This window comes from Phalangium opilio, unplaced genomic scaffold (assembly GCF_054372755.1).
Source record: "Phalangium opilio isolate 3A_F unplaced genomic scaffold, DU_Popi_V2 ptg000077l_1, whole genome shotgun sequence".
NCBI lineage: Eukaryota > Metazoa > Arthropoda > Arachnida > Opiliones > Phalangiidae > Phalangium > Phalangium opilio.
In genome coordinates this window covers 9,228,634-9,300,722 of record NW_028324185.1, presented here as the reverse complement: position 1 = coordinate 9,300,722, position 72,089 = coordinate 9,228,634, and the positions used below count along the sequence as shown (strand labels likewise).

The 72,089-nt window shown below is 37.5% G+C and overlaps 4 protein-coding genes across 4 annotated transcripts; 3 read left to right on the top strand and 1 right to left on the bottom strand.

Annotated features, from left to right (window-relative positions):
* Nucleotides 1–36,243: 36,243 nt before the first annotated feature.
* LOC149657620 (uncharacterized) lies at nt 36,244–37,446 on the top strand. Its single transcript, XM_089844812.1, has 2 exons — nt 36,244–36,972; nt 37,052–37,446. The coding sequence occupies exons 1-2, from the start codon at nt 36,536–36,538 to the stop codon at nt 37,236–37,238; spliced, it is 624 nt and encodes a 207-aa protein (XP_089700938.1). The 5' UTR covers nt 36,244–36,535; the 3' UTR covers nt 37,239–37,446.
* A 368-nt stretch (nt 37,447–37,814) lies between these two features.
* Nucleotides 37,815–40,597, bottom strand: LOC149657619 (uncharacterized). Its single transcript, XM_089844590.1, has 2 exons — nt 39,943–40,597; nt 37,815–39,856 (listed from the first exon to the last, which is right to left on the bottom strand). The coding sequence occupies exons 1-2, from the start codon at nt 40,345–40,347 to the stop codon at nt 37,871–37,873; spliced, it is 2,391 nt and encodes a 796-aa protein (XP_089700716.1). The 5' UTR covers nt 40,348–40,597; the 3' UTR covers nt 37,815–37,870.
* Nucleotides 40,598–53,465: 12,868 nt separating this feature from the next.
* LOC149657618 (uncharacterized) lies at nt 53,466–54,287 on the top strand. Its single transcript, XM_089844723.1, has one exon. It carries the CDS (start codon nt 53,466–53,468, stop codon nt 54,285–54,287), a length of 822 nt encoding a protein of 273 aa, XP_089700849.1.
* A 9,622-nt stretch (nt 54,288–63,909) lies between these two features.
* On the top strand, nt 63,910–65,046 carry LOC149657617 (uncharacterized). The gene has a single exon (XM_089844722.1). It carries the CDS (start codon nt 63,910–63,912, stop codon nt 65,044–65,046), a length of 1,137 nt encoding a protein of 378 aa, XP_089700848.1.
* Nucleotides 65,047–72,089: the final 7,043 nt, after the last annotated feature.

The window sequence follows — 72,089 nt, the reverse complement described above, 5'->3', positions numbered from 1 at the left end:
TGGGTGCGTGTAGGTACTTGTAGGTACTTGTGGGTGCGTGTGGGTACTTATAGGTACTTGTGGGTACTTGTAGGTACTTGTGGGTACTTGTAGGTACTTGTGGGTGCGTGTAGGTACTTGTAGGTACTTGTGGGTACTTGTAGGTACTTGTGGGTACTTGTAGGTACTTGTGGGTGCGTGTAGGTACTTATGGGTACTTGTGGGTACTTGTAGGTACTTGTGGGTGCGTGTAGGTACTTATGGGTACTTGTGGGTACTTGTAGGTACTTGTGGGTACTTGTAGGTACTTGTGGGTACTTGTGAGTGCTTGTGGGTACTTTTAGGTACTTGTGGGTACTTGTAGGTACTTGTGGGTACTTGCAGGTACTTGTGGGTGCGTGTAGGTGCTTATGGGTACTTGTGGGTACTTGTAGGTGCGTGTAGGTACTTGTGGGTGCGTGTAGGTACTTATGGGTGCTTGTAGGTACTTGTGGGTACTTGTAGGTACTTGTGGGTACTTGTGGGTACTTGTGGGTACTTGTAGGTACTTGTGGGTACTTGTAGGTACTTGTGGGTTCTTGTGGTTACTTGTGGGTTCTTGTGGGTACTTGTGGGTTCTTGTGGGTACTTGTGGGTGCTTGTAGGTACTTGTGGGTGCTTGTAGGTACTTGTGGGTGCTTGTAGGTACTTGTGATTGCTTGTAGGTACTTGTGATTGCTTGTAGGTACTTGTGATTGCTTGTAGGTACTTGTGATTGCTTGTAGGTACTTGTGATTGCTTGTAGGTACTTGTGATTGCTTGTAGGTACTTGTGATTGCTTGTAGGTACTTGTGGGTGCTTGTGGGTGCTTGTAGGTGCTTGTGGGTGCTTGTAGGTACTTGTAGGTACTTGTGGGTGCTTGTGGGTACTTGTGGGTACTTGTTGGTGCTTGTAGGTTTTTTGTGGGTACTTGTGGGTGATTTTAGGTACTTGTGATTGCTTGTACGTACTTGTGATTGCTTGTACGTACTTGTGATTGCTTGTAGGTACTTGTGGGTGCTTGTAGGTACTTGTGATTGCTTGTTGGTACTTGTGATTGCTTGTAGGTACTTGTGATTGCTTGTTGGTACTTGTGATTGCTTGTAGGTACTTGTGGGTGCTTGTAGGTACTTGTGGGTACTTGCCACGGGTGCCTCTGGGTGCTTGCCCCGGGTGCTTGTAGGTGATTGCTCCGGGTGCTTGTAGGTACTTGCCCCGTGTGCTTGTAGGTACTTGCTCCGGGTGATTGTAGCTACTTGCTCCGGGTGATTGTAGCTACTTGCTCCGGGTGCTTGTAGGTACTTGCCCCGGTTACTTGTAGGTGCTTGTGAGTGCTTGTAGGTGCTTGTGAGTGCTTGTAGGTACTTGCCCCGGTTACTTGTAGGTGCTTGTGAGTGCTTGTAGGTGCTTGTGAGTGCTTGTAGGTACTTGCCCCGGTTACTTGTAGGTGCTTGTGAGTGCTTGTAGGTGCTTGTGAGTGCTTGTAGGTACTTGCCCCGGGTGCTTGTAGGTAGTTTGCCTCCTCCATAGGATTAACATTACACTAAATTTTGGAAGCTCGTAATATTTGAGATACGGGGATATCCTTTGATTATGTAATAGTCCTATTTGCCCCTTCCCTCCTTCGTTAACATTTGCTCCATAGGATAATCCCCAAAAGTATATGGGGAAAAGCCTGGAAATCTCAGGGAAATTTGTTTTCCAAAAGTTGTATGAAGCTTGTTATGGAACATGTTATAAACTCATGGTTTTAGTTATATAAAGTTTTACAAAGAAGCGATATCTAGTTTACTAGGGAGAAGGTATAAGATGCCTAAGTATTCGCGCACCATAGTCCCAGTCCCACTTTCAAAATACAAAGGGGGACGTAAAAGGAGGCCGGGCTATTTCGCCTCTCCTCAGTCGGAAAATACGTAGTTTTCGTCATTCGAGTCGCGTTTTCGTGAGTTTTCTGGTCCGTGACCAATTAAGCATTTTTTAAACTGGACATTAGGCCAGCGACTTTCCTGACTTGGAATAAATAAACTGGTCCGTGACCATTGACCAGAGCACGTCGTCTGCTAAACTAAAGAAGTGGATAATTAAAATATTAGAATTTTAATGTGTGGAGTCTGATTACCCTTGAACTTTCTTAGTATTCTCGTGGACCACTGACCCCCCTCCGATTTAATTTTTGAACTGGACCAGGCAATTTTTAAACTGGTCATTGCCCTGTGTCACCGCCTTATTTCCCACGCTGGCGCGAGTTGCTTTGCGTTGTCGAGTGCGTGATGGAGTTGGCTATGCCTGGAGTCCCAACCTTGAAGGAGAGAGAAATGGAGTGGAAACCCCCATACCCATAGCGTTGCCTGTGTACCCCCACCTACGGCAACATAGTCCTCTCAGCATCCTCGGCGGTTAGGTAGGGTCGTACTGGACGAAATTGTAAAGGGCGCTCCCTCTATCTTCAAAATAGAAGCTAGTTCTCGTACAAATAAAATGGCGCTCCGCGGCAGCACTTAGCAATCGCCTACCGAAGGGTAGGGGCGTGCGCGAGGTACATAGGGAGAGATACGGTGCCGCAGGTCGCCCATCATCATTTCCAATCCATCTCAACTCCCTAATCCCTGTCCCAACCCCCGCGACTTCCAACCACTAGCATAGCCCACTCGATCACGCTCTCTTACATATTTTGAAGATGGCACTTTTTAGGCGTATTAGCAATCTTGGATCATCTTTGTGAATTTTAGGGTAGCACTGACTATATATTGTTTAAGGTTTTAAGCTTAATATCAAACAGACGTTAGTTTATGCTACAAAAAAGTTTGAAATTGACAATCTCGGATCGTCTTTATGAAGTTTTAAGGATATCCGAATTTCATATTGGGCTTATGACAATTTTGAGCTAAATGTTAAACGGACATAAATCAGCATTTTTAAAAATTTTGTAAAATTGTCAATTTGGTCCTATTTCTGGAATTTTTAGGGTGGCGACTCGCGTTTCAATAAATGATTGTAAAAAATTGTATTATGTTAATTACAATAAGAATACAAACTTTTATTGATTTACGTTTTTTTTTTGAAGTATCATTATAAATAAATGTCTGATTGAGCTAAAATTATGGTCCCCTTTATATGTTTCTGCTTAGTGCAGATTTTGAAAATGTAAAACAGTTTCTTAACATTCTTAATTAAAATGAAGACTGAAGGAACAGATATTAATCAAAAATGTCTTGATTAGAATCAAGACCTAAAAAGTATCGATAAGACTGAGGGTATCACTTGTCTGAAGGATCAGATATTAATTTTTTTTAATTGAAACTTAAATGCATGCTTAAGAAAAAACAACGTTCCATTACCGTTTTCCGTTGAAATAAATTATTTTACTGGTAATCAATTTCAAAAATTTACTTATCTCGGCTTTTCGACCACAATTCCATTCCCCGAAAACATTTTATCATTACATTAATTACTTTTGGGAGATAACGTGTAAAAATATCCTATAAAACAATAAAAAAAACTGTAATAGCGGTCTGTTTAGCCACGACATTACACTTTTAAAAGTTACAAGGACTATATAACCCTTTCGAGACTAACAGGACCTGAGCAAACTATACCTTAACCTGCTACTAATACGACTAGGAAGAATTGATGTAAACTGGAGTTGAAATTTCATCATGTGCGACCTGCGGCCCAGAAACTCTCCCATAGACCCAGTGTGTGTAGAACATAATTTCTTCGCTGTTATCTGCCAAAATCAATCTTTCTAGGTAGTGCCGCCTCTTCACAAGAATTTTTTATGATATATTAAGGTTTGAACGAACAAAATTCTAGATTACTACTTTCACTACCATGTCCCTCTGCTACCTTGAAGCAAACTTTCCTCTCTTTTTGCTGCTCATTACCGGTGCCATTCCGTTGACTTTCTGTTCGTTATAACTACTATCATGAGTTTATTTATTTCAAACCAAAATATAAAATAATGGATTCTTTTTCCTTTTGTGCTACTTAGAATTTACAAATTTATATAACGTTGTGCCGTACCATATCAAATAGTCTCAAACCATTGTTAGAAACTAGAGAGAGAAATTGGGCAGTAACACTGATCATGCCCTGAACCATGAGAAAGAACAATACGACGGTTCACTAAAGTACACTTGATATTACATGATTTTGAAAAACCGCGAGTAAAAATGTTACTGTCCCTATTGAATTTGGCGCCATTGGTTTTAGAATAATTAAAATGTTCCACTGCGAAGCGTGCCGGTCACGAATGGGGATGTAACGTCTTTAGGAACCTTTTAAAACGCAAAACCATACACGTACTCTCCCAAAAGTAATTAATGTAATCATAAAATGTTTTCGGGGAATGGAACTGTGGTCGAAAAGCCGAGATAAGTAAATTTTTGAAATTGATTACCAGTAAAATAATTTATTTCAACGGAAAACGGTAATGGAACGTTGTTTTTTCTTAAGCATGCATTTAAGTTTCAATTAAAAAAAATTAATATCTGATCCTTCAGACAAGTGATACCCTCAGTCTTATCGATACTTTTTAGGTCTTGATTCTAATCAAGACATTTTTGATTAATAAAACAAGGGCGTCTAGCGGCTCTAGCCCATAGCTAAGCCACATCGCTAGCCATCTCTCGCTATCCCTAATTCAGTAAATTTTCTTCTTCTGAAATATCACCTAGCATACCAGTCAAGTGGGGGAGCAACAGAAAATTTTGAAGCACAGTCTTGAGATTAGTCTTGGAATTTGGGCCTCAAATTACAACCTCTAATCTGTTTGGTACACATCAACGTCAACGTAAATGTTCAATGTGATTACCATTGTGCTGCAGGCACTCTTCATCTGCCCATGTCTTGCAATAACTTTTCAAGCAACGAACTCATGACGTAGGAAGTCCAATTAAATGCCTTCAGAGATTTTCTTATCAAGAAAAAGGGTCCGATAATTTGGTTTCCAAGAATGCCCTCCCAAAAATGCACGTTATGAAGGTTTAAGGTACCATCCCTAAATAGCCTCGTTAGAGAACAGTACCTTTCTAAAAAATAATGAATCGGCTTCAATTAGTTCATGCAAAGGTTTTGCCGTCTTAGGTAATCCTCGTAAACATCACGCTCAATTTGCTATGGTTTGAAAACACTGGCATTTTGCTAAGAGACGAGACTAATTAAATTCGATTCTAACTGCTACGTAACGACGATTACTTTTCACTACGGCCTTTTTTCTCGGTTCCACAGTCAACTCGGACCTTCTTCAAAGTTATACCCAAAGAAACCTTTATGTTTTCCTTATTTTGTCCAAAGTTTAAGGTTGGGGGTGTTTAAAAATTGGCCAACCATTATTACAATGGTTTTTTTTACAGTATTTGTGCCTTTTTAACAGACTTATTTTTACAATTGTAACACTACAGACCTTGTATTTCTAAGGGACCAGCAATACCGCAACACTGATCCGAAAAACCAAGATGGTAATTGTTCGGACCTATCGGGTCAGGACATTGGAGGACCAAACATACCGTGGTGTCACGTATCGAACGTTAAAGCGACCTACACCACTATACACACCATGACCTGCTCAAGCTGGCAATCTTTGAAAACTCAACTTTGAGGAACTTCCGGTCTCTTTAGATATACAGGGTCTTTCAGTGTCGCAGCTAAGTAGTAGAATTACAGTAGTAAGTCTCGTTTCCTAGCAAAATGCCAACCTATTCTAACCAGGACAAATTGGACAGCACGTTTATTATGGGTGAAGGTCGCGGTAAAGTTCAACTAAAGGCAGTGCTTTATGCCGAACGGTCTCCACACCGACAACATTCGGGTGCGAGCACCTTCGTGATTTTGGTAGTGCAAAAGACTGTATAATCTGTAATAAGGATAGAGACTTTGACATCGTAGATAGTTATGAAGCCAATCTCATGCTAGTAGTAGAACGGTGGAAAATGAAGTTGCACTAAGCCATTCTACTGTTTGTGCCAGTTTACAAGGGCATTACTACCGGCATAATCATATCCTCCTACATCAAGCCTTAACGGCAATACCATTAGTCTTACCATGCGTCATGAGTTTAGTGGTTGCAAATGTAATGTAAGACACGGACAATCCGCTGGAAGAGTGTCTTTACCACAATGGTAGACACTTTGAATATTTACGTTGAGTTGTTTACCAAACAGTTTAGAGGTTGCAATTTGAGACCCAGGTTCTAAGAGACTAAGACTAATCGTATGACTGCGCTTTATTATATTTTGTTGCATTCAGGCATACAATAAAACACGAATTCTAAACATTTATTTACACCCTGTATAATTTAGTATGACATCTCCCGTTGGCAGTATTGGGGGTTTTACATAAAGGAAGCTGTTGGTCTGATCTCGACAACACTGTATATGTATACAGTGTCTTTAAGAAATTAGAAATAGATCAACCCCACATGTATCACGGTAAAGCAAAAATAAAATTATTCAAATTTTAATTACAATGAGACTGAAGTGACAGATATTATAAAAAAACGTCTTGGTTTGGACCAAGGCCGGATAAACAAACGATATGTGTGAGGTTTATCATTTGACTGAAGTTCAGATATTGCAATTGTTTTAGTTATTTTTATCCATTTAATCCTTAATCAATATTAAATTCAATCAGATGATTTTACTGTTAATCGATCCATTCCCTCTAAATTAATTGAAAAAATTACATATCTACGCTTTTTCAAGAACAATTACATTTTTCGAAAACATTTTATCATGAAATTAATTATTTTGAAGGGAGTACGTGTTGTTGCTCACTAACTTGTAAGCACCTTGACGGACATAGTTTTAATTGTTGCTGGCTTAACAAATTTTCAAGTTTGCACCAAAAAAGTTTAAATCTGTAGTAAGTTTCTGAGAAGACTGATGTTAGAGAAAATATGACAAAGAACTTTTTCTCAAACTGATTTATAAACTAATGTCGTCTTCTTGAGACAAAGCAACAATGTTTATCCTGTGTGGTTTCTTTCAGTAGGTGGCTCTCTGTAGCACAGGAAAAATATGATATCGGTATAAATATAACCAGAAGTAAGACAAGGGACTAGAATTAAAGTGCCCTAGCATTGGTTATAGATCCTAGCACTAGTGAACAAATTTGGCGATCTTACGCCGCTTTCATCGCCAAGTGAAGAGTTTGGTTACCTCGTCATTTCTAGTTCAAGAAATACTTCTCAGTACCAATGACTTGTTATATTCATTTCAAGCGGAAATAATATGGGTATACACATTATTCATTACCAGTTATGCGAAGGTCACACTTTACTCCGACCCCCCTTCCTCTATTTACCCAATATAAAAAATTTTAAGAGCCCCAGTGGTTCAAGTAAATGGGTCATCTGAGCCGTCGCAACACACTCAGCCAATAATACCATATAGTTCGAAACCTTTTCACATTAGTGACTCTCCGGACTTTCCCGCCAACCTTAATAAATTAAAACTACAAAACATTCGTGTACATGAATGATTATGGTTGTGGCTTGTCACTCGCTAGCGCCTGAAGGACCGATCACTCAGTGTAATTTATGTATATTTGTAAGTGAGTAGACAGAAATTACATACAGAGAAACTAAAACACAAGGGTGATGCCGCCATGGGGGTCTTCTCTCTCTCTCGCCTTGAAGCACCGCTATAGGCCGAGCGAGTTGACTAGCCTCCTGCCTCTTTGAACTTTGGCACCGTCTGGCGGTGACCCTTGGTGCGAGGGATAATCCCCAATGGTGGCCTCGCCCCTGTGTGTTTTCCGAAATGGTCTTTAAGCGTGCTAAAATGATTACGCGTAATACGTAACCGGTGTACAAGTAGCGCCAACAATGTAGAAAGGGGTGGTGACGTCTCAAATGAAGACTGAGTTATGACCAAGAAATTCTAAAGCACGGAGAGGGAAATTGCAGTGCAATCTTTTCTTCATAGAGGCGACAATAGAAATGTAGCATTTCGATCAAATATTTACATTTTCCTTTCGAATTATGTCAAAGTTCGCTTGCTCTTTTTAGAAAGTCAATAGAATATTTCAAGTATTCTATGTTGATACCTCAACACGCACTCGCTTCAAAATAATTAATTTCATGATAAAATGTTTTCGGAAAATGTAATTGTTCTTCAAAAAGCGTAGATATGTAATTTTTTCAATTAATTTAGAGGGAATGGATCGATTAACAGTAAAATCATCTGATTGAATTTAATATTGATTAAGGATTAAATGGATAAAAATAACTAAAACAATTGCAATATCTGAACTTCAGTCAAATGATAAACCTCACACATATCGTTTGTTTTTCCGGCCTTGGTCCAAACCAAGACGTTTTTTTATAATTTGAATCTGGCATTGCTCGAAAATAGCGTCAAAAACTACACTTTGTAAGGTTTTTTATTATACTGTGCTTGAAAACCTAGAGTACATTGAAAACTTTAATGTGAAACTGAATTTGCAAACGAAATATATTCAAACCCTTTGGAGCTTTCCTCCAAAATGGCAGAAAATTGTGACATCATTACTATGGTTTTGTTCTATTTTGGACACCCAAGAAAAGTCAATAATTGGTAATACCCACTGAAATCATATCGAAAATCTACGGAATTTGAAAATATGTGTTAAAACACCAGGAAAATTATAATTATTATTATTATTTTGGAATTATCCAAAACATCAGAAGTTTTTTGTTCGAAAAGGTCAGGGAAAGCAATTTATTTCCGGATTGTATCCGAGAAATTGAAAGAAATATGAGGAAATTTGAAGAATCAGCCAAAGTATGCCCGAAATAGTTGGGAAGTCAAGAATTTTGCCTCTAAAAGGTCAGGAACAGTATTGATTTTTATGGAACGTTTTGAAAGGTAATTTTCATTGCTGTTAAGCTCCTATCTAGGTTTTTCAATGTGACTTATTTTTTTTTTTTTTTGGAAACCAAAGAGCTCAATTCTTATTGAAAAGTTCCAATTATACAGCGAAGAAACCGCCCGTTAGAAATAGCAAGTGTCCGATTCTTTATCTCTCGTTTTCTCTCTTGAAGGCGTGTTCCGGGGGAAGATTGCTTGGCTGTAATCTTTCTGCTCGTTACGTAAAGGGAATTCACGCTAGACTCCGACCATTCGACTGTCCTTCGACCACTAACTCATTTATTAAATTGAAAAGTTTTAAATAATCCGCCAATACGGTTAAACTCTAGTAATAGGTTTCTTTCTGGTCTCCCGTTTCGGCCCGACTTTGTGTTGCCGAGTACTTTGGGGAAAAGTCACGTTTCCTAAACCGTCAAAGGAAGCACTGGTCCCTTGAAACAGTAAGCAGGTATAAGGTGAATGGAAGAGGGAAGGTAACTATAAAGGCACAGATAGATATCTCTCTCACGCGCACCTACCTCGGCGCATAGCCGAGAAGCCAGACGTCACGTGATCCGATAAGAACACTGGCTGTAAACAAACTTCTCTGATAATTTTTCCTCTCTGTTGCTCCGATTGCCCATGTGCGGAACTCTGATACCACAGTTCGGTACCGCTTTTGAAAGTGGGGCAATTTTGTTTAACCGAAACTCCTTCTCATACTTGCTCGCTGCTTTAAAACTGACTTTTCTTCTCAAGACTTATTAGGAAATTTTCATTTGATCTAGAATTATTGGGAAAGATTCGTATTTTAATAACCACCCGCTAAACTAACATTTTATATTATAAATTTTAAGAATGGAAATATTATGTACTGGGATAATTTTTAAAATACATGGTTAATTAGTTTTCCCCTTGATTGTGTTTACGCCAGTTACTTTTTGGTTGTTCTAAATTGAGAACGTGATGAGTCCTTTGAAATATATCTGGCCCTATATGCCACAGAGCACATAATTTTGAAAGATTCTTCAGTTGCTCTAGGGGTCTGATTATTTCATCCTGCCATCCATTGGTCTCTTGATGATTGAAAAATGAAGTAGTAGTCTATTTGGTCTGTAGAACCTTAGGCAACTAATTTAATATTTAGTAAGTAAGTTTGCTTTGCCTTCCATTGGTATCTTGGTGCTCGATAAGACTATGTAGAAGGCTTAAGTGCATGCACTGTTCTAAGATTTTGTTTTGCCATCGAAGGTTGTTAAGGAAAGGCCAAAATAAGCAGATCACGGTCCACAACAATTAAGCCCCTAGCGTAATTGAATCCCGTGGAATTACATAAGCAGCAAACTAATTATAAGGATTTATTTTGTTTCAACCGACTTGAGCGAGGGTATTTTATAAAGTTATCCATTTGCTGATCTGAGTAGTGCGAACTTGAGTTTAGTGTTTTCCATTTGCTAATCTAGATCAGTTTTATTCCTTGAAATGTCTGTGCAAATTTAGTTAGTGATCTGCCTTGATCTGTCTCATTTTAAAGATCTGTTGTCGTGAGCCCATCTCGGGTCGATCCAGAGCAGTAGATGAAATACGGCATAAAACATTTATTTGGAACTCCGTTCAAAAATATGCTAAGAAAAATCACTTTTTCTTTTCATTTTTTGCATTCAATTTAGGGTTAACACGTACAAGTATTTTAGGAAATAATTAACTGCATGGGAAACATAGGATGAGGTGAACCTTTTTATATAATTTTAAAAATTGAGCAAGTTATTAGGGTCAATCTTTCGAAAAGCTGGCAGTTTATTAGGCGGTGCTTTGCCGTCTTATCCCCCGGGCACGTTTTCGGTCCATTTCTTAAACTCTCTAATAAATGTCAAGTTAATTTCACCATCGTTGAAGACCAAAGTGCCTGCCAGGTAAATTTTAAAAGTCTGGGATAATTTCCATAAAATCTAAAGGCATCTATTAGTTTTAATTTAGAGTGAACAAGTTGAAGTTGACTTAATAAGGTCACCAGAAAAGGCCGCTAGCTACACAGAATGTTACAGAAAGGTAAAGTTCAAATTCAGTGTTATTTTAGGGATACGAATAGGTATTACGAAATAATACTCGGTAAATTATTTTATAACCTTAGGGAGTACAATTTTACTGTACTTATTGTGCTTGTATACAGGGTGTTTCCGATAAGTCTGCCATAAAGGGCATGTTCTTTAGATGAAATTGGGAGGAGTGTCCTTTCAAGTAAATTTTTATGTGAGGAATTGTTCCTAGAATCGACAGTTTCAAAAGTAATTCAACTATATGGGGAGTTGTATCGCATTGTCCGCTTTGATTTCCTACCTATGTTATCATTTTAGAATCAATTATTTTAACCAAGGATGATCGGGGAGGATGTGTAATCTGAGGGAAATCGGCACGCTAACTGTGGAACTACTTAGATCCGGTGGGACGCTAGAAATGGGGGAGGAATGCTCGGAAAGATGGCGGGCGGTGTACGTCAGTCAAATCAGGAAGACCGTCCGTCATTGTTCCGTGTATTCCTCCCTATTTTCTAGCGTCCCACCGGACCTAAGCCGTTCCACAGTTAGTGGGTCGATTTCTCTCAGATTACGTATTCTCTCCCAATCATCCTTGTTTTAACCAGGAAAATAGAGGTACGAAGTCAATTTTTTACCACGAGAAGTCGCGTTATGCAAAGTTTGTGGGAGGAGCTAAAATATAAACATACGATGTTTTTCAGCAAAGTGCGCGAGGATAGTAAGCCTAGGGCTAAAGTTATGCTCCGACGTTCTGATATAACATTTATTAGTTTTTAAAATAATATCAGGGATAGATTTCATTTTAAAAGTAGAAATGGAGAACAGAGTAATCTGGGCGCGCGTCAAAGTCCCGGACCCCCTTCCCCGGGACGAAGGGGTATGAAAGAAGAGGCGGGTCATAGCGACAGAGGTAAAAAAGGAAATACGAATTTTTCGCCGTTCCCGTCAGCAACATCATCAAAACGTAGTTTAAGTGAGCCAATATGATAATTTAAACTTTTCGTTACGTGTTGGAGGGAGGGGCTCTATACTGGGCTACGAGTCGGACTGAAGTAAATACTAACCGTTCTCCATTCCTACTGCTAAAACTAAACCTATCCCCGAGAATACACACTGTACGGTAACAGTGAGAGCAGCAATGTCAACATTTATAAGGATTGGCCATCTCCATGCTTTAACCTTCAACTTGAAAGGGATGAGACGGAGCCCGCAATAGTTGCTGGCATTTCAAACTAGAGCTAAATTGACTAAAGTGGGTCTTGTTTCCATAAATCTTCAAAAATTGTTGGGCGTTGATATTATAATTTTGAGACACGTTTGATTGATTATAAACTAGTTTAATAACATTACGCCATCGGACATAGATGCTGATAACCAGAAAATTAGCGACCACGAAACGTGTCAATCAAGTAGTCAAGTACTTGGTGGTAGTTGCGCGCCGTAGTTTGGCATATAGACTGCGAACGATTAATTGTAAAACGAACGGTAAAGGGGAACTTTCAATTATTCCCGCTGATTTATATCGGCCAGAAATTGGACAGCCATAAAATTAAACCTTTAATCAATCTACCTACTCGGCGTCCTCGTCCTCGTCTTCTCTTATATCTGGAGAATACGAGCTTATATTAGTTGTACCATAAGGTCCACATGTAGGTGGACGCGGTAATAAAGCCCCGATATAGTAGCCCCCTTCAGTTTCCCCTGCTTGTCTTTATATAGAAGCAAGAGGGCAATAGACCCACCTCCTAGACTCAACCCTCGTCCGTCTGAACATAAAAGTTCGTAACTTGAAATAAAATATTTAAATTTATACCATATTTCGGAAGATATGGGTGGTCGCAAACCTTAAACTGAAGAGTAGCTCAAAATCTAAGGGAGACATATTCCGAAATCAATCGACCTTTTCGACGAAAAAAGACGATAGGCAAGCCTCAGTATCGGGACATATAAGGGGGGTTGATACATTGCCATCCGTCTCTGCATGAGCACTCTCATTATACAAAAAGACTACAGCGCAGGCGCCAGAAACCGAGATGGAAGGCCCAGTTTTACCCCCGTGTCTTTTACGTGTAGATTTATCGAAATGGTCTATTGCATTTGTTGTTAATCGTTTTGAAAATAGGTTCCAATCAATATTATGACTTTATTACCAACGAAATTTTTTGTTTGAAACAATACTTGTAAAGAAACCAACACACAGGGGTGAAGGCGGGGCTACTATCCAAGGTTATGACGACTCGCATGCCTCTAGTGGTGCTTCTTGGTTCGAGGGAAATAACCCAAGATGGAGTTTGCTACTCTTCTGGAATTAATGTAATGATCTACTCTGTTTTGCTCTTAGCGAAAAATGTGTTAAATGATATCAAACACAGACATGGTAATCTTTGACTTGAAATATCTCATTCGTGAAATGTAGTTTTTGAAGTCGAGCCTTTTCGCAACACAGACCTTTAAAGGTAATTTATTAAAAAAAGGGAATGATTGAAATAGGTACTATCATCGCCATGGATGGTTTCCGACTTCGTAAATCTCCAATTCGACTTAAAACTAGTCAGCGAAAGTTGAGAATTCTTAACTTAAAGTTATAACCTTTTGACACCGCCTAACTTGGACCCTTTTATATTATATATACGTGAGGAGGTTGCTCTCTATTCTTCTTTTCCATCGTCATTAATCACGCAGCAGGATGATGGCGTTATTCGTTAGGACTAAAACTAAACCCCGACGACCTCCCCGAGAGAGGAATCTCCGTTACCTTAATACACGCTAGTTGGTATATACCATACTGTAAGCCTAATTAGGCTTAACTAGGCTCTATACGACTATCTACCGACCATTTTTTAAAATTCATCAAGGCGCCAACTTCCCGCTGGGTGCCCAAGGTGCCAAGTGAAATCCACTTTAGTTAACACGCGCGTTCTTATATCCTTAAGTGCCTCCTGTATCCCTTGGGAATGATGTTTCTTGATTAAAGAGTATAGGCGGCAAACATTTAAGACTCGTTTTTTAAACAAAAAATTGCTTAAATCCAGTGTTACGTGCGATAAAAAGTTTGAGAAATAATTAGCGTTGCTACACAGCGGCTTTATAGACTGGGGCGTAGCTGAAGTCCACCCTCATATTTACCGTAATAGTTACGCTATTGTTATGCTCTACATTCCTGGGTTTATGTGAGTAAATTCATGATTGAACGTGAAGGCTCGTTTACATGTGCGCGAGAATTAAGCTTAAAGCGGAGAGTAGAAGTAGAAAGTCGAATCTTTTTCTCGCGCCTAAAAAAATCGCGTCTGCCAAAAGCGTTTGTTCCCGCTGCTCCACACGCTCCTTCGTTTACATACGAGCTGGGCGGTAGCATGAGCCTAGTTCTCGCTTGTTTGTAAACGGTACGCCTAGGGAAAGCAAACCCCAATACGCCTCATCTCTCAGCTTTATGCTTCGACTTTTTCCATTTCTCGCGCACATGTAAACGAGCCTTAAGAGTTAGTACCAGAAATTGAACATCGCTCATCTTATATATCAGTGGTTTGTTTGTTATTTATACCAAGGAGCCAGGAGGAAGTAGAGAAAGGGAAGGTAACTTGAACGTCACAGTCGTTTGTGTATCTCACGCGCACCTACCTAGGCGCAAAGCGGAGAGCCAGACATCACGTAATCCATTTAAAAGGAAAATCATAAGGGTAAATAAGAAAGGACGTTTAGAGCAGTGAGCACTTCCTCCGTGGTTGTAAACAAATTTATCTTTGATTTTGATTTTTTCTCTGCTGATGGCGCATGCGCAGAACTGTTGAACTGACCCAAAGAATATTTAGTGTTTAGTATCCACTTACTCAGGTAACACCGGATAGCTTAAGTAGTAATTAATAAATAAATAAAAAATAAATTTACAAATAACTTGGTCAATACCATTTTCCTAAATGAAATGGGAACAATGAGTTAGAATTGCATTTATTATTTTTATATTAAATTAAGTCTATTATATCTTAATTAAAATAAACGTTTGTTCATGGCAACCGTGGTTTCTAACTTTCAAGTAAGATTTATTAGCATTTAGGCTCGCGCTGTACAGTACCATATGGGAGGTACAGTCTTAAAATTTTATTTATGGCGTTTTATATATTTACCTTAAAATTGCTTCTAACAAAATAGAGACACAGGTATATACAGTCTTACCAAGAAGCGATATCTAGTTTACTAGGGAGAAGGTAAAAATTCGCCACATTTCTAGCTTTATCTCCAGTCCAAACGTAGGTCCGGAGTTAACCCCCGATTCTAATTTACAACCAGCATCTCATTGGTTTTTGAAAACTCACGTCAGCGCGACGCGAATGACGAAAATTACGTATTTTCTGACTGAGGAGAGGCGAAATAGCCCGGCCTCCTTCTACGTACCCCCCATGTATTTTGAAAGGGGGGACTGGTACTATGGCGCGCGAATACTTAGTCATCTTATAAATTCTCCCTAGTAAACTAGATATCGCTTCTTGGTCTTACTATAATTTTTCTTAGAGTAGTGAGGCTAAGATAAAGTTTCACATCTGTTTTAGGTAGTGTAACAGTATAACAGAAATTAATTCTGTTAAAGCGGAAAGTACCGCCCTAACTCTAAATTACGAATTATTCAAATTTGAGTATTTCCTAGAAAGGAAAACCATGTTCTAACGAAGAAATAAGTAATTCTTCCGAGAAGGAGACAGAAAGATGAGAAAGAAACCTATCCAACGCGGCGGGGAGTTTGAGATCTTCTCAGCATTAAAACGCGCCCTGTGTTTCTATAGCATTGTCAGAAAATTGAATCCATTCCCATTCCTCATCCGAGATAGCCTTCTCTTTCCCACACTCTTCCTCCAAACAGTCCCCGAGTTTAAAGTGATACTAAACTGACCGCATCTAAAAACAGTCAAGTTTATTTTTTTAGTTTTTTATTCGAGCAATAATCTTTGCCAACATCTTTGTGACGTCGATAAGGTCGTTTCTGCGGAATAAACGACAGGTGCGAGCTGCAGATATTTTGTGATAGAAGGTGGACACCGTTATGATACCATCACCCAGGCTGCGTGCCTATTTAATTTTCCGTTTTCGAATTATTTCGATTTTCATATAAAAAAATCCAACTTATTACGTTCACTTTATCTCAGTCTTGTTAATTTTCCTCATCGCCATGATCATGAATAACTATGTTTAACATGACCCTGTAGTCCATGGTTAAAAAGCTATAGTAGGCCCCATATTTTCGAGCCACTCGTGTGACGTAAATTTAATAACCAGTAAGAAACACACCTTGGTATTGGGGCGTGGCTTTCGGTTTCTCACAGCAGACGACATAGCCCACTCGAATATTGCGCTCACGTACGCGAATTGCTCGTGGTATATGTTGACCGAGCACCTTGCGTTCGAGAGCGAAGTGTTCGTGTTACCTAAATAGGCTCCTCCTATCACCGAGTAAGAGGCGACTTTGGTTAGTTATTCATGTTATGATTAAAAAACTCAAACCTCGTCGGTCCATTTAAGTCAAGTATAACTTTTGCAGCTTTATTTCCAGCTCATACCAAAAAATCTCGTTTTTAGTAGTAATAACGCGTGAACTATTAATACGATTATTCTTTAAGGGGGAATCTGGAAATGAAATATAACTGGGCATAAAAGGGAACGATGAGACTCGCTGCTTTCCATTGGGATGAAGATGGAACTCGCTGTAGACGGTAGAGGGACTGGCAGTCTATGTACCCGAGACGTTTGAGAAGGGGCTCGTAAAGATTGGCGTAATTGGTCTTAAAGCAATCTCGGGAGAAGGGAACACCCGGGAGGGTGAGAGAAAAAGAGAATTACACTGGAGAGGGAGTGAGAGAGTTGGGAGAAACCGGGTACTAAGATGGGGACGAAGAAAAGTGTTTTCTTTTGTCATAGAGAACGATTTCCGATATTTGGGGATCTTCAACCAGTCTCGGGACCACCACTCCACCCCCTCTTTATTTCTCGCTCGGATCAGAGACAAACAAACTAAGCAGGACAATACCTGACTCTCGTCTCCTCAACGTAATTCATTGTTATCGGGCTAAGAGGGTTCGTAACATTTACACAAAGAGGCCAGGCTACAGGTGTTACACAAGGTTAGAATCCTTTTTGTGTAAATGGTATTAATCCCCCTAGTCTTAAAACTAAGAATAGCTAACCACGTCAAAATCAAAAACTAAAGCGAATAAACTTCAAAAGTGTAAGCTGCTAAAACTAATTTCATAAATACTTTTACCTATCGGCTCTTTCCCGTATAAATGTGGGGTGCCGTTGAGTATGAAATTTCACGGTCAACATGTTAATTTAGTTGAGGTTGATTGTGTCTGGTTTTATAAGCCGACTTAGGGTAAAACTATCGTGACAGTATGGGGTTGCGTCTCGCCGGAAACGACCACTCTTTAAACTATATGACAACGCACCTAATAATATCCTTCAAAAGGTACTTAGATTCACCGATCATGTAGTTTTTCTTATGAAAATAGTTTTTTACTCTATAGCACCAACTTATATGGACGTAAAATTTACCCATAGTACCCTAGTGTTTGGTTGGGCCTAATGTTTAGGTGCCATCAGGTTATACCAACAAGAAATTCTATTTCCATGTGGCATTGGGTTTCGAAACGTACAATATAAAATATTTCCTCCGAGACCACTGAGAGGTGGGTGCACTCATGAGGCCCAACCACTAAAAGCTTTCTGGGATCAAGCTGGGATTTTTAAACGGCTATTGATACAGATGACCACAGAATACGCTGCTCCAGAAACCAACTTTCCTCCTTCAAGGTTACGAAACAACGGTTTATTTTTGGTACTTGTACCTTAAAGGAGAGAGAGATGCGAGTAGCAATCCCCATACTTTTAACGTTGTCTCTGTACCCCCACGTACGGCACCGAAGTCCTCCCAGCATCCTCAGCGTTTAGGTAGGGTCGTACAGTACGGAATTGTTAAGGGTGCCCTCTCTCTCTTTAAAATAGAAGCTAGTTCTCATACGAATATAATGGCACTAGACGGCAGCACTTAACAATCGCCTACCGAAGGGCAGGGGCGTGCACGAGGTACACTGGGATAGTTTCAGTGCCGCAAGTCGTCCATCATTATCCTTACCCCATTTCTCCCTCATTGTACATAAAGGTTAACAGAGGAACAAAGTCGCTAGACGCGTTTGTATTGTCCTAACATTTTGTCTGTCTTAGAACTGCCTCTGGGATAAGAAATCCCCCCTTTTTCTTTTCCATCTTCTTTGATGCGGAAGCCAATCACTTTCTCTGTACGTTAGCTCTGGCTGCTTCGCTCTCTCCTCGCTAAGTAAACCAATCGTTTTAACCTTCCTCGGGGTGGGGGAGAAGCTAAAGGTTTACCTCTGGATTTTGGCGGCGCCTTTCTATTAGGTATCACACTTCCTCTTATTTTTCTCTAACCCTTTGGATCCATACTGATATTTTTAGTTTGATACTAATCTATGTGTGATTGGGTTATGTGTTTAAGCAACGTGTGCTGATGTATATTTAATATAATTAGATTATGATATCAATCTTTCAAAAGAAGATTGACGCTAATATCGAATGATATGGAATAATTTTTGTATGTGCTTGACTTCAATTCCGAATCGGAAAACCAGTCAAAAGACTTATTTTAAAGGCCGACTTCCATCGAAAAGAGTTCTAGCGAGCTGAAACCCCGCTGGGGTAAAAGATGGAAGGGTTCTAGCTAACTGAAAGCCGTGCAATGTGGTTCAAGCGAACTGAAGATACACAATAGAGAATTTCCTTAAGGGAAAGCAAAAATTCGAGAGGAAATAAATTTAAAAGGATTTCCATTGTTCATCTTCAGTTCGCTAGAATCACATTGCACGGCTTTCTGTTAGCGAGAACCCTTCCAACTTCTGACCCAGCAGGGCTTCGAAAATCGGCACGGTCGCTTCATTGTTAGTCTTGATGCTCGGTTTTCAGTTCGCTAGAACCCTTTTATCTGGAAGTCGGCCTTTAACAAATTAACATTGAAAATTTTATTTTTCAATGGATATATAGGTCAATTTTAAGCCCATTAGTGGCTGTTACGAAAGCTACTGCATTTTTATGTTAGAATCAGTTGGAATTGAAATGGTTGTCATTACATGAGCTATTTTAAAGGTAACATAACATTATACCTTAAAAGAAGTTGTAAGGTCTGCGTAGTGACAAGTCGCATTTCAATGGATATAACTTGTTTTTTCATCATATAAAAGTTATCTTGTGTAATGAATAGCAATTTTACCAAAGGTTTAAGTGTAGCAAGCTTTATAAAAAAAGTCTGAGACATCATGAAATTTACAATTTCATTAAGTAGACCAAACTTATGCAAATTAGACTACGGTATAAAATTTTTTAAATATTCATGATTTTATAAACACTTTCGAAAAAAGAAGATAAACATTTTTCTTTTCAATTCCAAGTCCAAGTACACCGTTCAAAAACTAATATTTTTCAATATTTTAAAACGCAAAGTCTGATATTATGGTCTTCAGTCGATCTTGTTCAGTTTTTGTAAGAAGTTGAAGCCATATCATTCTTGTTTGCTTAAGACGAACACCGAAAACACTGCCTTTCTTCCTCCTACCACCCTTTCTTCGATATAGACTTTTTCGTTCTCTTTCCCGAGCTATCTCTTTCTCCGCATCTCTCTTTCATCTTCGGATTCCTTTTGCCGTTTTCTTCGTGTTTCTTTACTTCCTCTTGGACTCGTTTATTTGACCATTAATCTGCTTGCGAGCCTTTTCCCACCCACATAGTTCGCTTCACCTCCGAGTTTCCGCCTCTTTGGCTAATATAATGTCGAGATTAAACGCTTTTCAGGAAAATATATTCCAAGCTCTCTTTTCTACCAGGCGCAAACTTCAAATATTAATGTTTGATCTAGAAGAACATCTAAGGAGTACACTATCTTGCTTTTAGCGCTTTATTACTCTTTAATACCCTGTTTTTTTACTGTTATCTTTGATTAATGTATGGCGCTGCGCGTAAAGGGGATACAGTCCTAGTGTTACTTATAATCGAGGTTATGAGTATTTAGATATTTTTCATTAACAACATATTATTAAATTAATATTTTTGGACATTCTTTTATTAAATATTTTCTCTTGAAACTGGAATTTACGTATTTTAAAAATAAAGTATTGAATCAATAAGCTCATCATTTCTTCAATCTGAAGAGTTCCACGCGTAATGAACATTTTATAGGAATCTTATTGGCTCTCTTAAATATACGTTTTGATGACGTTGCTGACTGGAACGGTCGTTGATGAAGACTGTTATTCATTCTTGCATTTTTAAAAGAAATAAATTTTTCTTTTGCAATAGAGTAAGATTTCGCTTGACTGAACAACCGAATAGGTAGCTGAAAACTAGGTTTTAAACTCTAGGGCCAGCTCTTTGGCCGCTATAGTGAAATAATGGAACTACTAATGTTAGCAGAAGGGGATAATAAAGGAAGGGTGACACTAGTATCCTCTTAATACTTAAGTTACGTAACATGATTCTTCCAAGGGTCACCCTTTTTGTTTGCTTTCTGCTTATCAAACGTCAGATGGGCATCGCACCGAGTTAGGGTGAATTCTATAACTGTTTGGTACTAAATCCTCAGCAATCAACCCCAAAACCTTGATTGTCTTGACGTGGGACAAATATTCACAAGCGCGTCTTGCCAAAGAGTTAAGCGCTAATAGAGTAATGAAGAGGGAACTATTTATCGCGTATGTGATTCGGTTAAGTAACCTTGCTCCAAATGCTCCGATGTTGGCAAGAATGACGTTACACTTACCCCTCTTTGTGGTACACTTCTCTCGAAGTATTATTTACTTCTGGTAGTATTAGAGTTCAATATTCCTATAGTTAATTTGCTCTTGGTGTTAGTAGTTATTGCTTGATAAAATAATAGATATTTTACGACGGTCCGCTTGAGAAATTCGTAACTAGTAACTCCTTATTTTTCCCATACTCTATACCGAAATTGCACCGTGGCTAACGTAAACCCAAGTTATAAAGAGTTAATTTAGATGTCTTTTTCAAGACTTCAAGTCGAGCGTAAATACGAAAGAAGGGGTGGGATAAATTGTTGAAAGTAACCCGATTCTTTTGTGTCAAGCGAAACCTTCAAACAAAGGTGACAAGCCGTGTCCAACTACTTCATCTCGTGAAAAAATAACAAACAAATAAGTAACAAAAACTCTATATATACACCCAAGTATTAAAGAAAGAGAAGGGATAACGTCTCAATTAGGGGAACGAAGCGAGCTAAAGATGAGAGAGAGTGGGGAGGACAGAGCTGCTACTTATTTTGTCCTTTTTTTCTCCTCGGTCATCGGTAGAGGGATTGCACTGCTAAAAGGGATAGTAGCATGAATCTATATAACTATGAATATCCAGCTCTATCATATGCCCCTTCTATCATGTTGATTTGGTTTGGGTGTTGCCCTCCTAGATTTGACGCGTTTTGCGTGGCTCTAGTAGCCAATCACAAGACAAGAGGAAGTGACGTTTCAAATTTACACACCCCCGGACTCCCTTCCCTTCCTTCTCCCGCTCCTAACACTAGCAGACACGTGACTGATGTCTCCTTTCGCTAAGCCCCGCCCAAACCTTATCGAGAGGTTAGACAGCGTAACGCAGCTGTATATTCATAGTTATATAGATTCATGATAGTAGTAAACAATTCTATGGTATGCGGGTTTTTACTTTGGCGCCACCTATTGCGTTACGTATGAAACTGTAGATCTCCTACCCTCCATTCACCTCTATCAGAGATAGATTAAATTTTAGAAGTAGGAATGGAGAACAGAGTAGTCTGGGCGCGCGTCAAAGTCCCGGAGCCCCTTCCACGTGACGGAGGGGTATGAATGAAAGAAGAGGCGGGTCATAGCGACAGAGGTAAAAAGGAATTACGTATTTTTCGCCGTCTCCGTCAGCAACATCATCAAAACGTAGATTAAGTGAGCCAATGAGATAATTTTAACTTTCCGTTACGTGTTGAATTAAGGGAGAGGCTCTTTACTGGGCTATGAATCGAACTGAAGTAAATACTAACCGTTCTCCATTCCTACTTCAAAAAGGAAATCTATCCCTGCCAATATTATTGTATTTGAGACGTTTTGACTATCATGGAAATGTTTTGTCTCGCAGAACTCCCTGTAGTTTCAACAAAAATACATTTGTTTTTATTTGTAGATAAGAAAATATTTTGAAAAGATCGGTTTCAAAACATTTTAGTTATCAGCACATCCTTAATTAAAGGGATATACGGGATAGGATTTTTTTTCTTTTTCAATTTAAAGAGTATACAAAAAAAATTAATGTGTCAATTGGAACCATGTTTCTGTCTACAATATTAAAGAAGATACGGGCAATTATGTTTCCGTAATGGACACTACGCTATAGGCTTTCCCTTCCGCGAAGCACTGAGAAACACCCTTATTGGACGTCTAGTACCACCTGACGGACGGGAGAACCTAACTAGTAGTGTCCATTACGGAAACTAAATAGCTCGAATCTTCTTTAATATTGTAGTTAGAAACATTGTTGCAATTGCTTTATTCATTATTTTACATCATGTTTCGATTAAAAAAAGAAAAAAGTCTAGCCTGAAGTATCCCTTTAACGAAGTGTTAGTCTTCAATTTATTAGATAGTTAAAGTTTTATGACGTCACAAACTGCAAAGTATTTCGGGTTGATTTCTATTAGAAAATGTACGGTTTATTTTGATTCATTCATCTCACGCTCTTATTAGAAACGATCATAATAAAAACTTCGTAAATTTAGGCGACTACCACTTCAGAGAAGGGAAGAGGTCTGTCCGGAGTTAGATTGGTCAGTGTCGCGGGAAATGAAAGGAAGACCAAGAAGAGATCCAAAAGAGCTAAGGCGGGTCAACTTCCTTATCCTATACCCCCTCTCACCCCTTCCTCCCTCTTTCTATTCTCGTTCGGCTTTTGTGCCTTCCCTGGTTAATTGGAGGGGCCGAACTTATAGAGTTCTTTCGCTGCTGAATCTTCTTCTTATTTCTCATCTTCTTCTAAAGGATGTGACGCACTTTTTAAAGTGGTAGTCGATAATATTGTTGATTGTTTGAATGTGTATGGTAAAACGCATTTATCTCGTTGGGGAAACTAGCGGTTTCCAAGGACAGATTTGCATACATTAAACTTTTCACTCTTAAGAAGTAAGATAGATCATGATGTCCTTAAAATTGTCTAATATTTTTACACTTTAATATAAGAACACGTGGTTTTGTTGGAATGCATTTCTTATCAGAAAGAAAACCGAACAAAATATTTTTGTCTCACTTAGATATCTTAAGAAAGGTAAATATTAGATGGCTTCGACAAAAGCATTGAAATCTTTAAACATAAATGTTGTCGTAAGTTCATAAGATATGTTCCGTAAGTTTGTCACTGGTTATTGAGAGCTTGTCATGAAGTGACGTAGGTGAAAGTCATAGATTCTCATAAAGCGACTATTCTATGAGAGCGGCAGCTCTCTTAGATAAGACTTCATACTGCTCTTAATGTATAAGGAGGGTTTTTTGTTTGGATGTAGTTTTTTTTGTATTGTACTAATTGGTTCAAAAAAAATCCACTGAACTACAATTCGGACCCTTAATATGTGGTTAAAATTTCAAAGAGATCCATTAATTAGTTTATTTTATAAAAAATAAAGTTGCTAAGGGTGGTTTTCATTTCCATAAAATTAATCACAGATTTTGACGAAAAACTGGAAATTTCCCATAGAAATAACATGGGAAATTTTCCAAAGTTACAAATTTTGTCCATACCCTTACAAAAATAACTATACGTCAGATAGATTTGAAAACGGTCTTAAATGAAAGCCCCATATCCATAGTTGGCGCCTGTTTTTTTTCATCAAGAAAAATTAAGTTTAAGTACTGTTTTTCACAGTTTTAATTACATGCTCCGACTTACGTGGTTTACCCTGAAACTATGGAACCTGCGACATTTTAGCATGAGTTATGTAGTGCATGAAGCGAGTTTGGTCGTTTTACCGCGGTTATAGTCAAATTCTTAGAACAAATAGCTAGCTTAATGGACATTTTATCTTTTCTCTGTTTAGGTTAAAGCTATTTAAACTTGATTACCTTGTGGGTACTTGTGGGTGCATGTAGGTACTTGTGGGTACTTGTGGGTGCTTGTGGGTGCTTGTCGGTACTTGTTGGTGCTTATGGGTACTTGTGGGTACTTGTAGGTACTTGTGGGTACTTGTGGGTACTTGTGGGTGTTTGAAGGTACTTGTGGGTGCTTGTGGGTGTTTGCAGGTACTTGTGGGTGCATTTAGGTACTTGTGGGTGCATTTAGGTACTTGTGGGTGCTTGTAGGTACTTGTGGGTGCTTGTATGTACTTGTGGGCGCTTATAGGTACTTATGGGTGCTTGTAGGTACTTGTGGGTGCATGTAGGTACTTGTGGGTGCATGTAGGTACATGTGGGTGCATGTAGGTACATGTGGGTGCATGTAGGTACATGTGGGTGCATGTAGGTACTTTTGGGTACTTTTAGGTACTTTTGGGTACTTGTGAGTGCTTGTGGGTACTTGTGAGTGCTTGTGGGTACTTGTGAGTGCTTGTGGGTACTTGTGGGTGCTTTTAGGTACTTGTGGGTGCTTGTTAGTACTTGTGGGTGCTTGTTAGTACTTGTGGGTACTCGTGAGTGCTTGTGGGTACTCGTGGGTGCTAGTAGGTACTTGTGGGTACTCGTGAGTGCTTGTGGGTACTCGTGAGTGCTTGTGGGTACTCGTGAGTGCTTGTAGGTACTTGTGGGTGCTTGTAGGTACTTGTGGGTGCTTGTAGGTACTTGTGGGTGCTTGTAGGTACTTGTGGGTGCATGTAGGTACTTGTGGGTGCATGTAGGTACTTGTGGGTTCATGTAGGTACTTGTGAGTGCTTGTAGGTACTTGTAGGTACTTGTGGGTACTTGTAGGTACTTGTGGGTACTTGTAGGTACTTGTGGGTACTTGTAGGTACTTGTGGGTACTTGTAGGTACTTGTGGGCACTTGTGGGTGCTTGTAGGTACTTGTGGGTGCTTGTAGGCACTTGTGGGTGCTTGTAGGTGCTTGTGGGTGTTTGTAGGTGCTTGTGGGTGCTTGTAGGTACTTGTGGGTACTAGTAGGTACTTGTGGGTGCTTGTAGGTACTTGTGGGTGCTTGTAGGTTTTTGTGGGTGCTTGTAGGTACTTGTGGGTGCTTGTAGGTACTTGTGGGTGCTTGTAGGTACTTGTGGGTACTAGTAGGTACTTGCGGGTACTTGTGGGTGCTTGTAGGTACTTGTGGGTACTTGTGGGTGCTTGTGGGTACTTTTGGGTAGATGCTTTGCCCGGGTGCTTGTAGGTGCTTGTGGGTAGGTGGAATTTTTAGGGGGCGCCTCGCGTTTCAATAAATGATTGTAAAAAATGTATTATTCTAATTACAATAAGAATACAAACTTTTAATGATTTACGTTTTATTTTTGAAGTATCATTATAAATAAATGCCTGATTGAGCTGCAGAAAGAGAGGAAAGTTTGCTTCAAGTTAGCAGAGGGACATAGTAGTGAAAATAGTAATCTAGAATTTTGTTCATTCAAACCTAATTATATCATGAAAAATTCAAGTGAGCAGGCGGCACTATCTAGAAAGATTGATTTTGGCAGATAACAGCGAAAAAATTATGTTCTACACACATTGGGACTATGGGAGAGTTTCAGGGCCGCAAGTCGCACATGATGAAATTTCAACTCCAGATTACATCAATTCTCTCTGGTCGTACTAGTAGCAGGTTAAGCTATAGTTTGCTCAGGTCCAGTTAGTCTCGAAAAGGTTATATAGTGCTTGCAACTTTTAAAAGGTTGTTATCATGGCTAAACAGACCGCTATTACAGTTTTTTCTTCTTTTATAGGCTATTTTGACACGTTATCTCCCAAAAGTAATTAATGTAATGATAAAATGTTTTCGGGGAATGGAATTGTGGTCGAAAAGCCGAGATAAGTAAATTTTTGAAATTGATTACCAGTAAAATAATTTATTTCAACGGAAAACGGTAATGGAACGTTGTTTTTTCTTAAGCATGCATTTAAGTTTCAATTAAAAAGAAAAATTAATATCTGATCATTCAGACAAGTGATAACCTCAGTCTTATCGATACTTTTTAGGTCTTGATTCTAATCAAGACATTTTTGATTAATATATATTGTTTTTGTTTACTTCGATGTTTCTTATTGCAAACTAAGGAGTTTTATTTTTTTAAATATTTCGATCATAATTTATTTTGAAATTAGAATTTTGTTAATAAAAAGGTAGGGCGTTACGCGATTGGTCGTAGGTCCTTATTAAAAATTATCCTTAAAATCAGAACCTAATTTGAATTTTAAAATAATTCGGAAGTATTTCCTGAAGGTTTCACGATGCAGACTGCTCTTATAATTAGTAGAAGAATCAATAGAATTTTCTAATTCACCCTCCCTTTAATGTGCTTACCAGAGCCCACTTCATAGTTACACCTGGCCCATATTTAGCATTGCTCGAAGCAATCATGGTTTGATATGAAAAACGAAATCACTGACTTTTAAGGAAGAAACTTTAAATCCCTGACTTTATTCCCCATTTTCCAAATCCCTGACTTTTCAGGGTTGTGTACCAACCCTGTAATGACGTTGCAACAACCACGAAAACCACAGTAAGGAAGACGTCAATATTAGGAGGCGTGACACATAGTATTCTCGGTTTGAAACTCGTGAAGCCAAAAATTGAGGCCAAAACCTTTCTGCATTTTTCTTTTTTTTCATTTCAAAGGTTAGTTTTAAAATAGTATCGGAATAACCTCCCATTCAAACTTTAACTGGAAAGAAAGTTGTAAAAATATTTTTGACAACTAATTTTTTGCTCTATTCTAGTAAATGAATTAGTTTCCCTTTTTAAAACCTTAGGCAGTTTTACTTATCATCAGCTTCTTTTCTTAAAACCGTTCATAAGAATAAGGGGAATTTATTCCCTCTCTTTTTGCAACACATAACATATGTACTTGTACTTAAACTTAGAAACTAATAGCTTTTGCACGCAATTTGGATCTAGACTCCCAATGTCTTGTTTCTTATTGCAAATGAATACAGTTCGTCAGAAAGTTAAACGATTAAGGTTAAGAAAGAATTTCACTCGAGTAAACTTTATGAAGTTGCGCTACTTAATGGCAGGAATGTACAGATAGTAGCACTGTTAATTATAGCTGCCAATTCTATCGATTTCGAGTCGTCATGCGCGTTTTGAGACTCAATTTTCAGGAGCAATTCTTGTTAACGCTGCACAACGACCTACTTTCCCTTAGCTAGTCGTCAACTGTTTGTTTAAGTATCTTTTAATTTAGCGATTCAGGAGAAATATACTTCACTTCTTGTGTCGGTATGGTTTAAAAAACTTTAATATTTATTTTAGAATAGTATTTTAAATACTAATATTCAGTGAATGAGAATAGTATTTTAAATACTAATATTCAGTGAATGATAATAATTTTATGAATAACGTTTGAAAAATTTAAAACCTAACTTTGTTATAAAAACGTTCTGATTTGAACCAAGTCCGAAAAAACAAACGATATGAGCGACGTTTATCAATTGACTGAAGTTCAGATATTGCAATTTTTACCTCTTCGAGTGAACATGACGTCACGGAGAAATATTACACTGGACGTGTCTGTCACTGCGTTCGCAATTGGCAAATCGTATAACAAACGTGTTCGCAATTTCCGGACGTCGTTCGTAGTACACAGAAATTCATTAACTAGCCGTTACACCTTCATCTGCTTGCTAACTGCAAAATCTTTCACCCAATATCATTCGGTATTTATTGACTTCTAACAACAACACCATGAACTAGTATTTCGTGCATACGACATATACATTAATCTATACTTATTGGCTTTTAATACCACCATCTACTAGTCTTTCGTCTATACCACATAGACACCAATCTGCAACACTGGCTTCTAACACCACCATCTACTGGTCTTTCGTCTATACCACATAGACATCAATCTAATTATTCGAAGAACATTTTTTGATATTAATATTTCAGATTTGGTGTTTCCTTTTTAATTTACTACATTTATATATAGTTTTAGCGTAAACTTTAGCTTCAGTAGATAATATGAATGTTAATACTTTATCATTCCATAAGTGTTGTTACAATTGGGTCAATGAATTAAGATACCCTAGACCTAAACCCAAAATGCCTTCTTTTGTGTCCTCCTTTAAGAGGTCTTAGCGGTTCAGAGTAGGCCGAATGTTAAATATACATTTATAATGGAATTCATAAACATCGAACGCAACGAAATTTAGTACAGGCGAAGGCAGGGCGTCGTGTGCAAACGTCTGATTTTTGCACACGACGCCCTTCCTTCGCCTGCACTAAATTGCGTTACGTCCGACGTTTATGAATTCCACCATTAAGTGTTATTAGGTCCTTTAAAAGAACTATTGAAGATATATAGTAAAAGATTTGACACTTTAACCTTTACAAATGCACTTGGCAATGTATCGTCAAATTTGTGCTATTTATTTCCGGTTTTTCTCATTGGCTGATTGACCTTTGTTTAAAAAGTAATATTTGATAAAAAATATTAGCTCTCGTCTCGACTAAGAGGTTTATTTTGGTTTCGCAACTTCTTTTTAATTATTTTTATTCATTTGATCCTCACTCACTTTTTATCCTCATTCACTTTTTAATTCAATCAACTGATTTTACTGTTTATCGATCTATTGCTTCTAAATTGATAAAAAAATTACATATCGACGCTTTTTCAAGAACAATTCCATTTTCCAAAAACATTTGATCATGAAATTAATTACTTTGAAATGAATGTGTTGAGGAATCAACATTGAATATTTGATATATTTTTACTGGTTGTCTAAAAAGAGAAAGCGATCTTTGACATAATTCGAAAAAAAAATTTAAATATTTGATAGCGGATGCATATCACTCTGGTATTGTTTATAAGGTCTGTGTAACATTATGCCTTGGCTAAAAAATACCCCGATTACAGGCGAATTTTTCTTAAAGGACATTTGGTGATAAATTGCATTCGGTAGACGAGTGAGGGCGCGTGCTACGCATCAGTGGCGCCGATCATTATTTTTCCCAGGGGGGGCTGGGGTCGAAGGCAACACCTGGGAGCCAAGCCAAAATTTTTTATTCCTTATAGGAAAATATGAAATATAGGATTTTTTAGTAGAAAAAGTGTGTTTTATAGGAAATATAGTACTATAAATCCTTATAGGTAATCCTATTTTACTGTGTAGAAAAATCTAAAAAAAAACTAATCAGATTTTACTTCGAAAAAAAAACCTAATGAAAATAAAATGTGTTAAAAATCCGGTATGGTCCCATTTCTCCCAATTCTGTGTTTCCCAAAATACATTTTTATCCCAAACTTTCCGATTCCCAGTTCTCCCAATCTTATATTTCCCAATCGTAATTTTTATCCCAAACTATTCAATTCTCATTTCTCCCAATCGAATGGTTTCGTCTAATGTTTTATGCTGCAAAGGGTTGCTTAACTTCCTTTCAAAACGAATTTGATTATTTTTAATGCGAATAGGTTAGGTTAGGTTAAGCTAGGTTAGGTTAGGTTAGGTTAGGTTAGGTTAGGTTTGGTTTGATTAGGTTAGGTTAGGTTAGGTTAGGCTAGGCTAGGTTAGGTTAGGTTAAATAATTTTCCTACTAATTAATGTGAAGTGTTATTCTAAATGTATTATATTTTTCTGCTAGATCCACGAAAAAGTTCGTGTTTTATAAATCATTTAACTACGGTACGCCTTTTCCAAAATACTAATGTTTAACTTCATTGACTTCTCAAATAATATGCCTTTTCCAAAACATTACTGTTATGTTAGGTTAGGTTAGCAATATTTTATAAATAATTTAACTATGGTACGCCTTTTCCAAAATATTGATGTTTAGCTTCAGTGACTTCTCAAATAATATGCCTTTTCCAAAACATTACTGTTATGTTATGTTAGGTTAGGTTTGGTTTGGTTTGGAGGACGTCTCTTCCTCTTTGGAACGGTTATACACTTCAAGTAAGTGTATCCCTTATGAAATGAAAAAATAAATAAATAAATAAATAAAACCATCAAATTCTACTCTATTTGAGTCTTTTTGGGTATGCAATATTGGGTTAATTGGAATAGGAGAACTGGGAATTGGGTTGAATGATGTTTGGGTAAATGGGAATTGGGTGTTTTAAATTGGGTGAAATGGGGAGTAACCTGTTCGACCACCAAACAGAAAATACAAGATTCAGGAGAAAAGAATAAAACAACTAAAAAGGGAACTGGATGCGGGCAGAAAAACTTCATTTGAATATCTAGAAATCATAAAATGGAAATTCAAACTAAACTGAATATGTAAAACATATCATTGTTAATAAAACAAAAAATTCTCTTTGAATTTATTAACATATGTTTTATGCTGAATTGGGAGAAAAGAAATTGGGGGAAATGACATAGTGTTGGGTCAAATGGGATTGGGAGATATGGGAATTGGGAGAAACGGTTTGGGTTAAATGGGAGTAAATCAAAAATCCAGAGCGAGCAAAGCGAGCACCGCAATTTCGCTCACTTTAAATTTTATCTCGATGAAAGAGCTAAATTTTGACAAATTTGGCATTTAACTATACGAAAACTATGTTAAGAGTATAGGAAATAATAGGACATTCATGAAATTATAAGATAATATGGTTCAAATATATAGCATTTTATAGTAATTTTAGGACGGCTGAGCTCCCTGCAATATAAAAAGAGTCCGTTTGGTTGGCCCAAGACTCCTGGAAAATTCGGTCTCTCCGACCTCCTATTAGCAGTCACTGATTTGCGTTTCTAAGCGATGCGAACTGGTTGGTATTAAAAAATCCAGCCTTAAAACATTTGTGCACCTCCGCTCTGAATATAGTCTTGCTACTTCCATATATAGTAGAAAATGTTTATTAGAAATTTAGGACATATATTCTATATCGATGTAAATACAGACCTAATCGTAAGTAGTGAAATAGACTAAAATAACTCTTATTTGAACAACAAAAGGCCATTAATATTTTCCTTATCGGGTCAAAAGAGTGAGCGTGGGGGACCTGTCTCGGCCGACTCGCAGTGGCATCCCAATTAAACGCAGCTTCCCAGAGGGGGCTGAGCCCCTCTCATATGTCCCCGTGGGGGCTCAGGCCCCCACTGCCCCCACATGATCGACGCCCCTGCTACTCATTGCCATTTGTTAACGCGGGTTTAACATGGCTTTGCCTGTCCATGTGTTAGGTGGTCTGAGGTACTGTTAACTGTGAACACTTTATACAAATCTTTCAATAACTTTAGTGCTGCTAAGGTTAGACACCTGAAACTAACTTTCGGGATATGAAATATGATTATTAAGAATCAAATTCACTATGTTTTCAGCTTTTTAACTCCTTTTAAAATTTGCACATTATCCTTTTTCCAAAACCCCTTAGAGGACCCCAAATCTGAATAATCGCTGGTAAATGTGAACGACATTTGAATATTAAAGGTTACTTTAATATTCAAATGTCGTGTTCACTTTTGCGATTTTGACTTAGTTGTTTCTAACTCAATTTTTAAATCGAATTACGAATCGAAACAAGAGATTTTAATATCAATTTTATAGCGCAAAAGTTGATCTATCTAATGGTTAAAGGTTTGTTATCGTTCGATTATTCATTATTGTAACTCTTGCTAAAGCTCATTTCCCGAGAATATTGTATTACGCATTACCTAAAATTGGCATCAACTTAAGTTGATTAGTACGAGTTGGCGTGTAGGTTCGTATCTTTCATCAACATGTTTCTTCAATATTCACACTATTTTTATCGTAATCCTCTATATTCAATCTACAAATTGAGCACTTTTAGAACGAGCACCCCAAAAATTTGTTACAAAATTTTAAAGAAAATTTGTTCACATTTACTAGTAGTATCTCTGACCTTTTTTATTCATAATTTTTTGTATTTAATTCAAAAAGTAAATAAATACAATCAAGCTCAATGGCTTTAAAAATGTACAGTACATCTAAGTTTTAACTACTATTTGCCACGCGTTAAGTAAGCGGCTAACGAATAGTTACGACAATATTATTAATACGTCTAACCAGGGATCCAAGTAATTTTAGAAGTAAGGATGGACAACGGTTAGTATTTACTTCAGTCCAACTCATAGCCCAGTATAGAGCCCCTCCGTCCGACACGTAACGAAAATTTTGACTTGATTAAATTTAAGTGAGACTATTCGTAAGTTTTCATTTTCCTCCCTCAAATTTTAATCAAAAATACAGTTTATTCTTTAACTTTTATCCATTATAATAGTTTTGACTTCATGTTGAACTAGTAAAAGATTCTTAAACGATTACTTACAGTATTTCCTGTGTGTAGCCATACCGTTTTAGATGGCTCCATCTTCTTAAACATCGGGTAGGAACGAAGCGTATTTCTCCCGATAACCTTTGGAACGCTTTGTAGCTACAAATACCCTTTTTATATAGAAGTTGTCTTCTATATTAGATTAGTTATTAAAATCCGGATTGGTTCTTTTCAAGGTTTCTGTTAATTTGTCATGCCTGAAGGAGAAAACGTAACAGTTAACCAAAGAACATTCAGTTGCACGCGGAGCTGATGACAATTAATTTATATCAAATTCTTCATTGAGAAAAAGTTAATTAAACATAGTTTTCTTGAACTTAATTTTAACATAAAATGATCAGGAATTTCATAATGACGTTACGTAACAAGACAAAACGTTTGCTATAATAGGTTAAACAATCAAAACACATCCATCTCGATGTGAATTTACCCCAAGAAGGGAATTATTTAAAGGAATGGTTCACCCATAAACGTTTTTTGCTGTAATCCCTTTAATTACACTCAAAACCAAGATTTCGAGAGTTGAAAAATTTTACATAAAGTATATTTTAAATTAAATCAGAAAAACTAATTGCATTGAGGACCTTATCGCGCCTGTATGGTGCTTTTCCGCAAAGCCAGAGAGAGTGCGATACGTCACTCTCATATATTAATTCAGTCCTCCATCTTATTGGCCGAGGTATCTATAGGACAAGCTTCTACTAAAAAGTAAACTCGACTATTACGCGGTTGAGCGCTAGACCGGCGACAAGGTACGTTGGCAGCGCCGGTAGAGCCGTAGTCAAGACCGCCGTAGCAAATGCCTAGCTAGTACGCTAGCGAATCGTGGCACATCGTAACCATTTTGTTGCACTAAAAGGTACTTACAGTGATCGGGAACAGTATAAAAACTAACCGCACACCTAGAGTTAAAACTCTGACAGTCTTTTATAATACAACTTGGCATTTCGGCAATTAATTTTGATTCAAATTGATCAACGAAACGACTAACGACGGGAGCTAAACATACTTGAAGACGAAGTTGTCAGACTCAAAAAAAAACCCGACCTAAATTATTCTGCTTGGAGTGCTAAAATCTCATTGGCTAAACGCTATTTAAACCAGCCAGTCATCTGGCAGGTCTGGCCAAGCACGACTGTGAAGTTTGGAGATAGGGGTTAATGTTGATGTCTATATAAATTTTATTTTAATTATAAAATGAAAACTATCGCTAATAATTTAATTTCAGTAGTACCATTATCTTTATAAAAGTACTTTTGAGCTAAGAGACCAAAAAATTTATGGGTGACCCATTCGTTTAACATTTGGAATGTTTTCTATAATTATACCCGTCGTTACTACATTTTTAGCAGTTAAATTTTGATAGGTTATTGGCCAACATAGCTACAAGTTTAACATGCAGTTCTTTATGAGAAACGCTTCTAGTCTTCGTCCAACTAAATAGTCTTTGCTTTTGTTTTATTAATAACTTTATACGATAACGAAACATACGCGTCAAGCAGCGAGGTAAACAACCTATCAAGGATAGATCGATAAACATAATAGGTAATCTAGATCGTGAAAAAATAGCGTTAAAGAAACTTTGTTAATTATAGGACCTTAAGCATTCGTATTTATTTCTAGAAATACGGAAACAAGATTTCCACGACCTATTAAGCCCTCTCCATGGCTAGACTCCAGCCATTGCGTACATTTTCGTACAATTCGTATATTCGCCTTATAGAAACCTTTGACTTGACTACCACAATTTAATATGGCTTTCCGCTATAGTTTCTGAGCAACATAGTTAAAAGGTCCCATTAAACGCGTATTAACCGGATATTGTGATAGTGTAAGGTTTTGGTGTTGGCTATTGGTGAAATTCCCTTCGCGAGCGATTTTTGCATGATCGTCTACAGCGATAGCTCAACCGACTTCAAGGAAACTGTCAGTAAGTACTAGACGCCTGATGTCCAATAGGGATAGTCTGGCGTTCTCTTCGGGGGGGGGGAGGAAGCCTCACGCGTAGAGGTCAACTTTATTTCTCTTTTCTTCTATTCTACATAGCCGGTAGGCCCTTGTAGATATGACTTGATACCCTTCTGAATGTTAAAGAAAAAGTCACTCCTTTTAGGGTTAGCGTCCCATAGAAAAAGCATTAAAAAGTTTTTTAAGGCAATTGTCATAGGCCATACAGAAAAAGTATAACGAAGTTAGTTTTCGGAATACTTCTAAATTAACAAGCATTTATTAAATGGGAAACCTACCTGTTTCGATTTTTAATTATTGAAGTCTAAGTATTGTACTTTAACTAATTACAAAGTACATCTAAAAAGTACTTTTGGGTCAGAAGTCAGCCTAACATTATAGCGCGCTTAAACCTATTTCTTCATTTCGTTCTCGTTGACAACTAGAAGGGCCTAGGTTTGTGGGTGCTAACAAGTTGCGTTGACATATTGCAAATGTTGGCTTTCTTGCTGATTTTCCTAAAAGACGCTAACAAATTACTTTGATATTTCATCCGAGCTTGAGCACCTTATAGGACTGTTCACGAGCTCGAGCCGAGCCGCCACTTTTGCGGCTCGATTAATTAACGAGCGAGCTTTTTTATTGTCGAGCCGACAGGCATCGAGATTCTACGACTCGCGAGCCTAGTCACTGATATAGTGCCTTCCATTTAGTCTTTATTCACTCCACCAATAGCGTTCCTTTGTATTTTTAAATGAAATAAAGCGTGGGAAAACTCTCGTCTCGAACCTTGAGCATATTTTAAAGAGCGGGTTTCACTGAACCACTACATTCCTAAACATAGGATGGCATTTATAGTCATTCTGAAGTTTGACGTTGGTATTTGCATTTTTTTAAACATGTATATATTAATCGAGCCAGCTCGGCTCGGCTCAATCATTTTCGAGCCGAGCCGAGCCAAGACCCAGCTCGAGTCGAGTCGAGTCGAGCCGAGCCGCCGTTTTTTTGACTCGAGCCGAGCCGAGCTTTTAAAAAGCTCGCTCAGCTCGGCTCGTGAACAGTCCTACCTTTATATGTATTTTCTAATTAACTGTAGCACTCTTAATAAGAAATACGTCGTTATCACGTCGAATTTTCGTCTAGAAAAGTAATTCAGGTAAATAATTACAGTTAATAGAGGTTATTATATCATTTAAAGCAAGCTTTTCGACGTTCTTTACGGCCAAGGCTTAAGTTGTATTTTAGTTTGTCTCTGTAATATAGTGTTTATAGTGTCTTTCCTTTTAAAGATTATGGGAAAGCTAATTTCCAACTCTGTTTTGGAATTACAAAAAACGCAGTCTGCTTCGATTCTTGCTACAAATCCAAACCCATTCATGACAGTTTGCTGGCGCTTCTAAATTTAAGTAAAAAACTGCCATATCTATCCAAATTATTATGGTTTAGAAATCAACGGTAGTGTTTTCACCCTGTGAAGAATTCAACTTCAAAATATTACAGGAAAGATGACAAAATTTTCAATGTGTTTTCCCTACGGCAGTTAAAAGAGTGGTGTTTACTTTAGCGCAGTTAATTCAACATTCTCACTTGAGGACAGGTATAAACGATTTCAGTATTTGCTAATCTCACTAAAATGCTACTTATTGTGAAGGTGCTTGGTATAATTCCTGAAACTAAACCAATTTAGAGGACCAGATTATTCGTTAAATCAATTTTGATCCTATTGAATCAGTCATACTGTGATGTTACGTTATCATTTTATAATCTATTTGTTACCAACCGTGGATTGTTTAATTCAGTAACAGTTGTGCTAGTTAATCCACGAGGACAGTGCCGTTATATAATTTAATTAGTCAAATAATTTTCATGTTTACATCACAGATTCTCTCAATGTAACCACGTTAGAAACGGAGGGTTACATTGTTTGCTATTTCCATAGTCCACATTGCCGTTTGTTTATTGGTTTAAAGGAAAAAGCCACAATAATATTTTCTTGGTTTAAAATGGTTCCTTACGCTTATATATATACAAAAAAATTAGAAATGGAGATTAGCTCTTATTAATTAATATTTAAGCTCAAATTAGCTGGCCACTAGAAGGAAATTGAACGCCGCCATTTCTGATATTTAAAAATTCCGCAGTGCTTGTAACTGGCTCGATTTTCTAGAGGGGGTAACTTTTGATTGGCCGGCTTTCCATAGCAATGGACCAACAAGAAACTGCCCTCTGCAGCCTTATATCGTCTGCTTGTTTAATCCCTCGCTGGCTCCCTTAAACTCTATTAGCGATGCCTCGTATTAATCCCTTTGAAGTAGAACCGGAATTTACAGAAGAAGAATTAAGGGAACGACAATTACAGCGAGAGAATGAGTTAGAAATAGCGAATCAAGAAGTTATCATTAACCTAGAGGAAATAAAAAACAACTGTACTTGTGGCCACTGCATTCCCGATTGGTTAGGCCTTAGCAATGACGAAGAAAAAATTGTAAACATGAAAAACTATCTAAATTGGAAGGATTTAAGGGCAGGATTTATTTGTTGTAAACAAATAGAAGATGTCGTTGAATTTTTAAACGATACAGATGATCCACAAGGTGTTGCGCCATGTGTCACTTGTGATATTGACTACAAATCTATGTGCCAAAGAAAGCGAGCTTTAATCGCAACGTACAGGGGTTATTTGCAAACACGTAGAAGGCCATTGCCCATTAATGTTTCGAATAGGTAAATTTTTAATTAATCGTAAGGGAACAGCCTCTATGAAATATAATTTTTTATGTAAGCTAATATTGTTTTATTGTAGAACCTATCGCTATATAGCATATCGCACGTACACCCATTTAATTTACCATAAACTTGGAAGAGCTAATAGAAGAGCAGTTCCCCATTGTGTCCTGCTTGATATACGAAAGCTTTTCCCAGAAAATGACGTAAATTCATACATAAGCTACAAACCAGGTGTTGAAATAGAAGGATTTAGAGCCAATTAACCGAGTTGAATGAATAACCTTGAAGTCACGAAAGTATTGTGATATATTTGCTTACAAAAAAGCCATCCTAAATTTTTTAGTTTAAAATGACCAGATTAAGTTTTAAAATTAAAGCATAAAATTTACATAAAAATTAGCTATCCTAAATTAAAATTCATAATTATTATATTACTCTTATGAGATATAAAAATTATTGAATCCACTTAGAGTAAGGATTGATATTCATTTTTTTTTATATAATTGTGATTGCCAAGGTTCCTAACAGTGTGATATTATTAGTCATAATTAAAAGCCTTCGAATATTAAATGGATACTTAAATAAGTTACTAAAATGGTCATATTAGTCGTAACTTCTGGTCATAAAAAACAGAGTTGAATACTAAGTAAATATAATTAACAGACCTGCTATTAAGGTGTAACAAAAAAATTATATTCGTAAGTTGCTACGGTCACAGTTTATTTACATTTGAAGTACAAATTTTGTATATTTTCTGGTTTATTATGACCTAGTCAAGAAATTTCAGTATTAAATCCATGTTTATAAATTTCAGTATTAAATCCATGTTTATTAATTTCAGTATTAAATCCATGTTTATTAATTTCAGTATTAAATCCATGTTTAGAGTTTTCAATTAAAATAACCTCCTCCTTTTCGCTGCTTGAATTAAAACTTGCTTGTCAGGCCGTGGAGTTGGAGCTATATTACCTCTCTTACGATAGCTTGTCATTAAATTCGCTAGTGGAATTTCATCTTCGTCAATTTGTTTACGCTTTATTATGTTTTTCATTATTTCATAAACAAATGTGTACGATTTTGGCTCCTTTCGAGGTCTAGCGTACCACTCAGCAGTGGCTTTAGAAAAATAAAATTCAAAATCTTCCTTATTCCCATCTTGGGTTGTTGATTCTGTTTCTAGTTCAAAATAGAATTTTCTGTCTACATTAAAATTATGGTCCAAAGCTGCCAACATAGTACGGGCTTCCATGACATCTTGGTCAAAATCTAGTCGTTTTGGGCAATATTTAAGCAGAAGACTGTGGTACGATTCCAACTTAGAAGTGTGGCTAAATGCGCAAACTTGCTTTAAATCTCGTAAAGTACTTTTTTTGTTGACAATTTCATTTAGAGCGTCATAAGGGGGGGTATCAGGTGTGAGCCATTTTTTTTTTCTTGCTGTTTCGACTGAAAGACGATCGTGGATACACCGTTTATGTTGATTAAAACTAGGAAATGAATGGACATTTGTGACGTGAAAAAGAACTGATTTCCACATTTCAATTAGGATATCAGGGTTCCCATCACAGTTTTCTGCGGCAAACCACAAGTGGCGGCTGAGAGATTTCACCCAGGGTTCAAGATCCTTATTATCCTTTTTTTTACTTATAGCCGTAATTTTTTTGGAAACGCTTTTTGAAAAATGCCAAACATCGAATTGATGGTCTATATTCGGATAATTATCCCTTAAAAAGGCCCTAATCTGTATGTGTCTGTCAGTTGTGATTCTAAATATATTAACTCCAAATTTTTCCATTTTTGTCAGACATCTTTTCAAACTTTCTAACTCCATATTGCTAGACTTGTATTGAACCTCATTTTTCTTTACGATTTCAAAATGGACACATTTGTCACTTTCCTGGTCAATGAATGTGTATCCGCAATATTTGGCCGAATGCCCTGGCGAGTCATATCGTCCATCACCAGAAATCGTGACTTCTGAAGAACATTTTAATTTCTCTAAAATATTGCTTTGTTCATTTCTCCAGCTGACCCTAATTTCTGGAATGATATATTTTTTTTGAATGTTGTAGAAAGCTGATTTTTGAATTCCACATAATCCCATAAATTGAAAAATAGTGTTGATTCGTTGAAATGTGGCCCCTGAGAGCAAAATACTTGAAGCTAGCAGTAAATTCCCCACTGGCATTCTTCCCAGCACAGGCTGTGAGCGCCAAATAAATTCGTGGCCACTTAGACAGGTCATCTTGACAGATAATAGAGATCCACAAGTTTCAGACTTGAAATTTTCAGTAATATCAATGGCACTATCACAGCCAGCCTTATCACACCTTAGTCTTGCTAAGAGTTGGTTCAGTTGGCTCTCAAAAACAATATACTTTTTTTCCTCAATAAATTGATCAGAAATATTTTTAGGGGGAGGTGAATAGTTCGTTGTTGACGCTGAACTGGGTATACTAGGCTCGTACATTGAGACACTGGGAGAATTTTCAGGGGTCTCATCAAAAATCATGCTTACAGATACGGGAGATGCCATATCCTTCAAATTTTCTAAATCGGATTTTGCGCAATTCAAAAGTATTGTTTTGTCGCTATCATGTGTGCATTTCTTTGGTGTCGATTCTGTTTCGTAATCTAAACTGTGAGCGAAGTATGCGTGATCTTTTGACACTGCAGTAATTGTATCTTGAAACAAAGCTAAGACTTCTGAAGTAATTTCCTCTTCAGTACATGCTTCAGTAGCGCAATCAATCTTGCAAAAATCCGTTTGAATAGGAATTGTAGCTCGGAGGGCTTCAATGCTTAACTCTGGATCAGTTTGAGTTCCAATTTCCGTTGTATTTACTTTTGTTATATTATAGATCTCAGTTACAGTTGGAACCTATAACAATGTAACAAATAAAATTTCATATTATAATCCTAGAAAAGGAAGCAATGTGACACTGTCTAAAAATATTCCAGTCTTACCTCTTCGTTACTTGGAATTTCAATTGCTTCTATTGGAAATATTTCCATCGTTTCTTCTGTACTTGGTAGGTTTATTGTTGGTACGGATAACGGTTTCAATCTTACTACTTCTTTCGACAAATTACGGCCATACGAAACGTTAATGTTTAAACATTCAGGAGCAAAATGTAACTGGCATACTCTAGTAGCTTCCCTAAATTTCCTGATTGCGGTACGTCTTTCTGGCAAAGGCTTAGTCTCTAATGACGTTACGAGCGCTTCGAATTCCTCTCTCACCGGTATTTTAGCAAATTTAACCCACATTCTTGCCATTTCTAAATTGGATTCAACATCCGGAATTCTAAAACAACTAACTCTTTGTTTTTTCGAATAAACCTCACACCCTTCAATAATACACTTCGACATTCTGGAAGCCTAAATGCGCGGGCTGCAGCTGGGAACTTTGATCTTGGAAGGGTAAGCAGACAACATGATTTCCCGTAGCTCATTGGCCTAGACATCAACGAATAGAAAGTTACCCCCAATTTTTGCCTCTAGCTTTTTAAAAATGGCACCGTCTTAGTTAAGATGATTAAATGCTAATTACTAACTAATTGAGATTCTTTTTGACAGAATAATAATAGATCTTTGAGTTTTAAGTTTAAATGAACGGTTTAAAGCAAAGAAAAAATTATTGTGGAATGTTCCTTTAAATTGCTATGAATTGTATAGGTTGTAACCGATTCGCTTAAAAAGCCGTGGTTCGCAGGGCAAGAAATAATGTGAAAAAATTTGGTGGCAAAAATTCTATCTCTTTATTATTTCTAGGGTCAGTTAGGTTAGTATTGTTTATACAAAATAATTAAATTTGGGCTTAACTAACTTTAGTAATATAATTTTATGATAATGACTATTTACATATGTAGAGTACTTAATATGGGAATGTCCGTACAGAAAATTATACACTTACAGAGATATTAAGAGCCATGTGAACTTGTGTCTTGTGCTGATTGAAAACGGTACGCGACTAGAGTGAGAAGCGCGGGAATTCACAAATTCGAACTTAAACCGTTAGAGGGTCGGAGAGTCGACCGTCTATATTGCCGATGACAGGTGTTAGCCACTCGGGTGCTGACTAGCTTCTTGACTAAAGTAACTCTACAGACTATCACAGTTCCTGAGGCTGTTCAGGCTATATATACTTTCCCCTTATCTCTAGTTCCGCCTATCTAGACAAGGGGTGCTCAAGTAGTGCAATAGAGCTCCCTCTAGCTAGAGACTCCATTTTATTAGGATGGATATAGGCTAAGGGTTAAGTTCATATGATTTGGAGCCTGAATAGGTAAGTCTATTAGTATTATTATGTTGTTTGTGAAGGCCCAAATGTAGCTGTCCGCTACAAGGTATTTGATTTAATTACTGGTATTCAAGCTAAACTATAGAATAACATCATTCATTAACATATTGTATACATAATCTTTATGTTACCACAAACCTAGCACAGGATATGATAAAAATTAAACGCAATGTGTTGGAAATAATAAAAAAGTACTCTAAACATTAGAGTTAAGGTGAACTATTTATAAAAAGTCATTTTATAAGCTTAATGAGCACTGACAAGTTAATTTCAACGTAATGAAGTGCAATTAACGTGAAATTAAACCAAAATATACATTTTTTTGGATGAAAACTCAGATAACTTTTAAATGATGTTCTTGATTAAGATTGTATCTACCCAAGCCGTTGGTAAAGCCCCATGTTTTCTCTTTCACACTTAAGCTAATTTAACTTATCTCCAAAGTACCTTAATAGGCGCGAAATTCAAAACTTTAGCGTAAAATGAGAATCGAAAACTCCACAAAAATTGCAATTAAAGTGAAGAATGCATTTAAACTCATAACCTAAATGTACACTGCCAAAACACAGTCCTACGTTAATTGTAACTCAATTAAATATAATTAACGTGAAATTAAACCAAAATATACATTTTTTGGATAAAAGCTCAAATAACTTTTAGATAAACTATTTAATTATGATTAAAACTACTCAAGCCATTGGTAAAGCTCAAAATTGTTCTATTGCACACTTCAGTTAGTACATTAATTGCCGCGAAATTCAAAAGTTTTGGGTTAAAAGATGAATATGTGGAAAAAATATTAAACTGCACTAAACATTGCAATTAGGGTAAAAAATTCAAATAAATTTAAGCTTAATCCACTCTCACGAACCACGCTCAAATAAAGATTAAAACATCACAAGTTTTTTGTACAGCCACAGTAGTTTCCTATTTCACTTTCAAATAACTGATCATAACAATGATCGTTAAAATACCTTAAAATTTTAGGGTAATTGCAATTAAAGTTAATATTTTATTGAAACTTGTATTATAAACTAAATCCACGCTAGATAAACAAGATAAGCCGTTAAATTAAACTTAATCAAGTATAATTATTGTGAAATTAACCCAAAACACGAATGTTTTGGTTAAATTCATGGATACTTTATAAATAAACTAACAAATTAAAATTAAAACTACCCTTATCTTTCACCCAGCCTCCATTTTCCTGTTTAATTCTTACGATTAATTAAATTGTTATTTAAAAGCACTTTTCCCATTTTTAAAAGAGAGCCATTGAAAAGGCGTGATATTTAAAGGTTTTGGGGCAAAATAGTGATTGTTCCGCAAGAGTCATAAAGTCACTCCTCTAAAGTTTGCAGTTTTGGAAAATTTCTTATTCAAACTCGTATAATAAACTGCAATACCACTAATAAAAGAAGATAAGCCGTTAATTTCAACTTAATAACCATATTTTACGTGAAATTAAACGAAAACAAACGGTTTTTTGGGTGACTATAGATAACCCTTAACTGAAAAAAACAAAATAATATTAAACTACGCGAGTTGTTATTTCAGCCTAAATGTTTTCCTATTTAACACTAAAATTAATTAAATTATCACTATAATGCATTAATAGGCTCCAAATACAAAATTTTAGGGTAAGGAATGTGCCAAAAATGTATCTTTTCCATTTAAATTTTAATATATCATTAACAGAGTTCACCAGCAACAATTTAATCTGGCAACATTCAACGTAATAATGTTGCCAATAAAACAAGGGCGTCTAGCCCATAACTAAGCCACATCGCTAGCCATCTCTCGCTATCCCTAATTAAAGAAATTTTTTTCTTGTGAAATATCACCTTGCATACCAGTCAAATGGGGGGAGCAACATGAAATTTTAAAGCACAATCTTGCGATTAGTCTTGGAATTTGGGTATCAAATTAAACCTCTAATCTGTTTGGTACACATCAGCGTCAACGTTAATGTTCAATGTGATTACCATTGTGGTGCAGGCACTCTTCATCTGCCCATGTCTTGCAAAAACTTTTCAAGCAACGAACTAATGACGCAGGAAGTCCAATTAAATGCCTACAGAGATTTTCTTATCAAGAAAAAGGGTCCGATAATTTGGTTTCCAAGAATGCCCTCCCAAAAATGCACGTTGTGAAGGTTTAAGGTACCATCCCTAAATAGCCTCGTTAGAGAACAGTACCTTTCTAAAAAATAATGGATCGGCTTCAATTAGTTTCACGCAGAGGTTTTGCCGTCTTGGGTAATCCTAGTAAACATCATGTTTAATTTCCCCTGGTTTGAATACACTGGCATTTTGCTAATTAGAGACGAGACAAGCTAAATAAATTCGATCCTAACTGCTACGTAACGACGATTACTTTTCACTACGGCCTTTTCTCGATTCCACAGACAACTCGGACCTTCTTCAAAGTTATTCCCAAAGAAACCTTTATGTTTTCCTCATTTTGTCCAAAGTTTAAGGTTAAGAGTGTTTACAAACTGGCCAACCATTATTACAATGGTTTTTTTACAGTATTGGTGCCATTTTAACAGGCGTATTGATACAATTCTAACACTTCAGACCATGTATTTCTAATGGGACTGACAATACCGCAACACTGAGCCGAAAACCAGGATGGTAATTGTTTGTACCTATCGGGTCAGGGCATTGGAGGACCAAACATACCGCGGTGTCACGTGTCGAACGAAAACTCAACTTTAGGAACTTCCGGTCTCTTTAGATATACAGGGTCTTTCAGTGTAGCAGCTAAGTAGTAGAATACTAGAATTACAGTAGTTAGTTCCGTTTTCTAGCAAAATGCCAACCTGTTCTTATTATACCCCCCTACATCAAGCTTTAACGGACTAGGATTTCTTAAGACGGCAATACCATTAGTCTTACCATGCCTCATGAGTTTACTGCTTGCAAATGTATTGCAAGACATGGACTGCCGTCTGGAAGGGTGCCTCAGCCACAATAGTAGACACTTCGAATATTTACGTTGAGCTGTTTGCCAAACAGTTTAGAGGTTGCAATTTGAGACCCAGGTTCTAAGACTAATCGTAGCCTCGTAGGACTGTGATTTAAAATATTTTTTGCATTCAGGCATATTCTCCAGTATTCTTTTTGTACCTTGTCACTCGTTGTCACTTGCATACAATAAAACAAGAATCCTAACATTTATTTACACCCTGTATAATTTAGTATGACATCACCCGTTGGCAGTATTGGGGGTTGTACACAAAGGAAGCTGTTGGTCTGATCTCGACAACACAGTGTACGAATCAAATATTTGTCTTCCATATTTCAAATACCGTCGTTTTTAAACTTCTTTCATAAATAAAGTACAACATTATATGCTTATCGAAATCAATGTTATTGGATATAAGTTAATAATAAATGTATGACGGTAAAGCAAAAATAAAATTATTCAAATTTTAATTACATTAAGACTGAAGTAACAGATATTATAAAAAACGTCATGGTTTAGAACAAGGCCGAAAAAACAAACGATATGTGTGAGGTTTATCATTTGACTGAAGTTTCAGATATTGTAATTGTTTTAGTTATTTTTATCCATTTAATCCTTAATCAATATTAAATTCAATCAACTGATTTTACTGTTAATCAATCGAGGAATTCGAAAATACAAAATAAAAATTATGGTCAGTTGAAATAGAAATAATCACTGCATTTATCGAAATTCACGATGAATCCAGTGGTAGTCACGGAATTCCCAAAAATATATCACCCGAATTCATTGAAATTCAAACGTAAATCTCAAGTAATCTGCGGCAATAACGGGAAATCAATGTAAAGATTATGTTTTTCACCGAAAACAATCGTAATCACAGAAATCAAGGAATTCGTTCAGTAATCATCGTAATTCACATAAAATTCAGAAACCAGTAATCAGGTGTACAAAATTTTGGGGAATGACTAGCCCCTCAGGCTGTACTTAATTTATAATCTCTCTATATGGCTTCCCGCTTAATAAATCCAAAAAGCGATCAACTAACTAAAATGAGCGACTTTTTAAAATAAGATTAGTAGAAGCTCATTTCAGTTTTATAATAAATGGACAGGCCATTGCATATATTTCCCGTTAATCTAGTTAGTTCCGTTGAAATTCGTTTAAAAGCATTAATGTTCCTTACCTTCAGAGCTCGATTAATAATTTTCAACCAATTCCATACACACATGTGGCTTTCCTTTGTTCTTGAAAATTTATACAGTCAGGTAAAATGATAATGGAGTAAACACGTCAGAGACCTGCACGGGCCGAGTTTTTCAGGCCCGACCCAAGCCCGGCCCGGTTTTAGAATTTTGAATAAGCCCGAAACCCGGCCCGAGTCCGAGAACATAGTTGGTTTTTCGGCCCGGTCCGGCCCGGCCCGTTACATGCATTAACCAAGCCCGGCCCGGCCCGGCCCGACACATTGAATGTATTGAACAGGTCCGGCCCGGCCCGGCCCGTTACACGTAGCTCAGTTGTAATTTTTATATTTTTTTACATAAAATCAATTATTTGAATTCATATTTGCTTTAGCGTCGTGTATTATTCATTTCTTTTGATAATTGTTCGTTACATCTGTTCTTAGAAGCTTATACGCATTTAAAGTAACAGGCGGCTCCATTATCACCCCTAGCATGCTGGCTAATCTTCTGGACACGAATTTTACCTTGCCAAAGGCAGGAACCAATCAGACCTAATGCACTAGGTCCCATTGATTCCGGCCTTTGGTTTAACTAGCCTTTGCCAAGCTTAGCCAACGTGTAGCAGAAAAGGCATCTTTCAGGGGCATCAACGGAGCCGCCCTTTGCTTTTAGTTATCTTTCATTTGAACTTTGGATTTAATGAGAATGAAGTTTGAAAAATGAACAAAAGCCCGGCCCGGCCCGTTAACTTCCAAAATTTTAAAAGCCCGACCCGGCCCGGCCCGATACAATTTTCAAAAGTGGAAAGCCCGGCTCGGCCCGACCCGATCGGGCCGGGCCTCGGGCCGGACCGGGCTTGAGCCCGGCCCGTTCAGGACTCTGAAACACGTCCAAAAACTCAAAGGCAAGAAAAAAAGTACTCGAATTAAAAGTAGCAATTGAATAGCATGAAATGGAAAACAACATGGTCAGATATATTTTTTCCCTCAAAATCCCATGAATAAATAATTGATTGAAAAACCGATAATGATGTTTCCCTGCATTACATACTAAGTACAATTATACAAAAACAAGTTTGCTCGCAGTCCCCGTGCACTGCCTTCTCTAATACTAGGCCTGGAAATGTACAACAGAAATATTTTTTATTTGACATTTTGAATTTGCGCTAAGTAACCGTTTGATGGCTCTTTTCTGAGGAGAATTTTCGCGATGACGATAGTAAATTCGTACTGCGCAGTCTCGCATGACGTCACGTCTTTCGCTTATGGCGGACCAGGGTGGGAAATAACGGTTTTTTTAAACTGGACTTGATAACTTGGTCCATTTCACAAGGGCACGCCGTCTGCTAAACTAGAGAAGTGGATAATTAAACTATTAGAGTTAATGTCATATCTCTGAATACTCTTGAATTATCTTAGTGGTCCCGAGGATCATTGACGCCCTCCTATTTAATTTTTAAACTGGACCAGGCAATTTTTAAACTGTTCATTTGCCCTGTGCCACCGCCTTATTTCCCACGCTGTGGCGGACTATGGGTGCTTTTCGTCGCTAAAATGATACTAAGGTAAGTATGATTTTATTTTTCGTCAAATTCTGTTAAATCTGAACCCTAACTACAATGAATAGATCAATGTGTTTGGATCGTGTCTCTCAACCTAGAACCAACGCAAAAACGTTTGAGTTTAATACATTTGCTTGATCGATAATTTAATATTTGATATTATTGAAATAATATTCCAGCAATTATTTAACGAACATTTTAATTGATGTTGCAGATTTTGTGAAGGAAGCATTGTACTTCATTGATGATATTTGTATATTTGATTCAATCATATTTTGCGAAGGCTTTAAAATTTGACTGTGATACATTTTTGGCATAAATGAAACTATTGTTAACAAAGTTTGTAAGACCATTGTTAGACAACAACGCAAAAGATTTAACAGATCGCAAAGAATCGTACAAAAGGGTCAAGAACAAACTTCTCCCATGAAAAACTCTAAAGATGTAAATACATTTTACCCACTGGGATACATGCCTTTTTATATTGTCGTTTGAATTTTAATGAGTCTTTTTATTTAAGTCAGCTGCTATATTATCCTCAATACCTTTACTTTAACCATTGTCTTGCAAGCATTCAAAAATTTCCCCTAGTTTTGAATTTGCTGTCAGTTTAAAACCCCAGAAAAGCGACATCTAGCGCCATTTGTGAAATACTAACTGCGACCCCCCTTTTTTTCGTATTGCATGGCCTAGTATTTGAGATGGCAGTGCTATAACATACGTAAATTCAATATAACAAACAATTTTAATGATAAATGTAAATTTTATTAGAAGAAAGAGTTAAAATTAGGTTTGCAATACAAAATGATGCACAGAACCTAATAGAGTGTACAAGGGATAGATTTAATTTAAGACGTAGGAATGGAGAACGGTTAGTATTTGTTTCAGTCCGACTCATAGTCCAGTATAGAGCCCCTCCCTCCAACACGTAACGAAAAGTTTAAAATATCTTATTGGCTCACTTAAACTACGTTTTGATGACGTTGCTGACGGGGACGTCGAAAAATACGCTCTGTCGCTATGACCCGCATCTTCTTTCATACCCCCCCCCCCGGTCCAAGGGAAGGGGGTCTGGGACTTTGACGCGCGCCCACATTACTCTGTTCTCCATTCCTACTTTTAAAAATAAATCCATCCCTGAGTGTACTAAATAGTCCATTGAAATGATTAACGTATGAAAAAAATATAGAGGCCAACTTCATTTTTAATTAGAAGCAAATTACATTAAAAGAAAAAGTTCAGGTAACATAACATTATACCAAGAAGCGATATCTAGTTAACTAGAGAGAAGTTATAAGATATTCGGCGCGCCACAGTCCCAGTCACCCCTTTCAAAATAGAAGGGGGACGTAAAAGGGGGCCGGCCTATTTCGCCTCTCCTCAGTCCGAAAATTAGTAATTTTCGTCATTCGCGTCGCGCTGACATGAGTTTTCAAAAACCAATGAGATGTTGTTTGTAATTTAGAGGTGGGGATTAACTCCAGACCTACATTTGGACTGGAGATAAAGCTAGAAATATGCCGAATTTTTAACTTCTTCCTAGTAAACTAGATATCGCATCTTGATTATACCTTAAAAGAACGGCCTTTTTCCAATTATAAAAGGAAAAATATAAAAAAAAATTATCTCTTATTGCAAAATAATTAACGTATAATTAGTCTTAAAAATGAGGAGTACGGCGCTGCCATTGGCTTATTGGCGTCTGCTAAATCGAACTCTTACCTCTCTTAGCTTGTGAGAATTCAACCAATCCCGTTTGGGGTAAGTGGTTCGATTTAGCATACTCCACTAAACCAATGGCTGCGTAGTAGTCCTTGTTTTCAAGACTAATATAATTTTTTCCTTTTATATTTAGAAAAGGCCGTTATTTTAAGGTATAATGTTACGTTACCTGAACTTTTCCTTTATGGATTGATTTAGATATAAAATGTAGAAAATTTGTATTAATACTAAATATGTATTTTCTTTCTCTTTTTAACCCAGAAAAGAAATTTCATAAAATGCTTAAGAATACGGTAATTCGGATATTCTTGTATCAGGATGTGAGTATAAGTACAATCATACTGAATTTTAAATAAGGAAATTTGAAGCCCAGATTACCAGCTTCAAGGGAACCAACCAATAAGAGTGGCAAGGGCTGGGCCACATCTTTATTTACTTAATTAGCACATGCATGAAAAGGAAAGAAATATTTAACAAAATGCGATAAGTACTTTTAATCCCAATTTGGGCGCAATAATAATAATAATATTAATAAAGGCTTTTTATTAGGAGCAATCACTAAGCGTTTGGCTTGTTAACAATGATGTCCTATTATTTATACAATCAAAATAAATTAAAGTTAAAAATAAGTTAAGTAGATCAATTAATCTAGGTCAGGCGTGATTTTAATTCAGAATTAAATTAAGTAAGCACTAACATGAAGGCAGATTGCTTTTTTGAATTGATCGAGCGATTCTAAGTTCTTGATGTGAATGTCTAGGTTATTCCAATGCTTGATTCTCTGATGCTTGACACTTATGGATCTGTATTTAGAGTTGAATGTTTCTGAGTAGAAGTTTGCCCCTAAGGTTCTGGTGTTATAATGCGAGGTATTGTTCTTAGGGAAGCGCTCTGAAACGTATGCGGGAGAGCATCCGTATTTAACTTTATACATGAAGACTAGTAGGGCATAGTAGTAGTTGAATGCTGGAGTCTGGATCTTCGCTGTGTCTCTAGCCTCGGTAGCCGAGGAGTATTTTTTGGTTTTCGTGATTAACTTAGCACAAGCGTTATGAAGTGAAAATAGTCTTTGTTGGTTGCTCCTTGAAGTATTGTAGTAGAAGAGGATGCTATAGATTGTTAGAGGTTTCACGCAGGCATTGTACAATAATCGTAGGGTGTCTGTTGTTAGGTAGTTTTGTAAGGGTCTTAGTGTCCAAATCCGTGTATTAACGTTTTTAGTAATATAGTCTAGATGAGTGTTCCCATTTAACATTTCATCAATTCACCATCCTAGGTATTTGTAGGATTTTGTCCTTTTGATGGTACCGGAACAGATGGCAGATGTATGTTCAGCCTCAGCTCTCATTTTCCGATTGGGTGATAGCATTAAGAAATTAGTTTTGTCCTCGTTTAGGATGAGGCCTTTCTTTCTCAGATTAGTTTTTAAATTAAATAGATCTTTTTCGGCATTTTTTATTAGGAGATGTAAATCTTTATTTGCGGAGATAATTGCTGAGTCGTCTGCATATTCGTTTGATTGGGATGTCGAGAGGGACTCGTGTAATTCAGCCGTGTATAAATTAAATAATAGCGGGCCGAGTACACTCCCCTGTGGGACGCCATAAGCAATGGGGAGAGTATCAGAGTATATACCATTGTGGTATAGCGTCTGGTATCTGTTCGCTAGGTATGACTTGAACCATAACAGGACTGCCCCTCTGATGCCACACGTTTCTAAGTCGTTAAGTTAAATGTCGTGTTTTACCGTGTCAAAGGCCTTCGATAAGTCCACGAATATCAGAAGGACATACTTGTCAAGGTGTAAGTGTTCCAGTATTGTCTCGTACAGATGAAAGATACACGTTGTCGTGGAATGTTTGGTTCTGAACCCTGATTGCAAGTTGTATAGTAGGTTTTTTTCTTCCAAGTAGGGGTAGACAGTATTATACACAATGCGCTCACATACCAGTGACAGTGTTGGTAAAAGAGATATCGAGCGATAATTTTTTGGATGTGTTACATCTCCAGCTTTGTACACAGGGATTATCTTTGCCGTCTTCCACAGTTTGGGAAATTTTCCGGAGCTTAAGATAAGGTTATAGATTGTAGTTAATGATGTGGTAAGGATAGTTGCAAGTCCTTTGATGAGAGCTGGTGTTATTCCGTCAATCCCACCGGATTTAGTTGCGTTAGTCTTTTTAGTAGCGTAAACATTTGGTCTTCTGTTACTATTGGAATGACGTTTAAGTTCGAGTCTGGGCATCCAATAGTTTTCTTTTGGGTGTCTAGATCGGTGCCGGCATCATCTATATTAAGGCTGAGATCTGCGGCTATGTTTGTGAATTAAGTATTTAAGATATTAACAACTTCTATTGGATTATCAGTTGCTGTATCGTTATAGTTTATTCTATTCATTTGGTTGGATTGTCGTTGCCTAATGTAAGGTTTCAGCGTCCTCCATATATTTGCTGGGGTCGTATCTTGATAGATTTGCCTTTGGAAGTAGGTAGCTTTGGTTCTGTGTAGCAGTCTTGTTACGTAGTTCCTTTGAGCACGATATAGATCCTTATAGACATCCAAAGTTCGAGAAGTTTTGCTTTTAGTTTTATATTTATTTCTAAGGTGCATTTGCTGCTTCACATAAGGGGTTAACGAAGGGGAGTTTTTCATGGGGACATATTTCCATCTCAAAGGTGCGTATATGTCAAGTTTTTGCACGGCATCGATTCCACATTCAGGGTCAAAGATTGTCGGGGTAAGTAGTTTCCGTACGAATAGGTCCATGTTCATAGTTTTATAATTTCTGGTTAACTTCTTTGTCTTCTGTATCTTAGGACAGGTAATCTTCCGCACGGCCCAGATTAAATCATGATCCGATACGCCACATGTGGTTACTTTTACTTTTACAATTCTATTCGGACAGTTAGAATATATGTGATCAATCAGCGTTTGAGATACTAGAGTTGTTCTAGTTGGAGTTTCAATCATCTGCTTGTATCCAAGCATTAGTTTGTTGAGAAGTTTAGTTTTCGTGGAGAGTGGTTTAAGTAATAGATCACCGCTCGTGTCTCCAAGAAGTACTATTTCCGAATTTTTGGTATTTAGTAGTTCAAGATGGCGTCTTAGGTGGTCAAGAGAATCTTCTATTTGGGGGTTAGGGGGTATATATAGAAATCCCACGAAGAGGTTGCCAGAATTTTTGTATGTTATTTCAGTCCAGAGATTTTCTAGCTTGGAGGTCTTGGGTTCATCTATTCCTTGGATTTGGAGACATTTTATCGGTAAAGTAGGCTTGTAGTAAATGCCTATTCCTCCACCATTACGGTTCGTTCTATCTTGCCTCCAAAAGTTATATCCTGGTATATGACACACAGAGTCCGGAATATTACTGTTCAGCCATGTCTCAGTAAGGCCCAGAACATCTATATTGTGCGTTACTAGTATGTTTTCTACCTCAGTTATTTGGAATTTTAGGCTTCGTATATTTTGATGTCCAACAATCAATCCTTTGTGCGAGGTTGTCGAAACATTGGTGTTTGATATATGTAAGTTTTGTCAGACCTATTTTTCGTTTAAGTCCTGCTGCTCGGCATCTCTGTTCCCTAATCTGTTGTCCATTGAGATATGTGTAAGTGGCATCCATGTTCGCTTTATGAATAGAGGGGAAGGCCAATTTTCCAACTCGAGGATAATTTTGTCGTATTTGCCGTGACATTTGATAATGAAGTCTGTATCCCAAAAATCACTGTTGTTCTTGAGAGTTATAATCACATCTTTAATTTGCAGTTCTTCAAGGTGCTTTTTGATATCTTCAGAGGTAGTTCCGGAGTCGCAATTCGTTAGTAGAAATCTTGATTTCGGTGAATTAGACCATCTATGAATTTCTTCTTTATCATTTTTCCCCATATTTGTGTTACCTTCGGTTTTATTGTTTGTGAGGCAGCGGCATGAGACTCCTGTTGGCCAAAGTTCCAGGTTTAGAATGTCCTTGATGTCACTACTTGTTCGGATGATATAGCTTTTGGCAGAGCCGGATTAAGAAGATTTTCGCCCGGGGGCAGTGGCTCGGTGGGCGCCCCCTCTCTTAGGCCCATAATTTATAAAAATCAGCTAGAAAGTTTGTTTTTATTAGAAATATTGTAGTTTTGTAAAAGTGAAGAGTATCCTTATGTCTTTGAATAGGCTTTTCTAGATTTAGACTCGGAAAATCTATTTATCGTCTCCTCCAAACTAATTTGGTTTAATAAATGGTCTCGATGGGTAATAGACACAGAGAGAATTTTACACATAAGGAGCGGAAGACGAAGCCTTTGACAGTGCATTTGAAAAGTGAGGCTATTTTTTGAGGTTTCTAGTTCCGGTTGTCAGTAATTGGCTGAAATACAAAGTCACGGATTGGATAATGTTTTTGGGTCGTCTGCTTTATGGTTAGGGCGCGTTAACTACTTTCTCTCGGCAAGTTTTGTTTTGAAAACTATACTGCTCGTTTTGGATCTGTTGGAACTCCTCCAATAATGGAATGTTGCCTATGTTTTAACCTTATCAAATGTTTTTTAAATTGTATATATAAACCAAATCTTAACAATGGAAAAGAGCATTCGGTCTGATGGCGTAATAAAATATAGTTGTTTTATTGTTTATCTCTTGCGTTCTCTCTCCATGAGCCGTTACAACAGTGGTGTCAGAAGTGGGATGTCATTTTACGGTCTTCGGGTATAGTCGCGTTACGGTCTTCGGGTAAAGTCGCGATACTGAATCCGAGAACATGCCGAAGCAGGAAAGCGGATCTTCCGAGGCCTCCTCCTCGTCCTCTCTGGGAGACGTGTTGAACGCGTTTATGCAGCAGCAAGTAGCGTCCCAGAAGCAGAACCAAAGGATCATCGACCTTCTACTCCAGACAACAAGAACCTCCGGTCCTTCAACTTTGACATCAGCACCCACATCCACAATAGCTTGCCTTGACATTCCAATCTTCGAGCCTGATGAACACGATGGCGACAAATTGGAACAATGGCTGAAGAGATTTGACTATCTCGTGGATATTAGTGTCCCAAATCTGACCGACGTTGCCAAAGTCAAGTATCTGGTCTCGAAACTGTCTAACGAAGCCTTCAGCGAGTATTATCGGTCCTGTATGCCCAAAGAGCCAACCGACTACCCGTATGCAACGACAGTAGAGAACCTCAAGAAACTTTTCGGGAAGAAACAGACACTCTTCTTAGAAAGATTCAACCTAATGCGGATCCAGCGTCACTTGGATGAAGATTATGGCCCGTATTTCAATCGCGTGAAACTACTTCTAAAGCGTTTCAATTTCTCCGATTTGACCGAAGATCAATTCGGAATTCTGGTTTCCCTATGTGGACTCTCACGACCAGAAGACGAAACCATACGAACCAGAATTCTGCAACGATTAAATACCGAGGCCAACATTGAACTAAAGAATGTAATTGACGAAGTCCTGACCATCGTCGCTACAAAGACTGAACAGACGGTTTTCCAAGCAAAGGCCTTACGTTCTCTCTCCATGAGCCGTTACAACAGGATCACTAAACAAGCGAAATTTAAGTTAAATATTCTTGTTTAATTATACGAGTTGAGGAAGCAAAGGCTAAATGTTCTCTTGTCTGTTAGTAATTGGTTATTGTACATACATTCTAGCAAAAACAATATCCATTTTTAATTAGTTTGAATATATATAATTAAATTAAAACATTAGGTTAGTAACCGTTAGTTAAATTAAAACAATACAAACCTTCACAGGCTTCGGAACCAATGCTTATCGCGGACATAGCTTTCAACCGACTAAGAAAAACAATGTATAAGCAGACGACAAAGATGACGTCAAGCAGCCGGAAATAGAAAGTCAAAAATTATGGGCACTCTAGAAAACCTACTCTTCTACTCCTCATGTGTAAAATTCTCTCTGATATGCCTAAGGAATTGAGTCTTTCCTGAAAAATTGTCGAGCGCAGGTAGTTTTTAACTCTTTTAAGAAGCGAAAAAGACCTCTCTCCAGAACAGTTTGAACAAGATAAGCAAAGATATATCCGTAAGGCTATTTCGACGTTGAGAACTGTACAATCTAACTTCTTGTCTCTGAATATCTTTAACAGATCTTGAGCAAAAACTGTCAGTTTCACTGTGAGTGACTGAAAGAAAAACCTGCAAATCTATGATTCATGAAATTCCGTTAGCCCTTGCTCGTTGCATTACTGTAGCCTGTAGCAACAGTAGCGTGGGAACAGTATGGAAAGTTGGGAAATGGAAACTGTGGGATACTAGGCAAAAATAGACTAAAAGTGGATCCTAAGCAAATGAGTTAAAAGCGTGGGAATAAAAGTCTAAAACTACTTCTTAACTCTTTCTTTCTCTAAGCAAGAATGTAGCCTATACACGTAATACGAATTACGATAGACAATCATCGAAATTCAAAACTTTTCATACGCTCACGCTATTTAAAAACGAAAAACAGTCCCGTAATCATTCAAAACTAACGTCATGTTTTTGAGTTTTTCGAAAATTTAATAAAACAATCGCTCAGATTTGGGTATCGCCAGACTTCTTGGGCGCCCCTATTTGGCTGGCGCCCGGGTGCAGGTGCCCCCTCTGCCCCCCCTTAATCCGGCCCTGGCTTTTGGTGGTGCTATCTTTACTTTTAGACTTGTGCGATTGCCGGATTACCAGGCCCGAGACGCCCTCGTTTATAAGGTAGTTCCGGATTTGCATTTCAGTAGATCTGGCCGAGCAATTCCCAACGTACTAGCTCCTATAATTCTCCGTGACATTAATTTTGCAAAGTGAGGCTTTTTCCTTGGACATTCTACCAACTTTAGGAATTTGCTTATTATGATTTGGCTCCTTGTCCTGGGGAGCACTCCGAGAGATAGGTTTTATCACCTGTTTTGGTTGTTTTTCATTGCGATCTTTACGCCTTTGTGGTTGTGCCGTATTGTTTTGACTATGCAGTTGGTTAGTTTGTAGAATGTCAGTATAGGGTGTCTTTTGAAAAGAAGGTAGGGCGTTTGGCCAGGGAAGTAATGTTCCAGAACTTGGTCGATGTGGGAGTTGTGGATAAATACTCTCAATTGCACGTATTCCTTCAGTTGGGCTTCTTGTTTATCCCTTATTTTACACTCCAACAGTTTTATGCTCTCCTTAGTTATTTCCTGTAGTGTATTAATCTTGCTTTGGCATGTATCCGTTACTTGTTGTAATTGGTCCAGTAATGCTTGTTTAGTATTTAGGATACTTTGAGGTAGTTCCGAAATTGAGGTTTTCATACTGCTTAGGTCTTCATTAATGTTCGAGATGAGCACTTGGGATTTCTTCTGATCGCTTAGAATGCTTTCGTTCATAGTTTTCATTTTTTTATCTATTGTCTTTTTGTAAGTATCTAGGGTATCTTTGTGGGTTGAATATTCCTTTCTAAGGCTTGCTATTTCATGCACACAGACCTTGCACATCCAAAAGGAGCCTGGTACGATTTTTGTATTGGTGCAGGTAATATGAAACCATGTGTCACAGAATCCACAAAATACCATTTGTCCATGCTTCTCACCACCGCCTTTAAATTGGCAGTCGTCATAACAGTGTTTCGGCATTGTGTTATTTGGCGAGGCGTCGAATCCTAATACGTCCTCCCTAAGCCTTGTTACCAGAGGATTTCGATTTGTAGATTTACTGGTTTCAGAGTAGTCCATATAAATTTAAAATTTCCCTTGGTATTTTTAGTTACATTAACTATAACTTGGAAATATCAGGTTAAACTCAATAAGGTAATATCGAACATGAAAATGAGTGAATGTTGAACTTAATTAAAGGTGAATTTACTTTGCCGAGGGCCGAGGCTTAGCGCTTACGTTAAAACACGGAGCAAAATTTCGTGCGACTTACCCCCACGGCACCTAACATTCCTAAAGCTAAGATAAGGGAGAATGTATAAGAAGGGAGACTCGCAGTCAGTCAAAACGCTGTTATCATGGTCACTGGTGCCCCCTCACGGTAAGAGAGCTTCCATTCTCGCGCATGCGTTTAAGTCTCCTTTCTCTAGTCTCATGAGCATGTTTATAATTTTGAATATCCCTCGTTTACAACAACTATCACGTGATGCGCGCCTTCACCAACGGCTTACGCATTGAAGTGTAAGTGGTATCTGCCTCGTTTTTTTACCTCCCCCAACTTTCCAGATCAAGTCTCTTCTCTTACACATCCTCCTTGCCAAGATAGATGCAGCGCCCTGCAAATAAATAAGTATCCTATTACCCCACAGTTACAAGTACAGAAGTATCCGGCCCCTAAGATACAAATATAGCCTGCCTCTGCCAGTATTAGGGCTTATGAGAAAATAACAAGGGATGAAACTACTATTTATCTTCTACTACATATTTAAGGGTTCGGATACTTCTGTTATGTGAGGTCGAATTCTTAATTTGTGGGGTCGGAAGTTAGTAAGAAAAAGGCTTTGGTCCCATTGAACCGAATTCCCATTCGACAGAACGGCTTTTTTGTGGTGTCCCATTCGACCGAACGTAGCCAGAAGGTGCGATTTTATTATAGTCCCATTGGAACGAAATTCCATTGAACTGGAAGAAGACATACTGTGTGGTTTTGCATTAAATATATTTTTAATTTCACAACTTTTTATTGTTAAAATAAATGTGAGTTGAAAATGTATTACTGCACTTATTTTAACTACGTTTTAATTGCGGCGAACCTCACCTACCCTAGCCTAACCTAACCTAACCTAACCTAACCAAACGTAACCTAACCTAACCTAACCTGTTTGGAGGTAAAAAGATTATTTATATGAGTATTAAAAGCCCGCCTCTTACCACGAACAATTTATTAGCAATAATAGAAATATTTTGGAAAAGATGTCAGATAATTAATTGGAGAATATTTTGGAAAAGGTGGCAGCTAATTAATAGGAAAATCTTTTGGAAAAGGTGGCAGCTAATTTATAGGAGAATATTTTAGAAAAGGTGGTAGCTAATTAAAAGGAGAATATTTTGGAAAATGTGGCACCTAATTAATAGGAGAATATTTTAGAAAAGGTGGTAGCTAATTAATAGGAGAATGTTTTGGAAAAGGTGGTAGCTAATTAGTAGGAGAATGTTTTGGAAAAGATTGCAGCTAATTAATAGGAGAATATTTTGTAAAAGGTGGCAGCTAATTAATAGGAGAATCTTTTGGAAAAGGTGGCAGCTAATTAATAGGAGAATATTTTGGAAAAGGTGGTAGCTAATTAAAAGGAGCATATTTTGGAAACGGTGTCAACGAATTATTGGAACCAAACCAAACCTAACCTAACCTAACCCACCCGAAACCAAAATATTAAAATTTTAATTCAAAATCTAAAGACATTGATGGAACTACCATTAAGACTGTACTTCATTTTAAGCACAATTTGTTTATTAATTCTATATATCTCTTGCCTTGAAAGGAATGAAAGTGAGCGTTTTAATTAGTATCACGAAACATTTACTTTTAATATTATTAATATACCTTTCGGAGATTCGAACCAACAACCTACCGCTTCGCAGTCCAACATCGTATCCACTACACCACCGAATCGCTGACGGCTACAGTGTTTCAAGTTATATTCATGTATTTTTAAGGGGCATATTCGGACGATTGGGATTTCGGTCCATCGGGAATATAGTCATTGGGCTGGAAATCTAAAATCATTGCGGGATATTCGGTCGAATGGGATTTCGGTCCATTGGGAATTCGGTTGAAAGGAACGATACCGTTTAAAGACATCAACTGGGCGTTTAATTGTGAAGAATTTGCATGACGATTTTATTTACCTTCAGTGACCATTCATCAATAACTACGACTAATTTTCTTATATTGGTAATTCACCCGATAAAAGAAGTACTGTTGGAAGAATTATTTAGCACAAAGGGGCAGAAAGAGCTGTTTCAATTAAGGCATCAACTGGGTGCATAATTGTGAAGAACTTTCATTGGAGAGAGTTTTCTGATTCAGGGAATCTACTTCTTACTTCTACTGGTCAGCTTCTTATTTTTGGCATCTGAAGACCCCGCATACCAGATACGTTAGTATGGTTGGGAGGTGTTAGGAAGAAGGGATATAATGGAAGAGTTCTTATCTGGAAATGCGCTTTTCGACAAGGAAAGAAAACGGATCGTCTGTCGGCTTGTTGCAGTTTCTCGTGGGTGGGCACCCACGAGAAACTGCAACCCATCCATCATCCTCTGTCACGTGATTGCCTCATCCCCAGCCTGACCCTCACTCACACACACACATCCGGTAAAGAAGGACAAAAAACATGCACACCCCTTTCGCATATTCTTCTTTTTATCAAAAGTCCTTTACTTCGAAATTATGAATGTCTCGCTCTTGTGTTTCGGTATGCTCATCAGCAGTTCATTTGGGTCGATTTGATAGAAGTTCAAGTGATGCAAATTAACGAATACTCTCTATTCCGGGAACTGCAGTTAAGCGAAAAAATTTTGTATCGAGTTAATATAACTATATAAGTGAGGGGTCTCGTACATAATCCCCCTGGACATAATCCCCCCGGACAAAATCCCCCTATTTTGGATTTGCCCAGACTTTTTCCCCCCGATTTTAGACGCGATTGTACAAAATCCCCCCAGAGAAAACGTCCAGGACAAAATCCCCCAAAAGGAAAACTGTTTAACAAAATCCTACCGAAAGGATCATTTTATTGAAAATCCCCCAGATAATAGGCATTTAGAAGTAAAGGTAAACGGAAGCCCAAATCCAAAGATTATCTTTAATAATAATGCAAAAGTATAATTCACAAGAGTGAAAGGGATTGCAAACAATGTTCCTAAACCAAAAGAAGTAAACTACTGATTTTGTTTTAACTTATTTCCAAAATTCCAATATTTTGGAAAAGGCGGCAATTTATGGTTAGTCAGCAATATTTTGGAAAAGGCGGCAATTTATGGTTAGTCAGCGATATTTTGGAAAAGGCGGAAATTTATGGTTAGTCAGCGATATTTTGGAAAAGGCGGAAATTTATGGTTAGTCAGCGATATTTTGGAAAAGGCGGAAATTTATGGTTAGTCAGCGATATTTTGGAAAAGGCGGAAATTTATGGTTAGTCAGCGATATTTTGGAAAAGGCGGAAATTTATGGTCAGTCAGCAATATTTTTGAAAAAGCGGAAATTTATGGTTAGTCAGCAATATTTTGGAAAAGGCGGAAATTTATGGTTAGTCAGCGATATTTTGGAAAAGGCGGAAATTTATGGTTAGTCAGCGATATTTTGGAAAAGGCGGAAATTTATGGTTAGTCAGCGATATTTTGGAAAAGGCGGAAATTTATGGTTAGTCAGCAATATTTTGGAAAAAGCGGAAATTTATGGTTAGACAGCAATATTTTGGAAAAAGCGGAAATTTATGGTTAGTCAGCGATATTTTGGAAAAGGCGGCAATTTATGGTTAGTCAGCGATATTTTGGAAAAGGCAGAAATTTATGGTTAGTCAGCAATATTTTGGAAAAGGCGGAAATTTATGGTTAGTCAGCGATATTTTGGAAAAGGCGGAAATTTATGGTTAGTCAGCGATATTTCGGAAAAGGCAGAAATTTATGGTTAGTCAGCAATATTTTGGAAAAGGCGAAAATTTATGGTTAGTCGGCAATTCATACTATTTTCTCCATCATTGGTTCCGCTTTTCCTCGTAGGGGGAATACTACTATTTTTACTACTATCCTACTAAACAAATTTTCACTGTGGAAAACGACCTCTAAAATAGGAATGATCCCTGAAGGGTTCGTCTCCAAGCTGGGGATTTCGTTCCGTAAGCGGGGGATTTTGTTCCGTAAGCAGGGGATTTTGTCTCCAATTTGGGGGGATTTTGTCTCCAGTTTGGGGGAGATTTTGTCTCCAGTTTGGGGGGATTTTGTCTGCAAATGGGGGGATTTTGTCTTATGCCCATTTGGACGGGGGGAAATTTTTGGAGGGATTATGTCCAGGGGGATTATGGGAGTCACCCATAAGTGAGCTATCCTTCTTTTACCATAAACTCTAATTTTGAAAGTTGTGACGTAGACATTGATATCAAACAGAAATAGTGCAAAAAAACACTGTATTTATAAATACTTTAAAGGAGCCTACTGACTGTACCTTGACCTTGCTGGGGAAGGTACAAAGTTCCAAATTCGGAAACTTGAGATCTATTGGTTCAGTGAACATCGCAAGTTAAAAATACTGCTATAGGAAACAGAGGTGTAAGAGACTATTAACTCATTACCTTTTGATTGTAAGGGGCTTATACAGGTGTGTTTCTTTTCAAACACGATGATTTTCCATAAAATAGTATACTAAACCTTTGATTAATACACTTTTTGGATAAATTCTTACTTCTAGTGCTAGTACGAAGATGTATAAACTTTTGGCACCATGTAGAAAAACGTGCCCCTCTTTCGCATTCGGGCGAGTGGATTTCGAGTAGAGTGATAGCTTATAGTAAATCAGGGAAAAAGTGTTGCTGCTCTCAGTCGAAAATCCATTTGTAAAGTTTCACCGAGGGTTAAAGTACATTTCTTTTAAGAAAAGCGTTCATGCTTCCAAATATGACAACTCTCGAGAGATGCCGTACACGTATCGAGATGACAGACCAAACAACACAGCACTACGTAAACCAATAAGCTTTCACCAAACAGGAAATATATAAAGATTTCCAGATACTAAATGAAAGTTTTAAAGCCCCAGTTTGCTCAACAAGGCAACTGTAAAGAAAGTTTAATATTATGGTGGTGGACAATCTTGTTTTCGGAATATTTGACACTTTAAATCTATTGACAACCCTTACCTTGTATACCTAGCGTAAAAACCCCCCAAATACGTTAAAGTGGGACAGGTCCTATTGTATACCTTCCCTGATAATAGAAATTTTGTAAAAAAAAAAAAGGAAGAGTAAAAGCGTTGTAAAGAGGAAGGGTAAAAGTTGTAACATTTAAGAAATAAAACTGTTTTTTGATATTTTCACCTTTAACTCGGTTCATTATTTAAATACTCTAATGCATCTCTCCAGAGTAGCGTAGCGTAAAATAATAAGAAAAAATTACATGGTGCCGAAAACGCGGGATATTAGATTAAGAATTAAATAATTAGCGAAAAGTCGGATTAACTAGTGAAAATGGATCGAAACTTGATTAAGCGAGCGACATACCAAACTCTCATCAACAATGTCATAGTAGCGATAGAACAGACACTCAACGAAGAACAAGTGGATATTAACTATTTAGAAGAACAATTAAAACAATTGAAACCCAAAGTAGAGAACCTCAAACAGATTGATTTGGCAATCGAAGAGGATACACCAATTGAACAGTTAGAAAAGGAACTTTACGAAGTGGAAAAATTTCGATCCAGCGTCATCACGTGGAAAACAAAAGCGGTGAAAGTGATAGAAGAAGATAAACAATCACAGAATACAGCAGCGGCCTCTATACCTTCAGCGTCGGGAGGAGGAAATGTGGGAAGTGCGGTGTCGGTAAAACTGCCCACATTAGAATTGAAAACATTTTATGGAGAAAATGCGCAATGGTTAAAATTTTGGAATCCATTTCGTACGATGGTACATGAAAATCCGAACGTTCCTGAAAAGGTAGCGAAATTCAATTATCTTCTAATTAGTTTAAAGGGAGAAGCGGAAGCGATCGTAGACGGGCTCCCAATTACCGAAGCAAATTACGATTTAACTATTAAAACTCTTAAAGAAAAGCACGACAAAAAAGAACTGTTAGTGGACACTCACATGGAAAACCTTCGTAACATTAGACCAGTTTCTAATGCTTCTGACATAACGGGATTAAGAAAACTATACGATAAATGTCAAGTCGAACTTCGTAGTTTGGAAACATTAGGGGAAAATCCAGAGAACTTTGCTAATTTTTTCTGCCCTATGCTTTTGAGACGTATCCCTAGAGAAATAGCGTTGGGATACAATAAGACACCTCAAGCGGGAAAAACATGGAAGGTAGCGGAATTGATGACGTTTATAAAAGAAGATTTAGTGAGCAGGGAGCGTACGTATAGAATCTTAAATCAAAGCGAATTTGAAAGAGTAGAATCGGATAAAATTAGAAGTCAGAAGCCTAGCAGTTATAAGAAGCTTTCAACGACCGCCACACTAACCACATCAGTTGAATCGTAATTAAAAGGCTGTGTTTTTTGCGAAAAAGATCATAAGCCCGAAGATTGTAAAAATTTTGTTTTGGAAGAGAAAAAAGAGATTCTCAAGAAGAAACGAAAATGTTATAGATGTCTCAAGGGTGACCATATTTCAAAATATTGTAGAGGCAGGGTAGAATGTAAAACCTGTAGTCGACGTCACGACTCAGCTATGTGTGAAAACAGCGAGCGAAAGGAGAGAGAAAAGAGCGAAGCTGACCAGAGGGACATCGTAGAGGCAAGCCAAGTTAACGTTTCGGTAGTTAACCCCCATCACAAAGCGGGAGGAAAAATTCTCCTACAAACAGCCAAAGTAATGGTTAAAGGTAGCAAAGATATGGCAGTCACCCGATGTTTGATTGATGGAGGGAGTCAGAGAACTTTTATAAAAACAGCGATTTCAAGAAAACTAGGACTCGTAACAAAAGGAGAAGAAAACTTGAAATTACAAGTTTTTGGAAATAAGGATTCAGTCACTGTTAAAGCTAAGAGAGTTGAACTAACGTTACAGAGCTTGATAAGCGGAAAGAAAATTACCTTAGAAGTACTGGAATCTCCAGAAATTAGTTCAGCTATGATACAAGTACCTAGCGAGCCTTTAAAGCGAAAACTCTTAGAAAAGAATTTATTCCTAGCCGATGACATCGATCAACAAGAAGGCCATGATCAGAAGGAAATAGAGATACTGATCGGTTCAGATTACTACTGGCAAGTTATGAAGGTCGTTTAGAAAGACTTAATGAATCTCTAGTAGCTATGGAAAGATTATTTGGATGGGTCGTTCAAGGTCCTACCATCGCTACCACTTCAAACCTTACGCTTTTTCTTTCTTCTGCAAGCGTTAATCTACTTAACGTCATGAACGTAATTACTCAAGAAGCGGAAATTATTGATGTCAAGGCCCTTTGGGAATTCGAGACTATTGGGATTCAGGACTCGACAGATACGAAGTTAAACTTCCATGGATTGATGAAATACCAAATCTAGCGAACAACGAAGCCTTAGCGAAAAGAAGGTTTAATAATCTAATGATGAGATTTCAACGTGATCCAGAGTTATTCGAAAAGTATCAAGCGGTCTTTCAAGATTATGAAAGTAAAGGAATCATTGAACGAGTAACGGAAGACACTGACAATTCAGGTTCGACGTACTATCTCCCACACCAGCCAATCGTCAAGGCAGAGAGAAAAACAACAAAAGTTCGCCCAGTATTTGATGGTTCTTCTCATGAAAAGGGAGAGAAGTCACTTAACGAATGTTTACTATCAGGCCCGAACTTGAATCTGGAAGTATTTGACGTCCTAGTTAGATTCCGCACAAAAAATGTTGCCGTAATAGCAGCCATTAGTCAAGCTTTTCTCCAAATTAGTATTGCGGAAGAAGATCGAAACGCTATAAGATTTCTTTGGCTACAAGAACCGAACAAGCTAGAGTCAGACCCGAAATTTCAAACGTACAGGTTCACAAGAGTATTATTTGGACTTACGTCTAGCCCTTATCATTTAGCGGCAACCATAAGGCATCACCTGAACCAATTTGAAGAAGTGTACCCAGAAACTTGCGTATTAGTCAGCAAGGACTTATACGTAGATGACCTGACATCTGGCGACAAAGATGACTCTGCAGCTTACAAGCTAGCGTGCGAATCCAAGAAAATTCTAGCGAAAGGAGGATTTCAATTACGTAAATGGTTAACTAACTCGCAAGGGTTATGCCAAAGATTAAACGAAGAGAACTTCAACGAAAACGAAGAAGAAGCATGGTCCAGTAAGACCATTTTGCCCAACGCATCGCCATCTACTAAAATCCTTGGAATGTCGTGGAACCAAGATACAGATCTATTTGGTTTCGAAATTGAACCAATACTAGCACTAGTACTGGAGTCTAAAGACACGAAAAGAAGCGTTCTATCCTTTTCAGCGAGAATCTTTGATCCACTCGGATTTATAACGCCTTACATAATCAGAGTGAAGATTCTATTCCAATTATTGTGGGTGGAAGGAGTCAATTGGGATGATGAGATAGAGAAGTTTAACAAAGAACTCTTTAAAATATGGAAGACTTGGTCATCTGAACTCATGGACTTGCGATTAATCAGCGTTCCCCGACTATACGCCTCACCCTCAAATGGAAAAAGTTATCGAAACTCAAATTCACTGCTTTTCTGATGCGTCAGTTTCATATTTAAGAGTTACTTTAAGCTGTGGGAAAATCTCGAATCAACTAATCACGTCCAAGTCGAGAGTGGCTCCTTTGAAGAAACTTCGAATACCTAAACTAGAACTTATGGCAGCGTTAATTGGCGCGAGGTTGACCAATCGAGTCAGACAAATCTTAGACATACCACAAGAAAATATATTTATTTGGTCAGACTCACAAGTAACACTTCATTGGATTCGTGGCGTTTCAAGGAAATGGAAACCCTTTGTTGCAAATCGCGTTGATGAGATTCAGAGCCACTCAAATCCAAATTCGTGGAATTACTGCCCTGGCAAAGGAAATCCAGCTGACATATTAACGAGAGGAATTTCCGTTGCTGAATTAAACAAAAGCGATCTATGGTCCATCGTGGATAATCCAAGAGAAAAGGGATTTGTCGGACAAACAAATTCACGAATTTGAAGAACAAGAATAAGAACTCGAAGAAATTTATCTTGAAAAAGGAAAGCGATACCAAGAGGTCATAATTATGAAAAGCGGCGTAGTAGAAAAGTCAAAATCTATCCTTGACATCAAAAGATACAGCAAATTGGATAGAGTTTTACGCGTAACCGCATGGTCGTTTAGATTCAACAGAAATTCTCGCAATCCAGCTGAACGAGATTTAAATCTAACAGCAAAGGACATGACTCCTCTAACCACGGAAGAAATAAAAGAAGCGCAGGAATATTGGATTCGTCAAGCTCAAAGAGAAAACTATTGGCAAGAACTTGAAGACCTCAAAGACTGAGGAATTGTAGGGAAAACGTCTAGTCTCCTACAATTAAACCCTTTTCTCGATGAGAAAGACATCATTAGGGTAGGAGCAGGAGCAGGAGCAGATGACAAAGGAGTCTCGGACGCTAGCTTCCATAATGTAGAGGGCAATGGGATCCGCGAACGTCACGGTTATTAACCAAAATCATTACGCCAGTGCCACCTCTCGTAGGAAATTTGAGCTTTATTTTCCAACCAATAGCGTGGCTGCAAAGTCTCGAAAGGAGATCTGGGAAATCGCGTCTGGAGCCTCTCTTTAAAAATACGTATCGTCTGCTTATAATTAGCCTAGGCTTAACGAGTATTAGAGTTAAAAATGGATTTCAACGGCTTTTTAATCTTTTTTTTTAGACTAGAATTGATAATGAAAAGCCCAGCGAGTAACGTATGTACACTATTAAAAAGTAAAATGTGTTTCAGTGCCAATTTTTTATAAATTTCTTCTTGAATTAAATGATAGCTACAAGAGGTTGGAAAAAAAATCACTCAGGATTTTTTAAAACCCAAAAATTAAGAGACAGTGATTTCGTTTCCAACCTCTTGTGGCAGTCAATTAATTCAAAAGAAATACGGAATATTTAGGCCCTAAAACATGACATTGTGTTTCGGCATCAATTTAAAACCTTGCTTTTATCTTTTGAAAACCGGAGCCCAATCATTCCAGTGTGCACAAATTGTTAATTAAGCCTTGGCTTTCCCGGGTTTTCTATGCTAGTTTGGACTTAATTTGACTATTTAGTAGGTTTAAAGTCACAAAATGTAGCCTTATCTTTTATCTTAATACAACGGTTACAGCTGTTTGAATAAAGTAATTATATTGTGTATATTTATGTCGCGATCGGATAAGACGAACCTCAGTAGCCACCGTAAGAGTAGAGGTTTAATATGCCTTCTTATAGTATATACCTTCTTGGTTATAGCTATTTTATCGCTTCAGTTGATGATATGCTCTTAAATTAGAGCTTTTAAATTGGTGAGTTATTAGGGAACGTTTGTCCGGGTATTTTACAAGGGACTTCAAACAGAGACAGGTTTTCTGTTTATGAAGGCACTCAACATTAGTCCTTCTGCTCATACAACAAAATTTCTAACCTGTTTTCACGGTATCGTTCCTTTCAACCGAATTCCCAATGGACCGAAATCCCATTCGACCGAATATCCCGCAATGATTTTAGATTTCCAGCCCAATGGCTATATTCCCGATGGACCGAAATCCCAATCGTCCGAATATGCCCCTTAAAAATACATGAATATAACTTGAAACACTGTAGCCGTCAGCGATTCGGTGGTGTAGTGGATACGATGTTGGACTGCGAAGCGGTAGGTTGTTGGTTCGAATTTCCGAAAGGTATATTAATAATATTAAAAGTAAATGTTTCGTGATACTAATTAAAACGCTCACTTTCCTTCATTACAAGGCAAGAGATATATAGAATTAATAAACAAATTGTGCTTAAAATGAAGTACAGTCTTAATGGTAGTTCCATCAATGTCTTTAAATTTTAAATTAAAATTTTAATATTTTGGTTTCGGGTGGGTTGGGTTAGGTTAGGTTAGGTTAGGTTAGGTTAGCATAGGTTAGGTTAGGTTAGGTTAGCTTAGGTTAGTTTAGGTTTGGTTCCAATAATTCGTTGACACCTTTTCCAAAATATGCTCCTTTTAATTAGCTACCACCTTTTCCAAAATATTCTCCCTTTATATAGCTACCACCTTTTCCAAAACATTCTCCTATTAATTAGCTGCCACCTTTTCCAAAAGATTTTCCTATTAATTAGCTGCCACCTTTTTTAAAATATTCTCCTATTAATTAGCTGCAACCTTTTCCAAAACATTCTCCTTTTTATTAGCTACCAACTTTTCCAAAATATTCTCCTTTTAACTAGCTACCACCTTCTCCAAAATATTCTCCTTTTAATTAGCTACCACCTTTTCCAAAACATTCTCCTATTAATTAGCTGCCACCTTTTCCAAAATATTCTCCTATTAATTAGCTGCAACCTTTTCCAAAACATTCTCCTACTAATTAGCTGCCACATTTTCCAAAATATTCTCCTTTTTATTAGCTACCAACTTTTCCAAAATATTCTCCAATTAATTATCTGACATCTTTTTCAAAATATTTCTATTATTGCTATTAAATTGTTCGTGGTAAGAGGCGGGCTTTTAAAACTCATATAAATAATCTTTTTACCTCCAAACAAGGTTGGGTTGGGTTAGGTTAGGTTAGGTTAGGTTACGTTTGGTTAGGTTAGGCTAGGGTAGGTGAGGTTTCGCCGTAATTAAAACGTAGTTAAAATAAGTGCAGTAATACATTTTCAACTCACATTTATTTTAACAATAATAAGTTGTGAAATTAAAAATATATTTAATTCAAAACCACACAGTATGTATTCTTCCAGTTCAATAGAATTTCGGTCCAATGGGACTATAATAAAATCACACCTTTTGGCTACGTTCGGTCGAATGGGACACCACAAAAAAGCCGTTCTGTCGAATGGGAATTCGGTTCAATGGGACCAAAGCAAACAAATCGGTTGGAAAATATTTCAGTTATGGCCGCGGCTACTGTTCCTGACAACAGCATCAGAAGGAGGTAGAAAGGGGAACTGACACTACACAGGTCCAAAACAGTCGTGCTTTTCAAAGGTCTCTTCCACTTGACATGTTCAATTAAGTAATGCTTCTCAAAATTCAGATGCTTTAAAACTTGCGTTTCAAAAATTTGTTCCAGGCTGTAATAAAAGCATTTGGTTAAGAGCTTTAGTCAGTTTACTGTAAGAAATTAGTACCGACATCAGTTGGAGGTTTTCGTGCATTTGCGGAGAGCTTCTCAACCAAGAGGTGTTGAATAAGAAGTGCAAGTAGTCGAAGCCAACGTCGTGCTGCGAAAAGTAAAGGCCTCCGTTTTCTGCCAACAACATTTTACTGTCTGGATGAGATCTAAGGAATTCTCCAAATATCCAAGTGAAAAAGGGGTCTACTGCGATTAGAGATATTTCCCCAGAAATAATCGGAATGTATCCATCAGGCTTCATATAATCCTTTATAGAACTTAACAGTTTCTTCTGATCCACCGCGTCTAGCCATACTTTAACAACTGGATCCTGCGTTGCCTATAGATACGCAGCAATGATATCGTAAGAATGGAGAAAGGACGTAACGAGACCACGCCTATTTACTAAATATTTTAGATGACCGAGAGTTTCGGTAGCTTTAAATATTGTTGGTGTAGTTCCCGATTTGATCAAGTCTAAGAGGGTGTCGATGCGATTGTAGCTTTCCGACGTGAACTCCGTCCGCAAGAAACAACCCAAGAAAAACAGAATGAAAGTCACTCCGATCAGCCACGACGAAGCGAGCAGACGACAAGTAATGTGGGGCGAAATGAAGTAAATCGCTACAGCACAAAACAATGTCTCCATAAAGCGCCAGTCATCTGCCATTATGAGAAAACCAGGTCTTACGTTCGGCGCACATCAGCGACGCGTTCTCCCAGGCATTTTCCAGGGATTCTCGGGTCAGTTTCTTGACAAGTTTCTTGGTGGGTAACGATTTGTATTTGTTGGTTACGATGGAGTGAATGACGAACAAAAGCGACAGAACGACCACGGTTGACACCATTAAAATTACCACCTAGTTGATCAAGAATGAAATTCAATGAACTGGATATTGACTGGATTGCATTGGCAATGTTTACTGGTGTGTCAATATTTAAGAAGGACAAGGAAGTGGTCGTTACTTTCTTCGGGGCTGCGGACACGATGATCGTCTTGGACGTTTCGAACACCGGAGAAGGACTGAAATATTCCTGTCGGCCCTCGAAAATTGAGCGTGGCTTGGCTATCATGATAACATTTCCATTCTTAAACAACAAATAGACTTTTATACATGGGTTGATAAAAAATTTTGGTCTTATTTCTTTTTGACTCACTTTGAAAAATTCAAGTCCAGAGGATGTTTTTGGTAAGTTAATAAAGGCCACTTTATGTCCTTCGTAAATTGCCCTAAGTTTCAAAAATGTCCATGGTTTGAATAGTTTTTTTTATTTAAATAGTAGATTAGTACACGATTAATCAAATATTTAAAGATAAAATGAAAACTCCGCTTTTAATCGTTAAAAATTGCGGATAATCGCCCGGAAAAATTATTGCTCGCTTGACCAAATTACTGGAATCTATTTGAAAATAATATGAAAAATACTTTATGTTGAGGGATCGTTTTAAATAATCCGCCATGATTTTGAAAAATGACGTGTGGCTCTCAATCTTCCACGCTTCCTAGAAATAAATATTTGATCTTTATTGCCATCAATAAATGAATTCGTTCTGAGACTCGCGAGTGAATGTTGGTAGACTCACCGTAAATGTCGTTACGTTTACGGAAGTCTCTTGGGCGAACCTATGATAATTAATTAATTTTCAAATCATCAATTTTATTGAAGATTTGAAAAACTAATTCTACCTATATTTAAAATATCGATTATTTCCCTGGAATTCAAATTCTGTTGGCGCCATTTTCGAGTACGAGTAAATTTAATGGAATTGTAAGAAACGTTTGTATTTGCCTTTGAGTAGAATTTTGGCATGGGGTATTTGCAAAGTTTTGGGCCTGGCTTCGATAACACCAATTTTATTGATGTGGGTGCTAGCCATTCACTGCCGCTTAAGAAACTAACTATGGTAACTGAAAACAAAACAGAATAATTATAAGAAATCTTGAAGCTTGACGTGATATAGAAGGTTAATTAAGTTATATGATTACTTTTTTTCCGCAACAGTTAATATGGTCAATATTTTCTTAATTAGATTAAACCATGATTAGAAAAATTTGAATGTAAAGAAGGTTAAGATGTACGAGAACAGTTTTTTAAGGCAATATTTACCCATTCTAAAATTCCACTATAAACAGGCTCACAAAACATACCGTGGAAAAGTCATTACGGTTGGTCCGTTATATTGTCACGTCTGTGAAAGTACGAAGCATATATAATTGAAAACTACTATTTAGCCACATCGTTTCATGTACATAGTTTCACTTGGTCGAAAGATGTTGATGATGTACATGGAAGTTGTTGTAGCATTCCATCCTCTTTTTAATGGGAGAGTGAAAAGAGGGATAGGTGATTTTGAAAGGGGATAGTGTTATGATTTGTCTATAACAGTGTATTCCGAATGTGCATTACCATGCGTTATTTACTTTCACTTTTAGAAATAATCTTACGATTGCTCGGTTTTCCGCAAATTAGTTCGAGTATAAGCAAGGAGGATGATAGCTTGTCACGAAGTTCGACACAGGTGAGACGTCATAGATTCTCAAACGACGCCTGGTGAGGCTCTTTCAGAGGCTTACTACAGACTAAATAGAAAGATGGACTGCAAAAACGAGTGTTGTCAATTCTCGCGTCGTTCAGCGCCATTTTGGTGTTCACTTAAGATCAGAGTACGTACGAAAGATTTCACCTTTTCACTCTCCCTTTGAAAATATGTCACATCTTCTTCAGGCTAGGTCAGACTGATCAAAAGTGAAGACAAACGTAGTTTTCCCGTTTAACTGCACGCATTGTTGACCACTCACTGCTGCAACTCACGAAACTGTTGCTAGGGCACTTTTGAACGAAATTTAAAAAGTTAAATAAATCTTCAGGCTTGAAGCGATGAAGAACTTAAATTAAGTTTTATGATTACTTATTCACGCCCCAGAGAACCTGGTCAATATTTAGTAATTAAACTAAACCGAGTTGGAAGAGATGAACGTGAAAAAGTTTAACATATGGACGATAACGTGTTTCCAACCATAATATTTACCCATTCTACGTTTGGATTCCCTATAAACAGACTGACAAAACATACCGTGCAAAACAAAAGACATTACGGTTGGTCGGTTATATCGACGAATTTCGACCCTTTTCTAAATTGAACCCTTCATGCAAAAATAGTGACAAAAGTGTATAGATATAAAAACAACAAGATGGTCAAGCCCATAATTAAGCCACATCGTTTACGAACTCTCGCTATCCCTACTACAATAAATATACTTTTAGTAAAATATCCTCTAATATTCAGGTCAGGGGGAAACATTTTTCAATGGCTGCTTGGCAACGTGAATCACATATCGATAACGCCCATTACTAATTCAATTACTAATACTACTACTACTAGTCAGGTAAAACTATTAGTCCCATCGATACCTTTTAGCTAAGAAGAAACCAAAAGATTCATGGGGTAAAATTACCAAA

Excerpts from the sequence above, each read along its gene's own strand:
- LOC149657620 (XM_089844812.1), top strand. The coding sequence starts at position 36,536 with ATGCCTCGTATTAATCCCTTTGAAGTAGAACCGGAATTTACAGAAGAA. Across the intron at positions 36,973-37,051 it reads CCCATTAATGTTTCGAATAG|AACCTATCGCTATATAGCAT; the intron begins GTAAATTTTTAA and ends GTTTTATTGTAG.
- LOC149657619 (XM_089844590.1), bottom strand. The coding sequence starts at position 40,347 with ATGTCGAAGTGTATTATTGAAGGGTGTGAGGTTTATTCGAAAAAACAA. Across the intron at positions 39,857-39,942 it reads AAATTCCAAGTAACGAAGAG|GTTCCAACTGTAACTGAGAT; the intron begins GTAAGACTGGAA and ends ACATTGTTATAG.
- LOC149657618 (XM_089844723.1), top strand. The coding sequence starts at position 53,466 with ATGCCGAAGCAGGAAAGCGGATCTTCCGAGGCCTCCTCCTCGTCCTCT.
- LOC149657617 (XM_089844722.1), top strand. The coding sequence starts at position 63,910 with ATGAGATTTCAACGTGATCCAGAGTTATTCGAAAAGTATCAAGCGGTC.